Source organism: Rhipicephalus sanguineus, chromosome 6 (assembly GCF_013339695.2).
Source record: "Rhipicephalus sanguineus isolate Rsan-2018 chromosome 6, BIME_Rsan_1.4, whole genome shotgun sequence".
Taxonomy (NCBI): domain Eukaryota; kingdom Metazoa; phylum Arthropoda; class Arachnida; order Ixodida; family Ixodidae; genus Rhipicephalus; species Rhipicephalus sanguineus.
The window spans coordinates 160,363,008-160,435,096 of record NC_051181.1 but is presented as its reverse complement, the minus strand read 5'-3'; the positions used below and the strand labels follow the sequence as shown (position 1 = coordinate 160,435,096).

Below are 72,089 nucleotides of genomic sequence, written 5' to 3'. Positions count from 1 at the left end.
ATCTGCATGTAAGCTTCGTTACTCCTCCACGCCAGCTGCAGCGAAGCTGTCCTGCTAGCCAACAGCCATCAACGATGCCAAAACCGTGGCGTAGAAACAACCACGGGAGCACGCGGCTGGCGCGAGCACGTTTCGGTTTTTAGTCCGGCCATCAAGTGGCAGCTGCAGCCAGCACCCCGTCGTCGTTTGCAACGCTTGTACAACATCCGACGGTGTGTCCGTGGCTTCCTTCAAAGCTATTTGCCCCCTTCTGGTGGAGAGACGCTGTGGGTGAAACAGCGCAGGTAGAAGGCGGAGGAAGCGAAAGAGGGAACTGTTAGAACAGCTGGAAGAAGTAACACTCGCTGCGAGGCGCTTCGTTTGCGGCGACGCTTCTCTGACCGAAGAGACGGAAATCGTGTTACACGGGACTCCTTCACCAGGCGGCGCCGTCCGACACCGCGAGAGTGTGACGCGAAGCGCTCGTGCATCTAACTGTGTACAGAAAAAGCAGCCGCCGCCGCGTCGATGATGGCAACTTCGAAAATAGTTGCCTTCCGTTCGTCAGGCTCCTTCCGATGCCGACCGATTTGTCGATCAACGAGAGACCCTCTATGCTCTCTACATCACCACGATGGTCGCGCTGTCCCTTTTCCACAGCCTGTTCTAGCTATACGGCTTAGGCTGTTTTCTTCGGCGCTACCACCGTCTTGCAACCCTCGATTCAGCCACTGGCAATTCGCGCAAGCCTCATCACGCGGTCCAGTAGACGTCTGCTAGCAGACTTTACGATGCCCACTACTCTTCACAGTCATTCTTTCTTCCTTTTTTTCCCTTCTGCTTACTCTCTGAGAATGATGACACCACCAGATACAGCTCCGTTGCAAACGTAACAGCAGACACGTAAGGAAAAAATAACAGCTGCAAATCACTCTGTCCAGCCGCCTCCAAATTGCGCGGGACTCGCTCTTCTCGCTCTCTGTCTGGCAGGGTTACTGAAGTGCAGCAAATAGCTCGCTCATCTCGTCGTCGAAAAGAATGTGAGAGCCAACCTCTTCTCCTAGAAGCTTGTGTCGAATTTGTTTTTGTCCGTTCTTTTTGCCCCCGTCCAACCACAGCCGTCTTCTCCTCAAGTATCATTCTTTACTTCTAATCCGACCAGATCGGCATTCCTGGGTTTTCTAGCAGGTTCAGTCTAGATGAGTTGCAGTAGGACTTGCGTCGTTTTTTTACTAGTCGTAGCGCAGTACCTAGAGAAGGTAGTAGTTAACTAAGGAAAAAAAAAAGTTTCGCAGTAGTTTTGATAATGGCTTCCCCACCGTAACTTCACCCAGAACTGGCTAATGTATGTAGTCGTAGGTATCTTTATAACACACATCTGAACTCACTTGCATCAAACTAAACAGAAGTCACAAAATCCTCTTGTTGAATGTTCATGCAAACGTGAGACTTAACCGAGGATTCACTTTTCTTCTTCTTAGGTGCTTTGACGAGCGACAACGGGTAGTGGCACACATTTGTCAGTTCTATGAGTCGCTAATGGTTATTGTAGAACTAGATTAAGAATATTAGTCTTTTACGAACGGCATTTTATGCTTCTTCTTGAGTTATTTATTGCAGTACTACCTGTTGTTGATTGGTGGACCAGCGCTAACGAGCCACAAGTTATTTGAGTTAAATCGTTTAGTTTTATTACTTTATTTAATTCCTTACCTTATGTTCTTTATCACTAGCACGAAATTTTTACAGTACTTAACACATGCGCGAAAATGTGAATTAAATCTGAAGTAATGGCATGTTACTGCGTAAGGAAAGCTGAAACTACATCTTAATAATAAAGCGCACCCAGTCATGCGCACGAGCAATTTAGCCATACGGACATACAACAGTTTGCGACGGTTGGGGTACGCAATATATATACTTCGTAATGAAGAACAATAGAACTGCGGCTACATTACGAGCGCGCTTTTCTAAGCGGTAGCCCACGGATCAATGGAATGCCGCCGTCAAGGACACAATGTATCCAAAGTTGCCGCTTTCACCGACCCGAACGTTTGATGAAAACATTCGTTTCAATTGCCTTTTCGCCAAATGACAGACAACGAGCGGTCGCATCATGCCGCTTCATTTGGTGGGAGGAGACCTGCAATGGCCGTAGATTCTCGCTTTGAGCGCATACTTTTAAAGAATTGTCTTCGCCTCGCCGAGTCGTTGTGACCATTCGCTGGTCGCATATAGTCTCGAACTGCCGGAGCGTCTGAACAAATCACCCGTTCCAGTAATTTGGCTCAGGGTCGCTCCTCGGTTCTGTGGAGTACCGGGCACGCTGAGTTACGCTCTCAAATGCAACCGCTCATTCGTTGCAGCAGCCTATGTCAGATGGTTCCTTTTGTCGTCGTTGAAAAAGGGCGTTTTCGCTCTGCAAGTGCGCTGCATTGTACTCTCTCGTATTGCGTAGAGCATAGAGTGCCAGTGCAAATGTTGCATCACGACTAATACCGCCCAAGAGAGCAGTTGAAAAATGCTTCCCCTCTTTAATTTTTGCTTTAATTTTTTTATTCCTCTAGAATTATATTACACATGATGGCGACTAGATATTGCAAGAAGGCGAGATACGCCGCAACAGACTTTTCCCGGTATTTTTATTCGCTGTAATCACTAGCTACACGCTGTCGCAATAGGCGATCGCCCGATTGGGTGACAGGTTATGTAGCGTACGTAAATAGAGGTTTCGTTGTAGCAGTTCCAGGGCCCCTAAATCAGTGCCCGAGTCATTGTAACATGATCTGAACAACATGAAGGAATACATAACGACACACACAATCGATAATTGTTCAATAAATATATGATATAACAGAGAGTTCTGTTGACAATGTCGAATATCCTATTTGGATATTCCGTTATCGAACACAGTAGTTGACATTAGCAGAATGTTGAAGAAAATGTATTCCAAGCGTTCAAACATTCATCCGCGCTGAAGAAGATCTAACAGAATGATTTAACAGAAGAGTGAGTCTAACACGGCCCTTTTGCGTTTTCTCTTCTGGGATGTAAGACCTGCCATTGGGCGACTACAAGCACAGCGGACATCAAAATTCGACGAGGCAAACCACCTTCGTGTTTCACCGAAATTTGTGAAGCACGAAGTTTTGCACGAGCCCCGATGACGAAACCGCGGAGGCGAGCACATCTTTGCACTCAATTGGCTATGCAACACGCGGAACGAAACCGTTAATCAGGAGAGGATGCGGCGCTCGCTGAGAGGGAGAGAGACAACGCCCTTAGAGACTTCATGGACATACCAGCCGAAACCCACGCCCATCCTCCGCAGAGTATATATCAACTCGAGAACCCTGGGCGTTATAGCGGAGCTGAAGAAGCAGGCGAGCGTGTGTATCGTCGCTTGGAGCACGTGGTTCCCTGGCCTCTCTTCCCCTATGCCCACACACGGTACACAATGGCGCCGCCGTGCTCCTAGAGGCTCGCTGCTGTCTTCAGGGCGGTTGTTCCCGCCACAGAGGTGAGGCAGCCGCACAAAGGAGCCAGCGCACGCACAAACACTAGTCCACACACAGCCACCACGCACGCCGGAAAAACTCTCGTTGCCCGCCCTTACAGTGGGAATGAGATTCACGAAGAACACGCGTTCCAGGAGAGCGCGAAGAAGGCTAGACATATGCTCCGGTGTTCTTTTGTGACCGACCCCATTTTGGAGAAGACGGGCGAAAATATTTGCTCGTCGTCTCCGTGTTGCATTGTAACCCCCCCCCCCCTTTCTCCTTTCCCTTGTCAACCTGGCAGTCAGTGTGTATACCGGAGACTGCTGGCGTGCGGACCTCCTCTTGTTTTTTGCCCATTGATTCGCATTCTTCGATTTCTCTCGCGACCGCAGCAAAAGACCGCGGCCGACGGGTGAGACAACGGGCCGTAGCGAGTGTACCGCATTTATGAGCGTATATCGGGCACTCCGCGCAGTACCCACAGCAACGCTTGCGTTTCATAAACAAAAAATTGTTATGCAATAATTTCATGAGACCGAGGTTACGGTATCCTCGAGTGATGACAGACATTAGCGTCAATCATTGAGGGGCTCGAACTTCCAACGCTAGCGAATCTAACACGGCTGTGAGCTTTCTTCGCGCCTTTCGCGACCTCAGCCAGGTATTTGGTCGCATTCAGGCGCTCATACACCACGGGCCATCCATGTGTCACAGCATGCGCATCAAACATATTGCGTCTTCGTCTGCGTAACGTCTGGTCCTGTTCTCAGGATATTTTACTGTTTATTTTCATTTTTCCCTTGTTTTCTTGGTCGAGGTTACAGAGTAATACAGCCGGCATCGATAAAGGAGAGCCCGAGCCAGGAGATATCTCGCCGCGCTCATCTGCTCGGCGGGGGCTAACAATGGACGACGCCCAACGCAGGAACGGGTGCTGCATTCTAAAAGCAACACCTGTAGCACTTAGTGGTAAGGTATCTGCACGATAGCACGAGTAAAGAAAGGCTTGTGTTCACAAAATGCTCCCACGCGAGCGTTTTAACGCGTAACATTATATGGGTGGTCAGTCGAAGAATTCCGTATGAAGACGGGAAACTCATTTGTACTTGACACCCACAAGAACAAACACGTTCCAGACGCAACACAGGTAAAAGTAAATGGGAAAAAGCATGCGAAGATGATTTACGGACGGACTGGTAAAAAAAGGCGGTGCACTTAAAATGTATATATGCGGCTTAATAACAATATCTGGGGTTTAACGTCCCAAAATCACGATATGATTATGAGGGACGCCGTAGTGGAGGGCTCCGGAAATTTTGACCGCCTCTTTAACGGGTTCTTTAACGTCCACCTAAATTTAAGTACACGGGGCTCAAACATTTTCGCTTCCATCGAAAATGCAGCCGCCGCGGCCGGGATTCGATCCCGTGATATATGCGTCTTTAATCATACTGCAACAACAGCGCACACCACTGACGGCCATATTATGCGATGCGTATATCTTGGGCATTTTCCATTCAGGAATATACCACTTAATTGTGCAGCACGCTTCTCAATTCTACCGGAAGAAGAATAGAGAAGCTTGAGCTGCAGGGCAGCGCGAGTAATAGATGAAACGACGGATACAGAGCGTCGAGACGATTTCACTCTTTGATACTGACCACGGTGGTCTAGTAGTTATGGTGCACGACTGCTGACCCAAAGATCGCGGGACCGAGTCCCGGTCGTGGCGGCCTGCATTTGAATGAAGGCAAATTGCTAGAGGTCCGTATATATAGATTGAGGTGCACGTTAAAGAACCCCAGGTGGCCGAAATTTTCGGAGCTCTCCCCTATACGGCGTCTCTCATAATCATACCGTGGTTTTGGGACGTAAAGCCCCAGGAATTATTATTGTTATGATTACCTTTGACAAACTTCAATACGTGAAGCTTTTATGCTTACGGTCGCTACAGTGCAAAGGTGCTGCAGCTGCCCAGTCTTCACTCAAGGGATAAGCTACTGGTCACCTTCTCCTAATGTGGTCATATCAGCGAGTGCGGCCTTTTGGCGCGCCGCTACGGTGGTAATGTGCCCTGCCGTGAAGCCACACACGACTGCGACCAATCGGGAAGAAAAATCGAGCAGAACCCAACGATAATGCCGACCAAAAATATTGGCTGGTCTAAAAAATATAGGGCAGTCTTGCTAGGTTAAGTGGAGCGCTATATGTAGCAGTCAGACTAGGCTAAAGCAGGGTACGGTATTATTTATATTTATTTATTTGATTTGTATACATACAAGCACAAGGACACAGAGAAAAGGTAGCGTAGGTAAGGTTAAGGCAAGTAAACAGCGGTTGACACCCATGTAAGACAGGTGTTCTCGGGAGTCTATCTTCCTGTTGTACTGACAAACATGCAACAAGAAATGACAACAAGAATGCGCTACCTTTGGGATGTGATTTCTTTTTTTTTTCGAAATAAAAATATGAAAAGAAAAGGTTTCATCACTCTACAGTGGCGACTGCTACTTCATTTCACTCAATAATAAGCAAACTTTAAAATGCCCTCAAATTTGTTGGTGCAGTAGCTGAGAAAACTCGGTATACGACGTTCCGATTTCCACTCATTTTCTTCTATGCTGACGCGGAACGGACCGTTGACACAGTCATATCAGAATGCGATGCCGCAGCAGTCAATTTTCTGGACGCCACGCGTCGGCCATTGTTTTAAGAGACACGAGCTGTGCAAACAACCGCTCGCAAGTGTGCCTGTCTGACATCGCTGCGTGATGAGTTTATCTGTGTGTGTGTATGCACTTAGACAACAACGCAACTGCTGTGGTTTGTTCTGCGGGCACATCGGGAGGAAGGATCGAGACGGAGTCCTCTGTGGCTTGAAATGCCCCGTTGTTCACGTTCGTTATACCGACTCGTCTCGACTGAACCGACGCTTATGTCAAGACGCAATGTTTGAGACGCGGACACGCAAACAACGATAGCTTGTGCGGGACAAACCATGACTGAATGTGTGTTTGTCAAAGCTGCAGTTCAATAGAAAATTCTCACGAATCAGCTCGGGGACGTGGAAATTACGGTCTTAAGTTTACCTTTCCGTAGAGATATGGTGGTTATTCGTTAAAATGCGGGCCGTCGTAGTTACTAAACAATGGATTTCCTTTAACTATGGGTGACAGTACTGTCTGTATTTCCTATACCTAGGAGTTGTTTTCTGAGCTCGTTTTCATGTAGCCAGCTCAATCAGGAATCCCTTCCGCGTTTATTCAAGCATTGTACCTGGATAAATTTTACCTGCAACAACTGTAGTAGCCCTATTCAGCCATGTTGGGAAGTTAAAGTGGAGGCGCTAAATTTTCCGGCAGCTTGCTTTAGTCTTATTCCACAATGGAGGTAGGGTTATACGTCATCTGCGACTGTGGTTGAGGGCGCTAAGAGGTTAGCTAACCAGTTACGAGCTGATTTGAGGGACGTGTGGCCATAGCTATCCCTTAAAATGTTATACCTGGCGCCTTGAGAGGCACGTTTCTTCCTTTCTTCTCTTGCTCGTGGAGATGTTCTGCCCAAACTTCCAAGTAATGTAAGTTAGACACGCCATATTTTATAGACCGTGCATTTTTCGTTCTATGAGATATAATCAAGTTATCAGGTTTAACGTCCCAAACCAGCTCACAGGCTGTAGGAGACGCCGTAGAAGAGAACCCTGCACTTTTAAGCTGTATCCGTATGCAGCGCGTTTTTTTTTTTTTAGGCAATACGTATTTTTTATCAAAACGCCATGACAGTAGGGCCCCTGTCGTGTTCGCAAATGAACTCTTCGCCGAGGCGGAAAAACTTTGCCTCACCTAAGGTTACATTCAAATGAGTAATCAACAAAAATTTGCTAATGAACTTTTTAATTATTAACTTGAGGGCCATTATTTATAGGGAAGAGTTGTAGGACGTGACAATTTATGACATGCCCATTTTTTTTTTAAAATCGCGAAAAACTCGGGTAACTTGAGAATACTAATAATCAAAATTCTAGGCAATACCGACACTGAGCGCACTGGGCGCGCAGGAAATCCGTCAGCTGTGTTACGTCAGACCGGAAGCTCACGTGAAGAACTTTAAAAAAAGGCGCGTCACAGCAGAACATGGTCACGAAAAACAAGTAGTCTCCAATACCCGATTGGACTGCTTATTCTTTGCATTTGGTGTGAAGTCCTTATCGGTTTCTTTCCACCTTTTCTTTCACTGTAGTTAAAACTAGGCGGCAGTCACTGCGGCGCTACTTCTCGCAGACAAGTGAACAAGTTCTTTCCACTTCATACGAGTATAACAAAGAAACGGATAAGCACTACGCAGATTAAGCGGTCCAATTGGGTATTTGAGATGGCTTGCAGTTTTTGCTGACCATGTTCTGCTGCGAAGCGACTTTTTTTCAAAGATCGTCACGTGAGCTTCCGGTCTGACGTAACACAGCTGATGCATTTCCTGCGCGCCAGGTGCGCTCAGTTTCGATATCGTCTTGACCGGTGCCTTGAATTTCAATCGTTATTGTCTCCAATTACGTTCGTTTTTAGCGATTTTTTAAAGATGGGCATGTCATAAATTGTCGCTTCCTACAACTCTACCATACAAACAGCGGCCCTCAAATTAATAATTAAAAGTTAATTAACGAGTTTTTGTTAATTACATGTTTGAATGTAACTTTTGGTGCGGCAATGTTTCTCCGCCTCGGCGTAGGGTTAGTTTGCGATGACAACAGGGCCTGACTGTAATAGCACTTTATTTATTTATTTATTTATTTATTTATTTATTTTATTTATTTATTTATTTATTTATTTATTTATTTATTTATTTATTTATTTATTTATTTTCACTGAGAGCAAAATCCTAGGGCCCTGGCCTACCCGGTCTTCAACACGAGCCGTTCTGGGGCCGTTGTTGCTGTTTCTTCTATGTCAAACTGTGACTGTTGGCAGAAACTGTTGCTGTGTAGTACTTGGACTATGGTCATGACCTTCTTTTTTTTTCTTTTTTGTCGCGTGCTGTCATCACATCTCTTCTTCTTCTTCTTTTTCATTCTTTTACATCCCCTTTCCCCTTCCCACGTACAGGGTAGCAAACCGGAGGCTTCCACTGGTTAACCTCCCTGTCTTTCCTTTCTCTCTCCTCTCTCTTTAAAAAAACACCCTTTATTACTGTCTCCTTCGGAATGCGACCGGCGCGGCAGGTGCCGAAACCATGACAATATGTTCAAAAGCAGAACGCCCCAGCCACTGAGCCTCCGTGGAGAGCATTTTCCTTCTCAGTGGTCCTTTTTTCGCGAAAATAAAATGGCGTATGAGTCAATATGCTAATGTGACTGTCGTAATTTGAGGCGCATGTCTGGTCCGAGAGAAGGAAACTGATGTCATTCCGCGGTATTGAAAAACCACTAGTTCAGTCTTAGTACACTCCACCCGTTATATGCAGATGACTATTAGAAGAGCAATCAACAGCGTCATTCAAGTCAGTGCTTACGTAATGAAGTCAAAGCAACGAAACGTCTCTGACGGCGGGCATCGTACCGAGTCGTATGGGTTGACACGAGAGCGCGCTGAGCTGGAGACAAGTTGGAAGCCGTACATGCTCCTCTGAACCTTGCCTTTCAAGTCGTCACGGTGAAGAGCCGTTCAAACACAATGCGTTGTAGGCGTCAATCACGGACTCGCTTTCAGCGCAGACTATAACCCATCGATGGCTTTGCGCAACAACGACGGGCTTCAGTGTGCGGTCGTGTTCTTGCAACATTCGACATACCCGTGTTGAGTGTCAGGCCTGAGTGCGCCCCGTGAGTCTCGTGTCCACTGGTACGCAACTGTGGGCTACGGATTCTCTTTCCGGGCCACCGGGTCGCGTGATCGGGCTGTGGTAAAGCGCGTCCATTAATGAACTTCTTTATTACATTGACTGCGGCGGGCGCTCGACGAGCAATATATTTGCTTCTTTCGGAGCAGCAGGTCTGCCTAGCTGAGAAGCCAATGATGGCACTTCGCCGCTGACTTAAATGTGCCGGCGTAGTTGGCTGCCATGTAAAAATTGATACGCCAAAACTAAGAAATGCGAACTCTTGAGGCAAGTACACCAAGCTCAACTGCAATGCGTCGTGTACTATATGGCAAAACTACAAGATTCCAAGGAAAAATTTTTCAATACGGAGCATTTCTTAGCGAACCAAAAGCACTTTGAGCGTTTCTATCCGCCTATGTATGTATCCATCTATCTATATATCTAGCCGCCTGCGTCTGGGTGCTCTCGTGGTCGCCTCCTTAACTTGGTATGGACCAAAAGTAGCATAGGAGGGCAGGAGGGTTAATAGACTTTCTGGTCACCTCATGAAAAGCTGCATTGCTCGGTGCTAATATTCGTGAGTTTTAGAGACAAAGAAAATAGCTTCAAACGAAAATCACTGAATAAACCAAGCCCACTTCACCAGAAAAAGAAACTCACGGGGTCCCTCGTGCATTCACCTAAGACGACTCGAAGGCGAAAGCCATGTTCTTTTTCTGTTTAGTCGATGTCTTTAGAGGGCCTACATGACCTGCCTGTCATGTAGGCTCGCTAGATGTATTGCTCCTGCCCCGCCACCCTCCAAAAGCTTTGTGCACCTAGCGTGGTTTCGCACTACCTTCAGGATCGGAGGCACCTCACCTGGTTTTGCACTGCCTCCGTGATCATCCCACCTTTGACCAAGCTACGATGTTATGTGATGACAGTGTAGGCTTATGCCACAGGAGCGAAGGAACGAGACGGCTGAACCAGAATCGACGCCAGCAGAGAACACGAGCCGTGGCTTCACGTGCCTCTGCCAAGCACAGTCTTTATTTTCTTCTCTTGAGGTCGCGCGCTTTGCACTTTTGTCCGCCGCCCAAAGGAGGGCGCTAAAAGGCATCATGTGGCGTTACGTCCCACGACGTCACGCCATACTTTGTGACGTCATGATGACGTCACACATTTTGTCGATCTGTGACGTCATATGGTGTCGTCATCGCGAGATAATTTTTTGCATCAGTCGTCCCCGACGCCGCAGGACACGAGATTCCGCCGACGCGGGACGCCGACGGTCGAATTTCGAATTTGATGAGGCATCTAACGCTTTCGCCTTAATAACGTGAAAATGATGTCGTGTACGTGATGAAACGCTTTCCTGCAGTCACGTGTGGCACATACCCGTATGCCACGGGCTGAGGTATGCGGGTATGCGGCACAGATGATTCACAGTTTATATCTACCCAGGAACGGCGAGAACAGAATTCGTAATTTAAACGCGAGAGCATTAAGGAAATCCGGCATCGGCAGCGTTAACGCGACAAATTGAAAGAATAAAAAACAGGACCCCAGCAAGAACCGGACCCAGGCATTCTGGTTGGTAGTCAGGCATTCTACCACAGAGCCACGCCAGGTCTCGAAACTGCTTTGGAAAACGATCCTATGCAGGCGTCATGTCATTGCAACGTCAATTGTGGTTGCAGTGCTGGCTATTTACTTTGATAACAAGGTAATGAACTTTACATATGTGTTCATATTATACAGGAGTCATGCCGGGTTAACGTCAATTGTGGTTCTAGTGTTGACTCCAGTTTCATAAGTCTAATAAACATCATATATGTACTCCTTTAGCTCAGCCAGCTATATTCAAGCGTTGCTCGACCCCAGAGGGATACGCTAACGAATGATATTCACATCATCGCACCTAGCGTGCAATTCGTTTCGATAAAACTGACGCATGTGCGCTGCATGAGTGTTGACGTTGCGTGAGACGATAAGTTACCCTTGCAACGCCAGTGTAGTCGACGGTAAGTAAGCCAGTGTAGTCGACGGCTGGTAAGCGACGGTGTGCACACAACTACTCAATTTACAAAAACACGTAAATTCACCTCGTAACGCTTGTCTCAAAGCCAAAAATTCAGCATAGCTACTCGCTGACTGCTTCGCATTAAACCTATTCCCACAATACGTGAGATCTGCAGAATTTTTGTTGTTTACGAGTTTGGTGTGCATAATTCATTTCGAAGACTGTGTCAGTCAAACGCTAAAACAGCCCGCGCAGCAGAGCTTTGTCAATCATTACAATTACTCTGTTTTATGTTGAAGACCTTGTCTACCGCGTCTTTTCCAAATAAGGCTCTACGCTCAACGCTGCGATGCTGACTGTCACGTACGTGTTTTCTGTGATTGCGCCGTTTTTTCGTTCAGTAAGGGCGCGTATTGTACACATTGTAAACTCAACAGGACATTCGTTCGATATAAGCGCAGTCAGCACAGAATGAAGCATTAAAGATCCGAAGAAGGGTAAACTGAGTGGTAGCTGATGGAGGTCGTGTTGAGATTTGTCTGTTAGGACGTAGCCTCAGTGAGAGCGTGTTATCGCTATCGATCTGATACATTATATCCTATCGTGTAGGTTTCTCGACACGTACAAGCAAAGAACTCGTTGTTTTTTCTTTTTGTATTCAAAAATATTCTCGAATACGCTTCGCTTTTAGTCCGCATGCATGCCACCATGATCTGTCTTCGTTTTCGTTTGTCGACCAAGGTGAATTTTCAGCATCATATATTCTCTGCATCTGTCTAAATTGAAATGTTAAAGGTGCAGTTTTAACAGTTAACACCATCCGGAAGGCTGTGCCCTTGAGCTAAAACATTGTTCGGGGTAATCGCCCCCAGAACGACCTACACAGTCATCATCGAGCAATCTCACCCGTATTTTCACCGAACGCTCTGCGTACGCTCATCATTCACGCGGCGCATCGCGGCGCAAAGTTTGTCTTTGCCCCATGCACGCGTGCTCGGCGTGCCCTACAAAGAAGTCGCTCCCGAACGCGGCCTCGCTTCAAGAATGTGCCTGAGAAATCTTCACGGGGCCGACTAAAACGGTGTAACACGCTTCGGCGTTTGCGCGCGCCGTCGCACGTCTGGAGCGAGCGGACTGAATGCGTATTAACCGTACGCTGCGTCTCTTTGTAAAGCGGAAGCATGCGATTCACCGTGCGCCAATGGAAAGCGGCGTAACAATGAAGGCTCTCAATACTCGGGAGGAGGTCGTCAGGTGGGTCCAGGAAGCCTTTCTTACCGCGATGAAAAGGCCGCTATAAGAACGAAAACAAATCGCACTTGACACGACCGGTAGCACAACAGCGCCTCGCTCGGATGGCCACACATTGTCGAGGTCGCATCTCGCTCTAGGGCATTGGTGTGAAGGCGCGCACTGACCGGAATAGAATGGCCGCGTCCAACGCTTGCCCCGTCTGACTCCCCAGTGAGGCTGACAGGAAGAAACTGTGTTTGCACGCACGATTATCTCAAAAGGCGAGCTCTATATGCCAGTGCGCCTATTGTGTACTTATCGAAAATGTCATTATTTACTGTTCATTAGCATAGCTCTGTACAAGCAACATCGAAAACGCTACTCTACGGGCAAGAAAGTGCCGTGCAAGTGACGCTTTGTAGCCCTGTTGGATGTAACAGAAAGCCTTGAAAATAATACATTAGGATAAGATTTGTCAAAGCCTGCAGCAATATTTTTTTGCCTGCCATGATTTAAGTTAAGACGTTGTATCAAGAAAAGCTCGTCTGTTTGCAGTTAATCGCAATATACCGTCACTGTTCTGCTTTTTCGAACACCCTGCGACGGGCAGTTCATACAGTTGCTGTGCAAGATAATTGTATAAAGAAGTTTCGCTCTGAATTGAAGATTCAAAGGTGCCTGTCATTAAATAGCATGTATCCGATGTTACTGTACACCTGTCACCTAATGAAATCGGTTCCCATAATTCTTTTGTGTTGGTGCTGCTATTATACATTTTCATGCATCGGGGGGCACTTGGCGTTTCACGGTTTCGCTACTTCTGGATTTTTTTATTTGTGGCTCTTTTTTTTTTCTAAAAGAGCCAAGTCTACTTTAACTGAAACTGAGAAAAACGCAGTTTCTTGCTACTGACGGTATGGTCGGGCCTGCTCCTACCATTTTTTACCAGTGTGTTCATGACACCAAAATACCTAAAATCTATATTGCGGCTAAAATGTATATAGCCCACTGTCGTCGGTATTCAGGAGTCAAGTTTGGATTTGGCTTTCATAAATTAGAGCATTTCATTAGAGCTTTAATTTAGCTCTTAAAAGATGTCTAAAACGATTCGAATGTACGGTATACCATTATGTGATAAAATCAACATCATCCTTGTGCTTCCGTCGGTGCCGCCCTTCATCGCCTGGGCGTAATGGCGATGACTAGACTTGGAGAGCGAGTGGTCCCTCATGGCAAAAGCGCACTATTCTGGATTGTCGGCAGCGTTTTCTTGTTCTTGGCATCTACTGCTTGCTTGCTTGCTTGCTTGCTTGCTTGCTTGCTTGCTTGCTTGCTTGCTTGCTTGCTTGCTTGCTTGCTTGCTTGCTTGCTTGCTTGCTTGCTTGCGTTGGCTCTTACCCACTACGGGGGATCGGCCATGAAATCAGCGGTTAATAAGACATTCAAAAGTATTTTTTTTAGCTAAAGAATGAGGAATAAATCAATTGCCGATAGAATAAACGAAAATTTAAGAATGACTTGTCGAATAAGGAGCAGAATAATACAAAAATATGAGAAACAATGAACGAATGAAATGAATTGTGGAGTACCAAATTTTGTTCAGGAATAAGTTAGCAAGGAATTCTTCATGTTGCAAGCCTTGAAAAGTGTCCGAGCTCTTCCTCTTCTTCTGAGATCGTTTTATGCCGTGCCGTTTCGGATCACTTCGTCAAGGAATAGACCGGTGCCCAATATCTTCATTTCATATATCTCTTATTTCAAATACACCGTCTTGGAGCGAAAGAAGGACATGATACTGTAGCACCAAACTCGAAAAGAAACACTAAAAGCCCAAAGAAGTAGGAAAGTCGGCTTCTTACTCTTCATATTCGAGCATTGCCCCACAACATCATGTCCTTCTGTAAGTACCAACTCGCCTAAGCAAAACAAATTGTGGAACAAAAGCACGATAGGAAAGCAGCTAGGACATAATAAAACAGATTGGATGCGGTCATGTTGGTTCTTTTGGTAACGATTGTTGACGCAGCGCTGGTTTAATGAATCTGGCTTAGTTTGATTCAAACAGATGCCAAATTTGGCTCAGCTTTTTATTAGAAACTGCCTTTTTGACTTCGCATTACAAGGAGGAATTGCCCTATTTTAATTACAGTTGTTTAAAAGGGAAAGACACTTAGGCGCGCTTTACGCTCCCGCGAAATTTAGCCCAGTTTCGATTTCTGTGTTTGGCTCTTTTGGAGAAAGAAAAAGCCACAAATGAACTAGGGCATTGTACTGTTCAGAATTGCTCACTACGAGCACGATACGAAACCGCTGCAACAGCAGCCTGTTGCAGAAGGCTCTGAACTTTTTTTTTTTTTGAAGGAGCACTGAGGCACCAACAGCGCAGCTACAGAGGGCGGATCAAATATGTCTGCACGATGGCACTGCCTTCTACAATTTAAGTCGTGCGTAACGTAAATACTACCTTGTAGTATACCAAAAATACCGAAACGGCAAACCGCACAAAATATTGCCAGCGTTGAGGTACAACTGCATCGAAGCAAAATCTCAAAACGACAACTAAACAATGCATTTTTCTTTATAAGTTGTACATTTCGCGTAATACCAGTATGAATAATGAAAAAATGGTGCACACTACACGGTGTCTAAGGAAACATATTCGCGCTTTACGATGAGGCTTATAGACCACTCCGATTTACAATAACCGAAGAAGGCCGCGAGCTGACGAAGTGAAAGGAGCTGTATTACACTATCATATCACCGTGAATAGGAGCCATTCACCAAAGAAGACCGCGAGTTCATGAAATGAGAATTGTATTACACGATCATGTTGCCCCAAAGAGGAGCGATCACATCCGGGCAGTCGGGCAGAGGAAAGGCTGGTAGACAAGGACCGTGCTGGCGAGGAACATGCACGAAGTGGCCGCCGCTAGGCTCATGCTTAGGAAAGCATTGTTCCAGCCGTCGGTTCGGGGAGAGCCCACCTCTCCGGCGACGAACGCCACGGTGCATGGCAGGTACGCGAAGCTGGCCATGACGTAGTTGAGCCGGTATATGGGCGAGTACTGCAGGTCCAGGGTTCCCATCAGCACCCCGACCAGCATGAGGAGCGTGCTTACGAAGAAGCCAAACGAGGCCATGAGCAAGAGGAGCTCGTCCAGGCGAAGCTGGTAGCGGGCGTCCACTGCGTAGCCATCGGCCAGCAGACTGACCACCAGGGAGAAGCACAGCACTACCTGCCAGACGTTGAGGATGCCGGGCGCGGATTTCATGTACACGCGCACGCTCGACATGGTCCTCGTCTCGTCGAGGCCCTCAGAACGTCGAGGAGGCCGGAACGAGGGAGACAGCCGACACTTGCTCCTCTACCTCTTCTTCTTTGGGCTGCATAAAGGCTCGAGCTCACTTGGCCTGTACACTGTAGTCGAGACAAGTGTATCACTTAACGCCAGCACACTTATCTGGTGTAAAAAAAGCTATTTGCTGAAAGGCAAAAACGTTGGCGTGGAGAGAGTTTTTTTTTTTCTCATTTCCTATATCCTATGCTAGCTGGCGTAAAGGTGCACAGGAAAGTAAGACTAAAAGAACAGTGCATAAATAAAGCAAACGTGCTAAAATAAATTAGAAGAGGTGGAGGACACTTAGGGTAGTCGCAGTAATGCTTTTGTTTAACTCACTCTTTCTCTTCCTTTTTTTTCTATCTCTGTAGCATTCAATTAGGGAAACCGCAAACACAAATAATATTTTCTCTTACCTAAAATTATCTCTTTAGAATTATCCTTTTTTTTTCCACTCACACATCCTATAGCCGCACGATTCGTGATCGATCCCCCGTGGTTGGTTGTGCCATTCCTCTAGGATCAACCAACCAACCTTAACAGTTAACCCAAGAAAGACAAGCATCCCTCTAATGCATAGCTCATTACATTAAACTGTATGCATTCGCCTAGAAAATGCAACTAAGCAAGAATGCCATTTGTGTATTATTTTTAGAGTTTTTGAGCCAGTAAATAAAAGTGCAGAAGTATGGCATCTTTTTGAAAAGTTGCACTAAGCATATGCGCCTGTTAGTTTTTACGTCCCTTCTTGCACATGTCCACGCCAAACTAAAACGCCAAAGATGGCGTTCCAACACGCCACGTCGCACTAAATATCGTGAGGAATTCCGTTCTATATGATTCATCGTGTTGTTTTCGCATGGCGATTGCTGAAAAAACGTGGATTGCGAAACTACAGGGACGCATTACGCGGCCGAGTCGTGAACGCCACTACAATGCGTGGGCGCAGACACGGTTCTTGCGAGGATTGGTTAAACGCCGCTATTAAACTGCATTGCATGAGGCAAACCGCAAGCGCATAAAAACACTTTTTTCCCCAATCATTTCAAGTGCCTTGTTCGCTGACGTCGGCATTCGCAAAAGGAGACGACGTCCGCATATTCGAAAAGAGGTTGATGTCCTTTAAGCACGTGGAGTAACACTTGGGCAAGAAGCGCGTGGAAAATACCTGTTAAATGTCGTCCTGTTAACTTGATGGTAACTAATACAGATCTGAGAATAAAAGAACACAGTATAAATAATTGTTGACAGGACGACAGTATTAGGGAAAGTTTATTAACGTGCACTCAACGAGTGGCGACCGTTCGTGCACTCGGCCACTGTCGGAATGCCGCCGCCGGGGCCGAGGTTTGAGGAGATCAGCGGCGGCGCAGTGCAATCTAAAACCGCCAGGTTACCGCGTCGAGTTAGCTCCAAGTTCTTCTTTTGGAAGTGCACCTTCGGCAAGAAAGGATGTAAGGGAGAGAGAGTGAATTTATTAGAAGGCAGATAGGTCAGCCTGAGCTATTGAACTCTAGCCTGCTGCTTTGCGCAGGGGAGAAGGGAAAGGGAGAAGAAGTAGGGTAATGAGTGGGAGAGGAAGAAGGGGTGCGTACGCACAATAACCACGTAACAAGGTGCTTTCAGTCTGTAGCCCTGTGCTCTTAAGCAAACGTGTAACTGCATTTGTAGCAGTTGTTGACACTACCTCATCGCACATTGCTGACGAAATACCACTTTCGCTTACTTTTGTCAGACTGATTCCTCGGTCGAATTATTCTGACGTCACTGCATAAATCGCATAAGTTCAACGACACGGCAACGCCATTTGGGTGCTGTATCACGTTCGCTGACCTCTTCATCTTCACCCCGCTGCCACTGTGCATACGGTTCATTCCTATCTCCTGCTTTGCTGTTTCGACTCTATTCGATATGGCTCGTTGGTGTCTTGTATACTCGCTCTTTTGAATGCAACCGCATTGTCCCGATGCCTCTAGGTACTCCGCTTTGCCGTTTCATTAAGCCTAAGTTACTCTGTGGAGTGTGCGTATGCGCTTCGCTGCACGGCTTTACCGCCGCGGTGTAGCACCTAAAGTTGCGCCTCTTCATTCCTTAAATAAGTTTTCCTCTTGCTCTCTGCTGTGCCCCTGGTTGCGCACCACTTCCTTGTCCTTCTCGTTAGCTTACATTGGAGAAGAAACAAACAAATAAAATGTCATCTCGGTACAGCGCAGCGCTCACCGCTCGGCTGCCGCTTCACCGGTAGAGTATCTATTTAGAGCGAATGCATACCGTACGTTCTTTCCAGCGTCCATTCGCGGCAATATGTCGGCATGTCTCAAAAAAGAAAAAAAAACACGAAAAGAAAAAAAAACGAAGGTATAGGCAGCGCCTCACTTTCTTTGGCATTGCTGTATAACCACCTCTTTGTTGGCGGTTCTTTTGACGATTCATCGTTCTGTCTCTGCGAGGCTGCAGCCGGCGTTGCTTGGACGACCCCATCAACTTTCACCATCGCAGTTGTACAAACTACTAGTCAAACAGTTTCTTACAATTACCTAGAGGGAAAACTAGCTCCGTACGCTGTTGCACTGCATGGGGATGCTGTTATGCTTCGGATTCAAATAGGCGTCGTTCTCGAAGGTTTTGAACACTCTGAAGACGTGCCCGCCGTCGCAGCTTAGCGCGTAATGTGTGGCGCTGCTAATCTTGAGGGTGGAAGTTCGATTCCCCGCCGCGGCGGCCGCATTTCGATGGGGGCGAAACGCAGATAACACACGTGTGATGAGATTTAGGTGCACGTTAAAGAATCCCAGGTTGTTTAGGTTAATCCGTAGTCCTCCACTGCGGTGTGCCTTATAATCATATCGTTGTTCTGGCACGTGAACCCCGGAAATAATTACTATTACGCCCTGAATACGCGCCTGGCTATGCAGTAGCGTGCCGATCTCGCAATGGTTATTTTTTAAATTAAACAGCGCATAAAGAGCAGGGGCCAGTATTCACAAAACTTCTTTCGATAGAGTGCATTTGCCCATTGGTCAACCGTAATCGCTAATGATATGTCCCGCATCGTGATTGGCTGAAATATTATATTAGGAAAATTTTTAGTGTAAGACGCTCTTGCGCATACGGGTTCTTCTGTTTTTTTTTCTTTATGTTTACGGGAACGTATTTTGTTTATGTGAACGAAAAGCGCTACGCCGGCTATGAACGAGGTTAATAAACGGCGTATGTGTGGTGTCGTTCTCTCTCGCGTCCGTGTTTGCAGACCTTACTTTTTTCCACAATGAATCCTTACGAACTGGCACAGCTTTCTGTCGCCCTGTGCGGTACTTGCTCGTTTCTGCATATAATCCTACGAAATTGCTTCACCCCTCTTTATTCTCGTTTGATTAGAATTCGCAGCGATATGAAACCGGGGACTGCTGCAAAGGAGAGTATAATAGACCAATTCCCCGAAGCACCTGGGACCGCATTGAAGGAGCTGGTCTTATGCGACGGGTCATCCGGTGTTATCCGTGGACGTGGCCGATCGCCGCATTTTTTATAGGCCCGTTCTTAATATGAAGGGCAGACACCCGAACGGCCGCCTAACTTTGAGGAACTGTGAGGAAACATTGTTCTCTAAGAGTTATCTGAATATGAGCTCGAACTTATGGGGAAAAGTAGAACATCAAAGAAAATATACGTGATACTTTAGCAAATTTGAACGGACAAAAGAGAAACACTTGCTTTATACGCCGCCATATTAAGAAAAAAAACATTCCGAATGAACCCTGACTAAAGCAGTTGGAATTTACAGAGCTGGAGAGATATATTGTAACATTGTTTAGTTTGTTTAATTCATGTTCAAATTGTGCGTATCTTCGCAGTAGTAAAGTTAAGCAGAAGAATACACCAAATATTTCACATTTGCTTAAAAACATCCTTACGGTGCTCCTCTTCATATCGACCGTTCCATTTCACTTTCCTCTCTTTTCATACCTCGTTATTGGCTGGGACGCAGTCATTCCGTTGTTGCATGCATCGGCGGCTGGGGGGCATCGATAGATAAAAAAAGAGAAGGCGTGGAAGAAGTAGTGGATTCATTAAAAAAAAAAAACGTTCCTTCGTCCACTTTTTCTCGTTTTCGGGAGGTTTTTGATTACTTTTCGGAAACAGAAGCTTTCACCAAGATTACTTTTTAATCAACTACCCCAGTTTCTCGCATAAACATGTTACCTTCGGTATTGAGCTGCATTATTTATGCTTTGTATACACCTGCGATATGAATGAAGGTGACATTAAGAAGATGAAAAAAACAATCACACGGCCTCTTATGCATTTCCGTAAGGCTACTCGCAGAACAAAGCCATTTTGTTCTTCTCAGTCAACTGTATTGATTGCCCCCTCCCACCCACCCCACCTTTGGAAGTTCTCTGCATACAACGTGGTTTTGCACTGCCTCCGGGATCGGAGGCGTTGAAAGCTTTCGGCACCTCACGTGGTTATTCAGTGCCTCCGTGATCGGTCCACCTTTGACCAAGCGACGATGTCATGTGATGACGTCATGGTTACGTTATGATGACCTCACAAACTTTGGCTACCCTTGACCGCATCACATGACGATTGTTTGCACCACTCAGGTTGACGCCGACGGTCACTTTTCGTGTTTGATGACCAAGGCTTTCGCCTTAATAAACGTTGTTCAACATTTCGAAGACCCTGGCAGAGGCAGGTAATAGATTTTAAACTAGCCGTATAGACGCGAAATCTAATAAACATAGCGTACAGTTTGGAAACAAGTTCTACAACAATCGCCTGCTTCAGTGGTTCTACTAAGCTTTTATCATGTGTTAAAACAAAGGTGACAAGAGGGAAAGGTAACTATGGCTGTGTATAAAATAGCCTCCTTCAATGTGTTCCGCAATTACCTTATTCTCGTGTCGTGAACTGGCAGTCTGCCTGCAATCCCTGTAGCCACGAAAGCGTGTGTCTATTGAATTGACCGACGTTTGGTGTAACGTCATCAAGCGTCAGTGTGCCATAATGGACATATATCGAGACAAAAAGTGTCCTTCTAGGCCTAATATTAGCTTGCTTTTTTGACTCCCCATTGTTTGGCTCTCTGATTACGCACGGGGCAGTAAAATTGACGACCAATGTGCTTCGCGTCATTTATCTGATTCGACTGTTAATGCAATTTGTTACGACGTGCGCCGAGTATTGTGCTATAGAACGACAGAGAGGGTGAGGGTTCGTAACCAAGCTTGCTCGTGACAGTGAACGCGCATGCCCCGTGCTTTACCGCCCTGAGAAAGCCGTGGCCGGCTTGACCTTGTCTTTTCGTTTAGTCATGGCGGTTTCAGCCAACAATGACGCGACCTAAATGGCATTTCGTACGACTTAAAAAAATAATAATAAATCTTCCCCTTTGTTCTGACTTGAAAGTGCGCATGATTATCAAGCCATGCTTTTCTGCTTCGGAGGAGCGCATGAAAAAGTCATTCCGCTCGAATCTTGCTTTACTTTGTCACCACGCGCTCAAGGTCCGTTTTTTGTCCACCACGCGCAGCTTTGTCGGGTGCCTCCTTCTCTTCTTCCCTCACGACGACGTCCACAATGGGCCATAGTGGCCGGAGGTTCCCATCCTTGACCTGTCACTCGTCGCCGCACTCACGATGGGCAGGGTTGCGGACAAAATAAGAAAAGTTTGGGGAGCGAATAAAAACGCGCAATAAAATCTTGGCGTTGCATAGAGGCCAGAATCCATTCAAGATTGTCTTTCCCCTCCGGCATGAGACGCGTTGTGCCCATCGTGGGTGGCGGCTGCCAAACTCTTTCTTCTTTACGGCTATCCAGTCTTTATGTACAGCGCGGTTTCACCTTTGAAAAAAAGTAAGTATTCAAGAAGAAAGAATTCAACTGGCTTTCGAAGTAGCCGGCGCGCGTAATTTAAGCCGTGGCATGTTAACAACTCATCTTGAACATATTCAAATAGGGCTTCCAAACCATTAAATCCGCGTGAGATAAAAAATTAAATTTATTAGCGAGATAGTATAGTCAGCCAGTGCTTAAGTTACGTGTGGGCTCAGCACACTATACGTATGCCTGTCGCCATGGAGGCCAACATTGGAGTAGCCGGGGGATGGAGGCAGGGGAGGAAGAATCCACCCCCCCCCCCCCGAGAATTTTAAATTTTGCATGTGTGTATACACACGCACACATACAAACGAACGCACTCTCACACATAAAGTATGCCTGAACCCCCCTCCCCCCCGGCACCTCCACCCCCAATAAATAAAGAAAAGAAATTCTGGCTACGTACGCCCCTGGAGGCCAACCTAATGCTGTCTTTTCTGCAGCATTCTCTGATACATCCATGTGAACAATAAGACAACGAAAGCATGATCATGAGTATTCATGGAGCGATATTATTTCACCACACGCAAGGAATGTACCGCACTACAAAACAGTTTGTTGGAAACGTATGTCTTTTATATACGTTTATGAGTGTGCTTATGCGTAGCGAGTTTTCGACACTTACAGTAAATGCAGTGTGCTTCGTCACGCCGTTCATGTGATGCTACGAAGAGCGATGACGTCGCATGTTGGTGACTTGGCTGATCCTTTAGTCGATCAATGTGGGCACGGGGCCCTGAATATCGATCCTACCTTGATGTTCATAGTTCATTCATACCATGCTGTTCCACTCTAAATTTCTGCATGTAATGATCCGCAATATCGTTCACACTATTCACCACCGTTTTCAATCCTGGTAAATTAGAGGGACACTAAAGAGAAAAAAGTATTTTCTCGTATTAGTCAATTACAATTTCACAATACCTAAAGCACCGCTCTTACCGCCAGAGGATGTTTGGTAAGAGAAAAAATGCGCGCAAAGAAAACACAGGTGTGGGACGCTGTCGTGAAGTTCCCGCATCAGCTCGCCGTGACGTTATATCTTTCGACGACGTCTGATTAGGCATACGTAATCATTCGTGGCTAAACATTATCTGCATTGTCCTCTAAGGGACTCAAAGTCTGAACATTGCAAGTTTCAAAAAACCTAATTGAACCGATGTGGCCAAAATACACAGAAAGACTGAAAATCGTGACGTCAATATGACGTTTACGGGCTGCACTTTCGGCACGAAATGCAAATATAAAACTTTGACCTTCATTGCATCTTCAAATGATCAATCTATGATGGCGAAATTAGTAATAGATTTGTGGAAGAATAATTTATCTGTACGAACTGATTTAATGTTTCACTTTCGTGTGTCTTTAATTCACTTCGCCACATAGAGGTAACCATATATATGTTCGTGCGAGCGTTTCAATGTTTGCTTGTATGCACATGCAAAGTTGACAAATTTCGGAGAGAGGGGCTACGCCAGGGGGCCTCCCCTGGCTACGCCAATGCTGTCTATCCTTCGGTCCCTCGTCTTTCCTGTTCCGCTGCTCGTGCCGGTATTTAGAAAGCTATCGTGTTGTGAACCCACATACATAGACAAAAGTGACTTCTGTCGTTCCCAGCAGCGTAGTCACCATAAACCTACATCAGAGCTTGCCTAATTCAAGTGCTGAAGTCACGTTACATTCCCGACAATAATTCCACCAAGCGATCTAAACGACGCTTTGTATTTTACGGCGCCCCTTGCTTTCTTAGCGGCTGCAGAGAGACGGGTTCCATTGAAGGACGCCGAGACGCTGGCACCATCTCTCGAACGCCGGCAGAACTCTTTGTTACGGTGCGCTCTTCGGAGTGTTCTTGTTTGCTTCGCATCGCCTCTAACAGCCTCTTGCAGATGGCGCGGCTCGTCCGCTCGTGGAGAATTTATGGCTCTATTAATTTAAACTTCCCAGAACGGTCCATTAAACCACAATTTGTGTTAATCGTGTAAGGGAAGGGGGATTGCGTGTACTGGTTTTTGCAGCTTTGTTTCGTCCTGCTCAGAAACAGTCCTGGGCAGTTAAAGAGTTTGCGTTCGACGCAAAACATACTTTCCTCTTTAAGGGAAGATTATTGGTTAAATCTAAAAATAAAATATGGTGTGCCGCTGTTTGAAATCGCTAGAAATGGGCTGTGTTTATGGCTTACGAGTTTATACATTATAGCTCTTGTTTGTGCTTAGAAATATATTGTAAAGAATTTCATTTCGGAGCAGGTGGAAGGGGGGAGGGGCGTCATAACAAGTAGAGACTTAGTGGTTGTGCCTCGGTATATATATATATATATATATATATAAACACACGCCCACGAACATACATAAAGTACGGTCGGACATCTCTCCAGCAGAAAAAAATTTCTGGCTACTCCCCTGCAATACAGAATGGTTGTATTCGTTCGATGTTACTATTGCATGTATATCTAGTGCGTTTCTTTTCATGTGACAATCAAGTTCTTGTATTCAGCACCTATAAATCTTACTCGGCAGGGCAAAACTGCTCAGTGACGGCTGTATTCTCTTCGACGGCCACACAGCACGTCACAGTTCCATTATTAAGTGTATGCACGACGTTATCGTGTTAACATAACTTATATTATCTGCTTATCGTCCTACCGTGTGCACGTGTATTTCAATAGCTGAAACACGGCCCGGTGGTTCGAAGAAAATCGTAAAGCGTCGATATTAATGTGACAAATTAACGAGGCATTAGCATCCTAAAGTTGTTGAGTTACGTGCTGTATCGCTGGCGCGTAACTTTACTGCCTCAAACACACTCTAGCACACTTTCATCATAATATAATTTACTGACTTACTAATTCGCTTCTCCTTCTTTTTCTTCTTCTTCTGATATTTTCTGCAGTTTTCTAGCCCCATACAGATTGCGCCCCTCCCCTTTTGTTTAGACTCACTAAGACGTTACCTATTTCCTCAGTTAAAATAAAGACTACTAAAATATCTAACATTTTCTCGAAGGGCACAGAAGCTCTCAGGAACCTCTACTGATCTCCTATGGATTTTCGTCTGTTTCTTAAAATAACCCGAGGAGTCCATTGAGCTGTTTCATCCCTATATGTAGATTTCAGTCTTCAATAAGCGACTGGTTCGCATTATTCATTCCCTGCCGCTTAATATTAGCGGCTGTGGATATTTCGTTAATAACAGCAGTTACAGTTGCATCTTCTGCTACCGCAGCGTCATCGCATCTGTTAGAAACAGAAGGCTGTTGCATGACATCACGGCTATTTCTTACTGTGGTTGATGGTATATTTCTTTATCTCAGTTTACCCCAGTGAGTATTTAAAACAATATACTCTATATTTCTAACATGACATTACATTGAGACAATGGAGAAAAAGAACGAGTAGAAGACGACGTTGCTGGTAGGGCTTGGTCTGCTGCCCTGTGGCTCTGAATATTTCTGTGCCTCACCGGCAAAGCGGATCTGCTTCGATATCGGAACTTCTCCAGCTGTGATAGGTGAATGCTTACGTATCTAAGCCACCAGACGCACAGCTGCCGGATGCCAGGGAGCATATCGGTGGAGTTACTTGCCAGTCTGAAATCACTACTACGCCGCCAGATTGTGCAGACGCCTGAAGAAACCACAGCACAGGTGCGTACTGAGTATGTACTTTTATTGCGTGCTCAGCAACCTAAGACGGTGCAGTTATTATTGCAATAATACACTGAACTTTGACTTCTGTCAGGTTCTACCGTCTTAAGCCGAAAGTACAACGGATATCACGTGACTCGAATTGATGCACCGAGTATTGTGAGAGAAGCATCATATTAACAACGTCCTCTTACGTAAGCTCAGTCTTTGAGTGATCAAACTGCGGTGATCGTATCCTGCTAATACCGCTTGGTATCGTGTGTGGCGGCAGTCCGAACGCCAACCATCAAGAAATGGCTATTAAGTATAAAGCTCGATGTTTTATGAATGTTAGTGCCAGGGTATGGATAAGTTTTCTCATTATATACGCTTCGCCAGGCGGACATCGGTAAGGAGACATCAGCCACTCACGATAGAATTTGCCACGATACAACGATATGTGTATTCGCGAATGACCCCTGCGTTAGGCTTCGTTAAAAAAAGACCAAAGATATTTCAATACACACGGAACTATGCCAAGTTGATATATCCCTCGATCTATTTTAGATCTTGTGTTTCGTGTTCGAGATATGCTAGTTTAACATGAAAGTTCGAGCATGTTGACCTCTACTACTATTCATTTGTCGACATCTTGCCTTCGCGAAGAGCTTTATTGCTCGGGTTATTGTGTAGCAAACTTTAGCATCCAATATTTTTATTTTTAATAGAAGTCGTGTAAAAGGCACATGCTCCATCTCCAAAGCAATTGCCTGCTACCACCGACTGCCAAATCACCATTTCGTCTATTGCAGATTTGTGTGTCCCTACGTTGAAATTCTGGCGTTTGACTTCTGCCTTTGACCGCTAAGGTTCCTCCAGAAGAACGGCGTTCGCGGCAACAGAAGAAGCCGGCGATAGCTACACCAGTGGCACCCACGAAGCATGTTAACTTTGACGGCCACAGGACAAACGAATGCTACGAGTACTGCGCCCCCAAGTGAAGCCTCGCTCTTACGGTGACAACGCACAAGCATCGTACTTGAGACGTAGACCGAGTTGTCTCCAGTATGCCTCCCTACACCCACATGGCTTTGGGTGTCCTCAACATGCTGCACCTCATGATCGGCCCAGCGATCTTCTTTCTGGTGACCACGGCCAATCAGCACACCCGGCTCGTCGTGCTGCGCGTGGACTCGCTCTTCATGGTCTGGGTGTCGGGCGCCTTCTTCACGCTGTCGCTGTTCCTGTTCGCCTGCTGCATTCTGGACAATACGCTGCCACTGCGTAGCATATACCGCACCACGACCGGCACGGCGACCATGTGCTACGCGCTTGTGTGCCATCTTATTCACCACTCAAGAGCTCACGCAGGGACACACGATGTTCGGCCGCGTAGCGGCGGCCCTGTCCGTCATCAACAGCTTTGCTTATATCGCATCAGCATGTTATTGCCTATCAACCTGCCATCCTGTAGGCAAGTACGATGCTATACTCTAAGAATCATCGCACGTGAACTGACATTCTTGATTGGCGCTTTTCCCAACCAGTATGAGAGACGATGAATTAGCCACTGCCACTCGGCGGCGAGAGATTCTACTCATGCATTTGCGCCAGTTGCCGGGATGAAACATCGTTCGAACAAACTGAGACTCTTCTCATTACGTATGAGACAATACGAATATACGCATTTAGTCAATATGTTGTTTTGTAAATAGTCAATACGACATACGTATTTATTGTGTACTTGTTCGCCGTTTTATTGAAGAATACGTTAATACATCCGCATGTCTCGCATCTTGAGTCGCTTTCTACTAGCGTGCTATTCTTTAGTAGATGCCGCATAACTCCAAGTCACTCGTCTTGTGGCTCTTGTGCACTACTTACCTTGAACTACGAGGGCGTTATTGCATTCAACTTAAGGTGCAATGATTGTCATGCTTGTTGGATGAAGGCCTCCACTTTCAGACGGCTAGCGCAGGTTTCTGAGCATAGGCGTGCGCACAGGGGGTGCAGGGGTGCGCCCCCCCCCTAGTCACCTTAGATGGGGGGGGGTGCAAAATCTGCCCAATACATTGACCCCCCCCCCCCCTTGTCACCTAAGAGGGGGGGGGGGGGAGTGGCACTAAATCTGCCTCGTACATTGACTTAGTAAGGGGGCGGTGCGCAGCGATGAACCTTCGCCCCCTGATGGGGAACCCTGCGCGCGCCTATGCTTCTGGGTACGGGCTAGCTGGTATTCCATTTCAAATTGTGATCACAGCGCAAGGAAAGACACGAGACAGAGAGCAACGAAGACGAGCGCTGCCAACTAAATTTTATTGCGGAGAACAAGCAATTTATGAAAAAGCGACATGCGATAAAAACAGCATATGATAAATGACACCCCCTCCGAAACACGAAGCCAACATGATCAAGCACTCTAAACAACAAAGCAAGAACAGCCCCTTCAAACAGCGCTCGTCTTGATTGCTATCTGCCCTGTGTCTTACCTTGCACTGTGATCACAATTTGAAATAGCGTAGGTTTGCTTCTGATGTCATAAGCCAGCCGTCATTGCTACTAACACTTCGAACGCCCGCTTTTTAATGAGTTAACGAAATTTTCACGAGTAATTATTTTATGTGGCTTTGGTTCGAGAAACTTTGTGAGGAGAGGCAGTTCACTATTTAGGTCCGTTGCACTTTCAATCTCTTGGAACATTGCAAGTGAGCAGTAGTATCACGGAAAGCGAAACACTGGAATGATTTGTCAGAGTTAGTCTTAATTTTATTATATCCCTTAAAAAATTGAGACACAAGAATACGAGAGGCTTATCTTTCGCAGAGTACATCTAGACGATTATTGCTCTTTCGAGAGCAATATGAGGACGTAATACACCAGCTTAATTTTAACTATACTTCGCCACAGTCTATGTAGACTGCGTCAGTAATAAGGGACAACGAAAATGGTAATAACAAATTGAAATTAAGATTGAAGTGGCGTTGACAAATTGTCGATCTGGTGGACCTTATTCTCGCCAGACGTGAGTCTGCGCAAGTTGAAAGGTTGCTTTTGCGCGTGTGTATTCTTGTTGCTAACATATCGCAACGATTCCAGTGTTCCCGTTGAAAGATTAATGACCGCTGGCTGTAAGAGGCGAGCTTTTACACAAGTTATCAGCCTCTAGGTCTTCTTTATTTGGAGAAAAGGGAACTTCGATTCTCTAATTAAAAGAGCAAGTTATCGCTAACGTTTCTAATTTTTCATATTTTTTCTTGCATTGTTCTCATTCGCTCGTTTTTCCACTTTAAAAGAAGTTCTTTTTCCACTTCCATCACGAAGTGCTTTATCAACTCGCACGTGTGGCTTTTGTGCTTCTTTGATTTTATTTATTTTAGGAATGTTGAGGCAAGATTTCATTATCTGCGTAGATGGCTGCATCTATAGGAACAATCAACGTTCGGCAGGACGAGAATATTAAGGAGCTGTTTAACTCTGTCGCATGTTCGGTGTTTCTGCTGAGACATCCACGACGCGATTTCTCAAAGAATGCGGCTTGTACGCGTCACTCATTTTGATTATCAGGGGGAAAGTATTTGTAGGAATTCATTTTCAGATAATAGAAAAACGATACAAAACATGCAACAATTTAGTTAAACTTTCCTGTTTTGCTGCTATAGGGGAGTTATCTCGCTGCAATAGTCTACAAAGGCGACCTAAGATACACTGCGCTCTTTCCTGTCTCCCTCCTTCCTTTCCTTCTGGTTGCGCAGCAAGTCGAGTTTACGACTAAGATACACTGCTGACTGCATAATTTATTAACAACTCTTTAAATGATGCAAGCGGGCGCTCCTTAAACATCGTTTTGAGCGTTATAAATTCACACTGCCAATTTGTTGCACGAACATTTTAGCGTTCACTAAACACATTTTATGTATAAGCACGTATACGCTTGTGTTGAGGCAGCCTAATATTGTTTTGTTTATTTAAGAAACACATCAAAGACTAAATATATGGCCTTCGAAAAATGTAACAACTTATCCACATCTTAAATTCGTTCTCAATTATGTATCCCATTTGCAACCGAACGGCATTTAGTGTGTAGAGGATGCACCACGGTCAACGAATCTCCGTAGTCCAAGCGATAGACTGACAAGCTTGAGCTGCTTGCACTCGCGGCTGTTACTTCTGCGACGATTCCGCCATCGTGGTGCATCCGCTACGACTACTGTAAGTGCAGGTATAACTTCATAGTGCCTTCGGTTGGCGGGTGTTTCTCCAAGCATTCTTAGTACTGCGCGATTTTCATTCTGGAGGCTCACCAACTAATATTTCTTTGGATCGTCGAGAGCAGTCGAGAGTGTCAATGCACGCCAAAATTCGATGAATGCGCAGTGTTGTCCAGGCAAAAGAATGAAGAAACGCGTAAGCCGGGCGTATCCATAGAGTGGAAGTGCATGCGTGTGCCATCCTTCGATTATCTATATAAAGAATCAATAAAATGCCTGAACAATTATTTCTCGCGTATATATGCATGAGTGCCGGATTTAGAGGTGGCGCTAGTCTAATCTTGCATCGGCGCATAGCGCAGATGAGTTCTTGTGTCTAGAGGGAGAGAGAGATAGACTATTAGAAAAAGATTTTTGCCGGCGTCTGTATACCACTCTTTCTTTTCCGCCGCCGTGTGCCCTTTCAGTTGATAGCCGGCGTTCGCGTTGTCTTGTTCTCGTTTCTTGTGCCCGTGTTCGCACACATTACTTTCTTTTATAGTGAATGCTTGCCAACACCAAGTAGCTCATCCTTCCATCGTTCTAAATCTCATTTCTTACTACTCATATAGATGACTAAAGTGATTGGTCAAAGAAAGTACTGAAGAAATGGTAGCGACTGAAATGTGTAGTGGAAACTAGGTACTTCCAGAATTACTGTTCTCGAGTTCACGATGGCGTTGTACTGCCAACATCCATTGCGGCAGTAGCGGTGCAATAAATACTTAAAATCGATCTATTGTTTTGAGGCGGGATGTCTTATGAAACAGCAGAGAAAATAATGACTTACAATTATGAGATTAACGCTGCAGCACGCAAGGATTCCATTGATGTTCTTTGAATACAGCTATCTTGATTTCTCTTTCTAAAGTCCTTAAGCCAGTCCCTGCAAAGGGCGGACCATGTGATCAGTGGTTCGAAAATATGTCTAGTGCATCAGCAAGACCGCTGCGTGTATTGCGCCTACATCAGTGTCTTCTGCCCTCTTAAAAGGAGCTCCTGCGAGAGATTGACTAAACTCACTTCTCGAAGGCGGTTAGCCGCTCGCTGTTGCGCTCTACTTTCGCCAAACTTGTGCCTGCAAACTCAGATGGCAGCACAAGCAAAAGTTATGTTCAACGTAACTGCTACAAAGCAGGTATCACGTGTTTCCGGCGATGAACTTTCCGCTTCGCCAAACTTCGTATCAATCCTCCCCCGAAAAAAAGAAACGTAAATTTTCTCTCTCGCTTCATCCTTTGACCTCGTTTTGTCCGTCGATTAATAACTTTCCTCACTCTCGATATTCTCCTGATGGCTGCCGAGTTCTCTTTTCCTTTCCTTCTTTTTTCTTCTCTTTCCTTCAGTTTCCAATATTATTTGCGACCATCAGTATGAAACTTCGAACTCTTAATCAATCATCCATACGGACTACGTGTCACAGGCTCTGTGAACAACGGCAGCAGAATTAGTTTGGAGTCATATTTTAATAAATTTTTATTCGCGCTTTCTCCTCTATTTCCCCTTTTTGTTCCTCATTTCTGAATCGGCTTTGTTTCTTGTGCTTAGTTTGATAAATGATTGATTTCTGTAATCTAATTTGGTAGATGAGACAACAGTGGCAGATAGACCCACTTATGCCCTGGTATGTATAACCTATCTTCTCCTGCTACTCGATTCTGTGGCGCCCTTATCGTCCATGATGCACAGATGGCTGATCACGTCGGTAACGCGATCGAAACACTGCCCTGATCACAGACGAAACGCTAAGAGCTAACGACATTGGCGCAGGATCGTTACCTTATCGCAGTCATTGCTTTGATCTACAGCGCCATTTTACACTACACCCTTTAGAAGAGCAGAAGTTTGGGCTAGTTGGTGATGCAGAGTTGGCAAAATGAAGCGCAGAATCACGGGACAAAAAAGGTGAGACAGATGGGACGAGCGCTTTTTGTCCCGTTTCTTGCGCTTCATTTTACCAACCGGCCCATGTGCTAGCTGGGCCGGAAATGCTCTAGTTGACTTTGTGCGTCGGTGTGCATTTTATTACCACAGCAAACAAAGAAGCCACAGATAATTCTAAAAAAAAACATGGTTGATCCCTCCGTCATAGGAATCGGTGTAACACGAAAGTGAAATGTGCCTTTACAAAAGTAGTTGATTGTTTATTGCACATTGATAAATGAGAGCTTGCACAATGTCTGCTCGTGTTTGGCGGCTTTAGCACTGTCTGTTTGATACGGAGGCGCCTATGTTGACTCATGGTGGCACATCTCCATCCCGACGACTGACATCAATGTTCATGATTAAGCCATTTTAGTAGCTGAAGCAGTTAACATAAACTCGGACACAGGTTTGTAAATGTTCATGCTTGAGCGTCGGAGGCGCAGTGGGTAAAACGCTCGACCACCATCGTCGCGGACCGAGAGGTCGTGGGTTTGACTCCCAGGTCATCCAAATCAACGAAATTTTTTATTGTTTTTATTTGTCATTTGTTTATGTGCATTTTACCGATGTCATATCCGTGACGGAAATGATGTCAGTGAAATCTTGGTGGACCCCGGCATAAAACACCTTCGTATCAAATAGGACAAGCTCCTTTATTTTCACCATTTCACCTTGTTCTTTCAAACTTCTCTCAGTAGGAACGATGAGTCGACGCAACAACCGGCCCAATAATTTTTATTCATATCTTCTTTCCATTTTCTGTCCGGGAACCTGTTATTTCGCTTTCACGGAATCGTGATTAGCCGTCTGTTATGTCCACTTGGCCCATCATGTCTGCTTATGCCTCCAATTTCTTACGTCCTCGACATAGTTTAGCGCAGGCAGAAACAAGGACACAATGAGGCACATTTGGCAACGCACTTTTCCGTGCGTCTTCTCTGCCTGCTTTGCAAGGAAAAATTCAACCAGCTCCGGTTCGCGGACACTGATCAAACAGTGAAACTGGTGGTCTTCCCTTCGTCAGGCTAACGTATTTCTATGTTTTGCAACTCTTTAAGATACGTTGCATCACTGCTCTTTATTAAACACTCTTTATTAAGCTTTGAGGTGGTAGTATAGTTTTATTGCATCTTGACCATACCACTCCTATACACAAGTTTACAAAGAAGCTTCAAATGTGGCCTTCTTCATTTCGGGTGGGCCAGTGGTGAGTGGTGGGATTTGCCCAATTTATGTGGCCCATACCTGTTCATGACGGTGAGAATTTTCTGATAGGCCGCACAGCGGCACCTACCCGTTTGATGACGCGTTTTCTTCATTTTTAGTGAACCAGTGGCGAGTTGTGGGATTAACCCAATTTCTGTGGAACATACCCTTTTTCTTCGTTTTTATGTAAACCAGTGGTGAGTGATGGGATTTACCCAATTCCTGTGGCACATACTCGTTTACGATCAGCGTTCCCACGGCGGCGGACATGAAAGCCTCGACTAAGAACAGCTTGGCTGTGAAAACTCAGATGTCCCACCAACTAGCTCGCTATCAAGCGTCATCAATCCTTGATGATGTCTCAGAGCGGGTCTACCCCATAGGCTTAAAGGTAAACAGGAAGCAGCGCTAAAATTTACTATCGCTAGGTGCATTGACCCTTGGGAACAGCGACGGGAAAGTATGCAATGCCGTTCAATATGTTATATCACAGAAAATGAGATTTACACTAAAACCACGGAACAAAAACTTTGTATTCAACCATAGTACACAGATACCATTATATTTTCTCTAGCACTCTTAAAGGAATTCTCATTCGCTAAGAATCGATTCGACCCCTAATTTTTTTGTCAAATAATAATTTTGATGAAAAATGTTTTTATTACTCAAAACGACAAATTATTCCCTTTCCTATGTTTTGAATATTTTATCTTAGTTACCCGATTCTCGGCCAATCCCCCAGGGTGGGTATGAGCCAAAGTTTTAGGATCTACATCTACACCAAGACTCTAGTCGAAGACGACGAGGTTTTCAAGCGTAAGGCACAACAAACAGCAGCAACAACTTTTCCGGGCCCCGACCCGACATCCGCCGGCTGTCGCCGTCGCCGCGTCAATGACGTCGCCGCCGCCCGATGACCGTCAACGTGGAGTACGTGAGCACTCCCATGGGGATGATCAACGTCCTCCAGGTGATGTGCGGCGTGCCGGCCGTCGCGCTGCTGCTCAGCGCGCACGAACTGTCCTCTATCGCGGGACGCGCTGACGTTCTGCTGATGGTGGTCGTGGCCATCGCCTGCCTCCTCACCTCCATCGCCGCTCTCGTCGCTTGCCTGACGGGCTCTCCCGACCTGCCCTACTGCTTCCTCATGAAGTTCCACTCGTCCATCGCCATGGCCGCCTACGTGCCCAGCAGCGCCAACTACATGTGCCACGAGTCCAGACTGGAGCCGTACTCGCTGCGCGCATTCGCCGGCGTCGCCTGCATACTCACGGGACTCATGTTCCTCGCGCATGCGATCGTCGTCCATCAGCCGATCAGCGGGAACGTGTGACGTTCGTCACTAGGGCCGGCTTACATTGCTGAATTATTTGTTCCTATTTTGTGTACCTCTATAAAGCTCGACGTACCTGAGAGTGCGCGTATTTATACTTCGCTATATTCACAGAAAGCATTAATTACCATGCTGATTTAATTCGTTACCGTAACATGTAGCGAGCTAAAATGACAAAACCTTTTGTTCCTAAGAAGTATATCATATTGTATGGTCGACTTTGCTCACAATTTCCTGGTGCTTGTTTGATATCATAAGAACTATTAGTTCTCCAACATACTAATTATTCCATATTGAAAATCCTCCTGTGCCGAAGCGAGAGTCTCCCATAGCGGTCTTGCCGTGCTATTAGATATCTTTGAGCGTAGGCGTGTGCACGGGGGGAGGGGAGGCCGCGCTCAACGTCTGCTCCATACATTGACTTAATAGGGAGGGGCACGCCGCGATGAACATTAGCCCCTCCTGAAGGGGAACCCTGCGCACGCGCCTATGTCTTTGAGGGCTGGGACGACTGCAGCGTGATCACTAAACAAAAACAAATACAGGTGGGCGAAAAGAACGAAGGAGAAAGGTACACTAGTCAAATAAAGACATAAGCGTGTTTGCTCTCGTTATATATCAGTATAAAACATACACATGGCGGACGAGCTGAAATGCATGAAAACAATTCGCGTGCATATACGCACGTCACGAAGCAAAGGGCACAGTGCCCGTCGTATACAAGGGTCGTTTCGCGGAAGATAAGGCCGCCGTAGCGAAATGGAAATATGATGAAGGGGTCGTCCACGAAGTTATAGGCTGTGGAATGGCACCGGAACACCACACGATGACAGTGATCATGGCCTGAGACCAGCGACCGCGAGACCACCTCAACCCTCGTGAACTGCAACTACACGGCATACATGCAGCTTCTGTACTATTCGAAATACTGGTTAGTGGAATTCATCTGCGTGAAACATGTCTGGAACCACCTTTATCCAGTCAGGGCTGCAAAATGCGGGCCGTCTATACCATTTTTTTTTCAGATTTTCGTTAGCTTTTTTTTCTGTTGCTTCGAAACTTATGGTCGATAGCTTGATTTGTATTAGCCGGCAGTTATTTCTCAGCTGTGCGCGCTCCCATAGAAGCGTAGAACTTTATTTTTATCGGATAGATCATATAAGAAGAAAGAACGCGAGAATCAAAAATGAGAATGCTTAATAACAAAAACGCTTATTATCGCCTGCTGTCTCTGAGTCCGTCCAGCGCTAAATGGTGTGTATATAACGCTCGCCGTTAGCTACGTGGAGGATCTGCGTTTCGTGGCGTAGTGGATAGCGCCACTCGCTGCGGAGCAGGAGGTCCCTGGTTCGATTCCGCGCTTTGGAAGCATTTTTCTGAGTTTTTTTCTGTGGGGACTTTATAGATATATACATACTTATACATATACGGTGCATGACGGCGGCGACGGCGACGGCAAAATCCAGCCGAGACTGTCCATATAATTGCTATCGCAATAAAATATAGTAACAAAATGACAATAAGTTTATCAAACCTTGCACATACATCGAAGGAGAAAAGCACAATTTTCAGCAGTGGCCACATCTAGCAAAATTTTTTGAAATCCTTCCTTCGGTCGTCTGCGACGTGCTTCGATATTGAAATTTCATACTACCACAATTTTGTTACGAAACCTAAGAAGATTTCAAAAGTCACATATGACAAAACAAATATTTCTTTGTGGTTAAAATTGTACTCTATATTTGCACTTTTGATGGACTTATATCAAAATAAGGAGATTTCAAACGTCACCTATGACAAAAGAAATATTTGTTTGTGGTTGAAATTCTACTCAATATTTGCACTTTTGACGGACTTATATCAAAGTAGTTCGAGAAAGTTCAAGACGGCCGCCCTCACTGTAACCGTTCTGTAAAAAAAAGACAGTTATCTCCACAATGAATGAATCGTGAGGCTATGGCAAGCGACTGAAATTATGTGCGCTCTCTTAAAGGTGTTTTCGTTATAATAGGAAGGAATATGTATAAATGTGGGTGCCAGACGTCATAACAAACATGAGTTCCTCTTCTCCTTCTAAAAAAAAAAAGAAGTTCTGCAAGGCATACAATTCACTCTGTTAGTTTAAGAGATGTATATATAGCATGAGCACTAACCAATGGCAAGCAGTTCTTGCAGACGAAAGACTTCGTGGAGGGTGCGACAGTTTGTGCCAGTGCACGCACATTGGTCATTACTCTGGCTGCATAGTAACCGAGTTTTGTAATAATCAGAAAGGAGCACGATGAATGCACGATGAATGGGACGTGTACAAAGAACCTGGTGGTCGGTATGTATACAGAAAACGGAGCATTTTGAATAGATTGGTTGCATAGGATCGGTGGAGGCAAATCAGTGAATCCAACAGCTCGTTCATTCTGACGAAAATGCCTGCTACAATAGATAAACAGACTCCGCAAGGAAGACAGATTGCTTGAATAGTACTATGCTCACTAGGTTGGCTTCACAGAGTTAAGTGGTCGCTTGCACTATGCGGCCGTCATATTCATGGCCTTTCTGTCGACATGCTCGGGTATCCTGTTAAATTCAGCTTATTAGACCAAAGTCTAATATTCCAAAACATCTAGCATTCATTCATTTAATTGGAAATTGAACTAGACTATTGGGTCAAGCGATAGCTGAGAGCAATTAATTGATATTCTGTTGCCTTTAAACTTCAACTACAATAAGACGAAAGAAAAAAGAAAGAAATCCACGCATCTCCACGAAGCGAATCAAGAGGAGTGAGTGAAGCTTGCCGCGCCCTCAGCTCCGGGTCCGCTTGGCGTTTTTGCCGTTTTGCCGCTGCTTCCCGAGCCTTCATATCCGGGGCAGCTTGTTGTCTGTGTAGACATTGGGCCGCCACATGCCGCGCCTTACGTTCGTTTCCATCTATGGCAGAAAGAGAATGTGTGGTCTGGAACGCGCTTATATACACATTTTCCCCGCAGTGCCCTCTCGCTTATTTTCAAGGCAGCGTACATTGTGCTGTCACATGCTTTGATTGATGGGTGCTTAAATGTCGGTGTAAATCTTCAAGCTGTCGAGGTTCCTCCTCCTCCTCTTGTGGATGCATCGCGTTTATCAAATCAGTAATGACGTCACCGTCGTTACCTCGACTATATTCTCGTTGCTTGGCAGCAATCATATCTTTGTGTTCATCATAAAGCTGCTTATACTTGTTACATGGTGCTGTGCCGTGCCCACGGACGCCATACGGACAAGCCTCTGCCTTAAGGTGCTTCGCCTCTAAAAGAAGACAACGGAAACAGAGTCGATAGGACGAATATGGGCATGCCCGTGTCCTCTCAGCTGTTCTTCTGCGCCTAAGGTTTACTACTTACGGACTATTGCAGCTTGAACATATTCTCATCCTAGTTTAAAGCTTGAATATTTGCTGGGCGGCGTCGAACGAACTTCCGTCGAGGCTGATGTCACAGTAACTATTATGCACATTTGGGGGCATGGATAAAACAATAAATCTCGCAAAAAAATCACAACTAAACATGTCCCTGATACTGTGAGAAATCTAAGGTGTCGCATAGTTGTATTAATAATTACCTATGTGTTTTTTTTCTTCGAACATCTGATGTCAATTTATAAAATGTTGTAGCGCCAAAAGGAACTTAGAAGAGGGTGGGTGTAGGCCTGCTGGTGATTCATGATTAGGAAGAGTGATCGCAGAAAACACACGGGTTCGTATTGTATTTTTCTATGTTACGTAGGCATTCGGTTGTCACTTTTCTTAACTATGAATCACCAGATGGAACCGTGCTGAAATAGTTCGCCATTTTTCTTTGTTTTATTAATGACATTGACAATGTACATGGCGACACATGGTAACACAGGCGAAAATGTGAACAGCACAGGTACTAAAAAACGCACTATTTTACAAAAGAAAAAAATAAAAATACTGTACAAGGGTTTCCCGGCAACCACCGCGGCCACTTTTAAACAAGGAGCAGGGTTTTTTTTTTCTTAGTCGTCAACAGATGTGGCTGAGTGGCTTGTTGAGGCGGCGCCTGGTCACCCCATATTAGTTTTCATTTTCCCACGTTTTCATACTTTGGTCCATCTGAAGCAACGGTCCGTCATTTGTTAATAATCGCTCTCTGCAGCACTTTGTCCACTTGTATGTCATAGCACATTGTGACAGCCAAATGAATCGAGCAGACAGGTAGACTAGGGAAAGTATAGAGGACGTTAATTGTTGTCTTTAACTGTAGTGTACTAATTGTGAGATAAATTGAAATGAATTGAGGTCGACGAAAATTCACCCATTTCGTCCGTGGGATCTGAACCGCAACCCATTCACCGTCTGTGCTACGAGCGGCGCTGGCTAACGCTCCCAGGGATTACATGCACAAAAATATACAACGAGGTGGACGGGGAAGCGCCTTTCGTCGTAGCTCAATTGATAGAGCGTCGGACGCGCAAAAATTAGAAGGTTGTGGACTCAGATCGCACCGACGGAGTGAGTGGCCTTTGGTCCACTTAGATTTACTTCAATTTAAGTCACAATTAGTAGGGTACAGTTAAAGACAACGATTAACATTTTTTATGCTTTCCCTGGCCTAATTGTCTGTTGGATTACTTTGGCTGTGTCTAACAAACAAACGATCCCCACGGACAAAGTTCCCCGTCTTCCATTCAGCAATTTGAGAGGAGTATTCAGCACACTCAATTCAATATGCAATAAATGTTTTTTGCACGAACATACACAACTAGGCAAATTGGTCGCCAATTTAAAAAGAAGAAAGAGCTCGTTTTATTTTATCATACATAAGCACTGAAATTCAATCACGTCGGCGGCAAAATGTGTCTTTGCCTCCGAAGCCATGCAGCAGAGCGCAGTGAGAAGACATTCATTGTCCAACCAAATCAAACTATCCACATGCCATCATAAGCTTAAGTCCGGACTATCGTTCTTTGAACCAACGGGCCCAGGCAAATACTCTCCAATGTTTCAGGAAGTTCAGTAAATCACTACTGTGCTAGAGCTTTTGTAAGAATATAAAGATATCAGGTATGGAGCGCTTGCCAAAATTATGTTTCCATCATCGGTTAGCAACGCTCGGTGGCAAAATTTAGCTACGAATGATTTAGCTAGCGTGTTGTTCGCCGTGCCACGTTGCCTTCAAGTTCGAACAACTTTTTGCAGAGAACGACTGCGTAGAAGGACTAGGAAGCCAAGAATGCGATAATACCAAAGAAAGCTTTCGGGTCAGGAACAAAACGGCGTCGCATAGGTGTGAGCCTGCCATTTTACTTGGTACGTCGTCTTTTGAAGCACGTGCATTTTCATGCATTATGATTATAACTACGTTTATCAGCTGTGTTTACAGGTCTGAAATTGTTGTATAGTCATCTAACAGCTCACTATTCACTCGCTATTCAATGTCTTAAATTCTCTATGTTCGCCTTGTTTGGTGAGCCGGCTTTTGTAAAGTGAGAACAACACACATTGCAGCATTCTTTAGACGCGCCATATTCGCTTCGCACAAAGCACTAAGCAGTAACACTATTTACATCCCACTGCTAGACGTGTGCTAATAGGTATTACGCGAACATAGCTGTGAAAACGAACACAACTTTAATTTGATACCACGCACCAAGATGATGCCTGTCTGCATAAATATTGATGTTTCTGAAATTGTTATAAAATAATGGTTATCAGAAGACTGATAAGAAAAGGGTGCGCTCACGGTTTGTTGATAGCCTGAAAAAAATTCGGTCACAGTGTTGTAAATTTAAGCGCATAAAAGTGTACATCCTTCACGCTCTGCGAGCGACGCATGTCATATAAAAACAGAATTGCAATAGAATATTGTCAAAAAACTGAATAATTTCAGGAAATTTTTCCTGTGCTCTCATTAATCTAGAGATCCACGATTGGGTGGACTTCATTCCATAAGACCCGCTGATTAGGTTCCGCTAGGACCTCTTAGTTTATTTGCTGTGACCTGACACGCTGAGTCAGCAACTCGTTTCATAACCATACTTCCGAATTTGCCGCGAGGAATAATAGGGAAATACCATGCAGCGTTTCGCTAAACAGGACTGTTGAAGAAATCACTCATTATTTTATCACAAAACCATGAATATTGTGTCATAGAACGGGACGTTAATTAAACGAATCGTACGTGACATTAAGATATTATATGGTTAGGCTCTTCGCTTCACAATACAGCAACACTACAATGGCATTGAAATAGAACCTGTGGAGCAAAATTATTGCTTATTATTTTTTTGTTATATTACCATGAAACAGTGGCGTGGAAGAGCGGCACGTATTCTCCGTCATCTTTTTTCGTCTGAGAAAAACGAAAGGAGTGACCGCGCCAAATCGATCTCCTGTATAGCGAGCTTCCTAGGTTCAGCGTTAAGTCAGTCTGCAATGTGAACGTGACCCATGGATTTTGACTGCCTCTTGCTGTAGCTTGTGAACTCCATTCACAGGCTGTTGATGAAAAACTTGACTCATAATATACGCCTCCCTGTCAACTAACGCACGCGCGGCTATTTCACTAAAATACCTACCAGTTCCAGGGGATGTTGTACCGCGCCGTAACTGCCTTGAGATTTTGCGGGCCACCAACTATGGAAGCAGCTCGGCTCATGAGGGCGTTGTACTTCTGCAGGGCGAGCCTGTTGGCTTCCGCGAACGAAGTTCCAGAGTAATACGACCCGGATCCGGAGTTAGGGTACCGGCTAAACGCCTGCTGATGCGGCCCGGCGTACTGCTGCTGCTGCTGCTGCTGCTGTTGTCCGGGCTTGTACGCCTGAGCCGCTGCGCTCGCGACTTGGTAGGACGGTCCCGCCGCTCCCTGGTACGACCCGTACGACTTGCCACTACCGTCTCCACCGGCAGGCCCATCCGAGGCCACGATGATGGTCTGCTCCTCTCCTCCTCCGCTTGCGCTTCCTCCGTAGCTTCCGTATGCCCTTGCCGCGGCAGCCGCCTTGAAGGCAGCTGCGTTGACACCGTACGTGGGCTGAGCTCCCGGATAAACTGCCGCCACCTGGTACGCCGGTTTGTCGTATCCTCCGGTCGGCCCTGCCGCTCCTCCGTAGCTTGGTCCAGCCGAACCACCGTAGCTGGGTCCCGCAGCGGCCGAGTATCCACGTCCCACTAGGGCAGCGTAGCTGGCTCCACCTTGGCCGCCACCACCGTAGCTCGGTCCGCCGGCGTAGCCAGGGGCAGCAGCGTACGCAGCGTGGCCAGCGTATCCGCCTTTGCCGTGGCCCCCATCCGTCACCTCGTACGATGCTTGTTGGCCGTTGATAGCATTGCCCGAAGCTCCCGTTTCGCCGCTGTATGACTTGGACGGCGTCGCCTCGACACTGTACGTGTCCTGGACTGCGTACGGCGAGTAGCTCTTCTGCGCGACGGCCGTGGCACCTCCGTGTCCGCCATGCGCACCGGGATGCGCCGTCACATAGACGTGCTCTTGGCCGTCACCTCCTTGGGCGACGACCTGTCGGGACAGGTGTCAGCAGATTGAGTTAAGAAAGGCACGTCGAATATACTTGGGTCACAAGTTGAGAACGTTACTGCTAGTGGCAATTCACAAATACTTAATATCTATGAGAAGCAATAAACATTCACAGGGGAAATTCTAGGGAACAACGAGAGACTGCGATTTCACTAGAGAGAGAGAGAGAGAAATAGATGAAAAGGAAAAGGCAGGGAGGTTAACCTGGTAGTAATAACCGGTTTGCTACCCTGCACAGGGGTGGGGAAATAGGACGCTCTTGTATGACCATTACCTGGAGCTCCCTCACAATCCATTAGCCGCACCACTATGTGCAAGGCCAAGCAACAGTGCTGAGGGGACTCGCATTTTATGGTCACAGAAAATAATCTGTGGTCTTAATTTGCTATATTACTCGCTAAATTTAATAGGTTATTAAAGAGTGCAAGTATCTCCAGGCCTCTACTTACGAACAGCGAAATTATTTTATTGCGATAGCAATTATATGGACAGTCTCGGCTGGATTTTGCCGTCGCCGTCGCCGTCGCCGCCGTCATGCACCGTATATGTATAAGTATGTATATAAAAAAGCCCCAAAGAAAAATAATTCAGAAAAATTCTTCCGAAGCGCGGAATCGAACCAGGGACCTGTTGCTCCGCAGCGAGTGGCGCTAGCCACTACGCCACGAAACGCAGATCCTTCAGGTAGCTAACGGCGAGCGTTATATACACAACCTTTACCACTGGACGGACTCTGAGACGGCTGCGCTTATAAGCGTTTCTTCATTACCAGCGAGATGGCGTTAGGAGCGCGACAGGCGCATTTAAAAGTCGTCGGCGAGCTCGCTCGCTTCTTCTTATACTTGCGCAAGGAGAACCTTGCCCTTCCGCTGTCTGCTCGCGCGGTTTTCTTGTGCTGAGGGGAAGAGGGATGTTTCACGCTTTCACCGTGATGTCCGCGCTCATGTTACGGAGCGTATGAAAGCCACTCGAGCTCAAGGGACGCCGCTAAACGAACAAACAGAAGATGAGCGCGAACTATCAAGTGTCACAGCTCGACACTTGAAGCACGCTAGTTTCCTTCGCTGCTTCGGCCGCCTTTGCAACAGGAGCGCTGTTCAAACTGAGAGTATCCATTGGCGAGCGTCACTTCATATAGCATTAGTTTCTTGCTATCGCATTCATTGCTTCGGCCTTGCGGCGAAACTGTGACTTTTTATATGATAGTTTACGATGTTACGGTGAACAAGCAGGCGTGTTGGTATTGCATGATCCGAGGTAAAAGGCGCGAAGACGACGACGGACAAGAGACACACACACACACAACGCGCCGTTCGTGTGTGTGTGTGTGTGTGTGTGTGTGTGTGTGTGTGTGTGTGTGTGTGTGTGTGTGTGTGTGTGTGTGTGTGTGTGCGCGCGCGTGTGTGTGTGTGTGTGTGTGTGTGTGTGTGTGTGTGTGTGTGTGTGTGTGTGTGTGTGTGTGTGTGTGTCTTTTGTCCGTTGCTCTCTTCGCGCCTTTTACCTCGGGTGATTTGATAACATTCAGAGTTCGACATCAACATATACAGAGCAGAAAAACAATGTCCAAGGAAGTAAATGGCTGAGCAACAACCCTCGTTAAATTTAATAGTTCCAGCTTTTACACTTAACGTTTGTTCACCAGTGAAAGAAACGCAATTTTTGTTTAAGCACGTTTAAGAATGTGACGCAAGCAGTGAATGATTAAGTATAGTGGGAAGTGTCCTGTCACCTCTTGTCAGTATGTGCGCCAAGGTCTAAGAATGAAGGAATTGAACACGCGGACTTCATGTGAGTTTCCTTTTCTTACACCGCGCGCATGCGCTTTACCATCAGTTCTATTGATTTGTGGATATAAAATGTTCACTGAGATCACTTGAGACAGCTTGCTGTTTGCGATGTGTTCGAATCGCAAATGACTTATTCTTTTTATAACTTTTGTGTACGGGACCTCACTTGGCATGACGCACGAGTGTCTTAGTAATAAAACAATTCTTGATCAGGACACAGAGCAAAGCAACTTTTCAAAAACAAAGTACATTTTCTCTAGATGGCGACAACATAAATTTATGCGTTTCTCTAAGAAGCACTGCGTACCTGGTGTCGATTGATTTCTTCAGGCCACCTTCAACCAAATCTTTTATTACCGTCAGTTAGCTATCAGTTAGGACAATATGGCGAAGTCATCATTCCGTGAAGCCATCATTAACATCAATCAAGTTGTTTAACATCTATCGCAGCTACAAAAGGGTTAGCTCTCTTGCAGTGTCCTGGTTTTTGGGCAGTGCCTTTCAGCATTATTGTAGGCGCAAGCACACAACTTTTGAAACTTATTGTGGCCGGGAACAACGAGCACATCCATTCTTTCTCATGGTAACAGAAAGAGCACATTTCCGCGCCTTTCTCTCTCCTTCCTTCTCTCCCCAAGAACACACTCATACAAAACCACAAGATCTGTTATATCGGTTCACACTCTTCCTAAAGAAGGCGTTTCTTTATCGCGAATTAGTATAAGGACTTTATATTAAATAGCAAATTACTGCGTATCTTTAAATGGCCTCTAAACCATTCCGAGTTCGAAGACGAAAAAGTCGCACCATAGAGTTTCATACAATACCCTAGAGAGGAAACTGGCGCTGCGATCGTTCAACCACCATGGGAATGATGGGAAGTGCAGGCTTCGGATTGGATGGCGTTAGCTAGCGAACTGTCTACGGATCTTTTTTCTACAGTTTCAGTTTCGTTCTTCGCGAGGCATGGGTAGTGGGGTGCGTTTCAAAGCACTCAAGCAGCGCCTTTGTTGTTCAAAGAGGCTGAAGACCGCCAGATCTCTTTGTTTGCTGCGATGCTGCAGCTTTACAGGTTGTATTTGACAGTTTTAGCAAAGCGTCGTGCACTCACCACTGCGCAAAGATGTAGCGACCCATGTCAGTGCAGCAAACTGCATCGAGTTCACGTTTGCTTGATAAGCACGTCTTACCAAAACTCGTTCAAATCAGCTGCATAACGACGGCGAAGCTAAGTAGACGCACCGTCGCGCTCCTCTGACTTGACTTCGCAACAAAACGAGAGATGCGTTGGAGGCAGACCACTTGAACAGACGCACCTGGCATCGCAGCAGACGATACGTTAAGTGTTTCTCACTCAATATGGTGCTGTTATTTCCATAAATAGATAATGCGTACTTTCGAGGGAAAGACAAGCGCGTTTGTTTTCAAGTGTTGTAAAAAAATAATTCATTATTTGGTGATGCCAAATCTAGAACACAATTGCAGAGCAATGCATACCCTGGTGGTTGAATTTGTCCAGGTTTCAGTTCTATCTCACGGTCATGCAAACTTCTTGCAATAAGTTTCGTGTGCAAAAGAATGAAGTAGGTTTTAATTGGAAATAACTTCATATCGCTTTGTTTTGCACTCGGCAAACAAGCGCCGCGAATCTCAAGAACCTAATCCATCCGAAGCAAATCCGAAGCCTGTACTTCCCATCATTCCCATGGTGGAGCCCGCGTAGACACTAGCGCCAGATTCCCCTCTAGGTATTATTGTAAGAAACTCTATGAGTGGCACATTTCTCGCCTTCACTATCTTTCCTACAGGCACCATCTCCTCCTCGCTACTTATTTCTTCATAAAACACGTGAACATCGTAAGCGTTTGGCGCTGAGCCTATCAGGATTTCGCGATTTTCGGCTACATGCTGTTACCTCCGCTTGCGCAGTCAAAGACCCACACAGCGAAGTGAAATCACTCGATCGTGCACGATAGTCATGCGAGACAAGGCAGTATGGGCGTGTGACTGCATGGAAAACAGGGTAGGGGGCACTTCACGACTGATGTCCCTCGTACATGGACCAATTGAGAACTTATTTCCTTATAACGCCACGCGAACAGGCTGCTGGCGTCACGAATTGTGCCAGAAACACTGGAAACGCCAGGAGGAAATAACGCGCCAGTTGTTTGCATTTTCAGAGGTTGTTTAGGGGCTCTTTAACCACGCAGAAGCTTGCAAAACCCACAGGAGCGTACCTGGTAAGCGTGTCCTCCGTGCGCGTAAGCGGTTCCTGGATATCCTTTTCCGTCACTGACAGCGCCGTTCTGGTATGCGGCAGCCGGAGCCTGGGCGACCTGGTAGCCCTGCTGGTAGTGGGGACCGGCCGCCGACTGACCAGCGTAAGCAACGTACGACTTGGCGTCCTCCTGAGAAGCCGTGGCGGGAACGGCACTCACGGGCACGGCGTACGACTGGCCGTGATACTGGTACGTCTTGGCAGTGCTCGGTACACCAACCTGAAAACACGAGCATCGTGCAAGTAGTCTGGTTAACTGTGGACATCTTGTCTCACGAGAGAGGCCACCACACGTTGCAGGTTTTCCTAAGGTCGGGGGTTCGACTCAAAGGCGGGGCGCTTCAACTCTCGGCAACAATAGCCGCATTTCGATGGGTGCGAAATGCAATACCACCCGTGTGCTTAGATTAAGGTGCGCACTAAAGAAGCCCTGGTGGTAAAAAAATTAATGCTTATTTCCACACTGCAACTCGCTGTCGTGTGATACTGATATCTTGGTTCTTGCGGTAAAATTCTAGAACTGCTTTAATGTCGCCGAGTGACAGCGCTATGGTCACATGTGGTCGAAAAATTAGGTCGCACTTACTGCGCGCCAAAGCGGCGACAGGCATTGTGATCGGTGACATTGTAGACATGCTTCCATGTCCTAAAGAGCGCAATAGCGGAATTTCCGGCTACCGTCACCAGCGGGAGTCACGTGACCTGAGCAGAAACGTCACGTACGACGTCATACCACCTCCAAGGAATTGCGAAACAGCGGACAACCTACAAAGTATCTTTCTTTCTTTGTCGTCCTAAGTGTCATAAGTGCCTTGCAATGTTCTGTGTGGCGACGTCTGCGTAATGACCGTAGGCGACGTCTGCGTCAACCCGAAGGGACATTTGATGACGTCATTATATGACGTCACCATATCGTCGCAAGTCGACAAACCTGTGACCTTGTTGTGACATCATCGTTATGTCAGTAGGACGTCACATAACGCGACGTCATCACATGATTTTTTGCATCACTTCGGGTTTTCCAACTAACGTGGTCTTGCACTGCCTTCAGACAGTACAAAGCCACCTTAGAGGAAAAAAGTAAGAAGATGGCTTTCGCCTTTTAGTCGTCTTAGGCGAATGCATAAGGGAACGTGTGACTTTTCCGAAGCAACTCGAGATTTTTTTTATTTGTATTTCCCTAGTTTCGAGCAAGGGACTCTTTTATTGAGGATTACCAACTTCCAACTACTCGTTCAAGCAACCTAATTTCCTCGCGATGAATTTGGATATGTCATCCTTTTAACCTTCATTATTCTGCTTACTCCTGTCTTCTAATTCACACCACTGGCATGAAATTTTATTTTTGGCCAACATTACTAATAGGAAAGAAACGAACCTGGATCTGCTGGCTGACGCTGTAGCTCTTGGCATCCGACAGCGCATTCTGGTAGTGTGCGGGGGAGTAGGCACGGCTACCCCTCGATCCACCACCGGAGTAGCTGCTGACGATGCTCTGCAGCTGTCTGCTTCCGTGCACGTGGTCCTCGGGGCAGGGCTGCTCGCGGCCGTACACGACGGGCCCCGTTGTGACGCGCCCTCCGGAGAAGTGGATGGGCACTTGGGCCGCGTACGTGGGTTGACCCGAGCTCTCGTCGGGGTTCACCACGCGGATGGAGAGCAGAATGCCCTTGGCCACCTTGGGAGCGCCCAGCGAAAGGTCGGACTGCTGCCCTTCGCCGGAGAGCGAAGCGTACGACAGCCGGGAGCCCTTGCTTCCTGCGTAGTGGCGAGGAAAAATGGCATAGAATTTTACAGAAAGCCTTTGTCCGTGACTTATGTTGCACAGTAATAACAACCAAGGCAAGAAGATGTATACCTCTCTGTTCACGAACTGTCCCCTGGTGATGCGAAATCTCTCGAAGTAGTTTTTTTTAAAAAAAGCCTCCAAGGATTCTCTTTATCCCCGCAGTATACCTTGGGGCGATTACCTGAACAAGACAAGTTATTTGCCTGCAACCACGTATATGGGCTTATTATTCGTTCGCGCTGTGTGCGTGTGCTCTATGCATGAGTGGCACCACTACATCCGCCACCTTTGCCGTCTGAGTAGCCCTCTAGGTCTATGATTGGACAAGCCTGACCTGTACTCGCTGAACAATCTCCCTTCCTCTCTCCGCTTTCCTGACAGTAAAACAATAGCAAGTAGATTTATTATCATGTAATGTCGGGAACCGACTTTTTTCTTTTGTTCTCAGCGTGTTCGGTGGTGGGCGATGATATGTAGTCATAGTGGAGTTGAAATCATGAATGTATTGATATCCACAAGTGCCTTTTTTTTTACGAGTTGTCTTCTTTTAAACAAATTCGAGAACTGGGGGGGGGGGGGGGGGATCGGAGATCTCTGTTCGTTCCGCGTTCGTTCTGGCAGTGTTACGTCACAAAAGTGGGCGGTCCACAGCTTTCTTCCGCCGAGAGGAAGAGGACAGCCAATCGTCAAGCGGTGAGCGGCGAGCTTTCCGGAAGTAGACACGCATCGTTTGTCCTCGGCAAGGGGACCGTATATTTCAAAACGAAGTGTTTCTCGCCTTCTAATAAATACAGTTGTTATACGAAAAGATATTGTTTTTCTTTTCAAGCTCAAACAATTTCTGAAACAGCAATAGGTTTGAGCGCTGATATTTATTGGTGTTAGTTTTTCTAACGTGCTCGCTATGTGAAGTCGCGCACGCGAAAAAAAAAAAGAAAAGTAGCGGTTGGCGCACTTTTTCAAGATGTCGTCCCACCGGAATGTCTGGCTTGGCTCCCGGGTGTCTAATCATCAAAAGGAGCTTCTGCTGGCTTTTATAAAAGAGCACCCACAGAAACCTACGCCGTCGTGCCCACCGGGGCCGTCGTTCACGAGTGAGGACCGGGACGACACGTGGCAGTAGCTGGTAGCGCTTTTGAACTAAGTCCCTGCGCGTAGGACCACAGCCCTGTGGCAGGCCCGTTCATTTTGTTCGCACTGTTCGTTTCGAAAACAGAAAGCGACGCCGCACTCGCTCATGTCTTCAAACGCATCTCGCACCTCCAACTGCAAGAGAAGCACACGCCGCAAGCGCCATTTTCTCAAAATCAGCTGTTGCGGCAGCCGCAACCGCCGCATCATGCCGTGCGAAGCCGTTTGTTCGCTCGAGAGAACGCGTGCGAACGGTCTCGCACTCCGTTCGTTTGTAGCAGACGACATGCTCGTTATGACGCGGTATGACGTCACCAAAAATAAAAGATCAAGCAAAAAGAAAAATGGCTATGCCCCTCAGAGACATGGTTTTTTCCGGCTTCGGCCAATCGCGTACGCCGCCAGAACGGGTACAGAACGAACGGCGCACAACAGAGATCTCCGATCACCCCACTCGTTATGCCGCGATATGACGTCACCAAAAAAGAAAAGATCAAGCAAAAAAAAGAAATGGCGACACCCCCCGGCCTTGAGTGGCATCTCCCGCTTCAGCCAATCAGCGCGCTTGTTCTTCCCCAGGAGAACGATCTCCGATCGCCCCCCTGGAAGCTCTCACTCTCTCATTCGTGGCCAGCAACTTTACACACCTGCATAAATTTCTGTACTGTCTCTCAAGCATGCTGAGGGGTTGCAATAAAAATTAGACGCACGGGCGAAAGAAAAAAACGCGAAGACACAGTGTCTTCATGTTCCTTTCCTTCGTCTGTGCGTCTAATTTCGGTGCAACCACTCAACATGCAAGATCACCAACTAGCCCAGATGCAAACCATTCTAATGCCTCTCAAGGGCTGTGGTTCAAGTGGAAGTGTTGCCAATGCTTCGACAAGGTATTGTCACAGCGGTTTTATACAGATAAAACTCTATCCAACGAAACTCGATTTGACGAAGTTCCCGATTTAACGAAGAAATTTCTATTCACTGGCAAATATCCATAGGGTTCAGTGTTGTCATCAACCCGAATTAACGAACTAATCTGGCCACCAAGCTCTGTTTAACGAAGCTTTCGCTGAAATAACTGAGTGAAAAAGCAGTGATTTCCTTCTACTTTTGACCGAGACAGGCTTTTCTTCGCGCGAGCGCTCTAACGCTTTCGCGTTAGCAATCTAGGCGCCCTAGGTATGACTCTAGCTTTACTCTGACTAGGCTGCACAGCGCGTTCGCGCAGCGAACGGACACGGCAGTCGGCAGCGCTCTTACGTGCCGGATGGTGACAGCGGTGGCTACTTTAGTTATTCCATGGTTCATGCGACAGATAGCGCTGATCATCTCCTCGCATCTCTATCGCTCGGCCTGCTCGCACAATCACTGCATTAATTATCCGCGTCATCGCACATCGGTAGCTTGTCACAGCTTCGCGTGACTGTCTACCTGGCCTGTATCACCCGGACATGGTGTCCCCTATGTCTGGGCCGCCCTCGTTGACATTTCGGAAGCGCAGGTGTGGCTTACCGACAAAAACAATGCCGTAGTAGCTTTCGTATGTCGCTGCGTTTCAACTTTAGATTTCGAAGGACCGAAAGATACTTTTCTCTATTTTACGAAATTGCTGATTTACCTAAATAATTCGGGTGCGATCACCAGTTCATTAAATTGAGTTTCAATTGTATTCCCGCTATCATATCATTCGCGCTCCCACAACTTAAGTGAATAGTTCAAAAATAAATAATTGTCAATCAGCGTCTACAGTTACTAGAATTATTTATGTAATGCCCTAATTTTTTCTTTTGTTCTTTATGATTGCTTCTCTCATCGTCGAGTTTTATGGAGCAACCACTTAGTAAAGCTGCTGATTAGCAGAATAATGCGTTTATGCTGCATTATGCTTCTTTCACATATTTACTTTTCTCATTTGTTCCGTCCATACGAAGAATGAAAATCAATATGTACGCTAAGTAAAGTTGAAGACAAACACACAAACACAGGAACGAACAGCCGCGTGCATCTAGAAGTGTGCTGTCTCTAAAAAAACAACGGTCGACTAATCTCTGCCCTCTGTTTTGCAATATGTTCGAGTCTCCAGTGTGCTTCAGGGCAACACACGTCCACTTCTTGCTTGGGAAATTCTGCTGCCTTTTGCTTTTACGTTAACTGTTGCGCTGGAATAGGTGAGACTAACTCACTCACTTCATAGCTGATACACATATATGCCGTGGCTAATGTATTCCTTCCCCAATGGCGCATGTGCTTCAATTAGCTTCACTGCAATATAAATGTGTTCTGTGAGGAGATTATCTAGCATGCAAAAACGAAAGTAATAGCGACAAACGGAATCCTTGGGAGAAATCCTCAGAAGCCCTGCCATGCATCTCTAAAACCCCCAAGGCGCAGCGGAAGGATCAAAGCCATGGCGCTCCGAGGTTTAATGACCCCTGGTACGAAGCGTGTCGGGTGTAGAAGATGGGCTGCCGGCTATTGCGGACAGCCAGCCTCCGACACACGCAGCAGTTATCCTGTTAGATCCAAACCCAAGGACCAGCGCATGTTCCTGTATGCTTTAGTGTCTCCGTTGCCCCTTTTGTGTGCTGAATCTGTAAAAGTACCTTAAATAATTACTCTTTGATTGTACTTAGCTCTTGAGCAAAGTATAATTTTCCTTCACCTCGGTGTGCTCTGTATACTTTTCTGCACAAAACAGATTTGTACTGCGGGGAAGCTGTTAGAAATTAGAAAACGCAAATCGATTCTTGTTGTTTTTTTCGTAATTGTCAATTCCGTACGATGATGGACACCTTCGCATCCACGAATAAGTCGACCCGTTACATTGAAGGCGTTTGACGAGAAGTTAACCACTCTTTTAACTATTGTTCTGCTTGTAGACGGGCTAGCGTTTTTTTTTTTTTTTACATCCGGCTGGCGTCACATGTTTTCTATGTGTGTCATTTAGTGGCTGCGTACGCATGATGGTTAATGTAGGCATATTTATAATTTTGTAGATATACATTTGGGCCATTGTGTGCAGTTATTACGACGCATATCAGTCCTTTTCTGAGCCATATCGCTGTATCTATTGTGGACTGAACCTATTTTGTATTTAACTTCATACACATGAATACCTTGACGAAACCGAAAGAGCTTAGCAAAAACCAGGCAATGAAAGGAGATGGCTTCGTCACATACTCTTAGTTAATGCGGTGAAACAAACTTCAACGAAGGCTTCTCGATGCTGTATAGATTTACAGGGGCGGAAGCACTGCTCCAATAGACGAAGAACGTGATGTAAATAGTGTATATATCATATGACATAAAGTGGCGTCAAACTCATGCTTACAGAGAGTGCCAGTTAGCTTATGCAAACATCAGCAGGAGGTCCGACGCTCATGTCTGCCGAAACCCTCAACTCTCCCGGGAAGCTTAGCGGTTAAGGCATTGTGCTGCTAAGCCAGATGACGCGGGCTCCATTCCTGGCCACGGAGGCGGCGGCATTTCGATGGTTCGAAATGCAAAAACAAGGTCACCTACTGTCCCGATAAAAATAGATATAATAAATAAAAATAGATAAAAACAAAAAAAATGTAACGCGAACAGTGTTGTACCTATGCGCTCCGATGTTCGCTTTCTTTTTTCAATCGCTTATAACCTAGCTGGTCACAAAAAGGCGCTAGAGTATTGCATGATAAAATCAAGGACGGCTCTACCATCCTTTTATCACGAGCAATGTTAGAGCACCATGAAAACAAACGCCAATAGCGGAGCACTAACACGTCAGCGTCACGCTGTCCACATTTCTTTTCAACGCCCCAGTACGTATATTCAGTACCTGAGGTGGTCGAAATTAAAAAGGTGTAAACCCCCACAAGTTAATTTTATTCAAACCATAACCTGTCTTGAATTTCTTTTCTACCATGAGAAGGACACGTGAAAAAAAATTAGTTCGGAATGTTTATATTCATGTCTTTACGTGAAAATCGGGCACGCACGACTATAGGACTACCGCTATACGCATATTGAACTCACCGGGAAATGAAAAATAATATTTCCAATACAGGAATAATAGTATTAATTTCAAGGGTGCTACGTGCCAAAACCTCGATGTGATTATGAGGGGCACCTTAGTGGAGGGCTCCGGACGATATCGACCAGCTGGCATTTCGTCTCTGTCGAAATGCGAGTGCCATGAATAATTCCAACATCAGTCAACTCTTACTTTTCTATAAATGCGGAAAACTATAACGCGCCTATTTACTTTGGGTTCGGCCGCTAAACTTGGTTTGCCGTTGCCACAAGCCGAATCCTTTTTTTATTAGGCTTCCTAATGTTAACTTTAGTCGATATTTTTCATTCATCTATTTATATTTAAGACAAATAAAAATACGCAATGTACATGCATAATGGCGCTTAATAAACTGAAGCTTCATATTTCTATAAACTATTTGTTTCTTCGAGCAACCTTTTCAAAATGATAAGCGCTCTTTTCTGAAGGCCTGCTGGTGGCCATGGGCCGAGTATTTTCTTCAGAGTGAACGACCTTTTTATCTAAAGTAACAGAGGTGCTCGCAATACATTTTGTTTTGTTCGCTTTGTTTCCTATTCCAGTTCTTTATCACTGCATGGCAGTGCAGAAGATAAGACCTGGTTCACCCATCTGCTCTCTCTCTCTGAAACATTATAAATGATATCATGCATTTTTTTATCGCTTTTAGAGTCCACTATGGTCACGAATGATGATTCGTCTATCTGTTCTTGTTGAATCCCTGAATTCGTAATTATGAGAAGACTGCGCAAATGAAACGCATCTTGTTTGCCTCGTTTTCTCTTGAAATCACATTTGACTGCTGGGCATACTTGACGTTTTATGCGTTCAGTCGACATTTACGAGCAATTACGTATCCCTTTATGGCATCATATCGCGCTGTAGTGTGCTTTAATAAAAAAAAAATCTGGATATTGCGTGCCCCGAGGTGGAGCAGCACAACCGCAAACCACAGCGAGCGGTGCGGCGCAAAGTGTCATTGAAGGTCGTGGTGCTCGGTATTCTAAGGGCTAGTTTAGTTAAGATACGGGAGATAATGGCGGGCACTAAACCAGGCGCTATAAAGCAGCGTGTCTGGAAATATCGATTAATAGGGTGTAGTTCCCGGAAAGCATATATGAATATTTTAGGAAAGTTGCGCGTGGTTACGTATTCGGAAGTCCAATATAAGCTTTTCCAGAGATACGAAAGGGAGAACTATTTAGACTAATTCCGCGTAACAGAAATAAACTTCTTTAGTGCATTCCTCAATCAAGTAAAGACATTGTTGAAAGATAAACAAATGCGCGACGCGCACCGCCTCGCCAATGTTCAACGTTGTTGCGCTCGCGCAATTTATTTTTATCCTCAATCTCCAAGCGACTCTTCCTCGTTTGGCAGGATGCAGTTCATTACCGAAGCACACCTCGTTGTATAGTTTCGCGCCGAAAATCGATTGGCTGCGCGCGTTGGCTCGTGTAGGTATACAACGATTTGAATTAAGCACGCCGGAGGGGCGCAAGTTCTTAAATAGCAATCTGCGTCCTCCTTCTTTAATGGCATTCACATGCAATCTCGCCCTCCCTCCTCCTCTTCCAGCTTCTTCTGAGTGCGCATGCACAACTCTAATTTGCTGCGTGTGTGTACCTTTGTACGAGCCGTACGACGAATCACCGTATCCGGCCGTTGGGGTGGAGTATCCTCGACTCGAACTTCTCGAGCCGGCAGCCGCTAGCGCCGCACAGGCAAGTATGGTCAGAACCTGCGGGAGAGGAATAAACAGTACGTAAGAAACAGCTGGTCGACACGGAAAACGTGCGTCGAAAGAGGAAAACGGCATTCTGATACTTAGTTTTTATTCCGAACGACAACAGCCGATTGCAGCTTCTTACAACGTTTCTTCCTGGAGTGCAGATTGAAAAAGCAGGTTGCACAGCAGGATGTATTTATAGCGTGCCACGTAAAGCACAACGGAAAAAATAGGGCCGTTTCGAAGGCGCATCGATAGGGCACGTCGAATGGCTAAAATACTGCTTCCCGGATATCCTGGCGTTTTGGACTCTTTTGTTTTGTTTTTTTATTCTCCGACATTGTTGGCACGGCACTTCCGAAAAGAAGGGGCAAAGCCGCGCAATTTGCAACCTCTCATGCTTTCTCTATGCCCTTTCTTCGTCATAAGGATTTTTATCAATCTGTGCTGGTTACATCAACACTTTTTTCGCGCCTTATTAAATATATCCGCTTTAATAAGGGCGAACTACATTTATGCGTCCTATCATCTTCGCAGTGGCGCCTGGAATAATCCATCATCCTTGTTTAGCGCACTTTCATTAGCGTCACGCTGGCGGAGGAGAGAGAGCTTCTTGCTGAAGTTTCGCAAAGTGAGGCACTATTCTGAGGTGTCGGCCGCGCTGGATAGAATCTTACGAAATTCCCATCCGAAAGGCTTTTAATTCAGCCAGTGGCCGTCGCACGATGTTGACGTCTGACTAGTTTTATCTTTCCCGCAAGAAAATTTCGCGAATTGAGGATAACCTCGTTAGTGAGGGACGGCGCATCACTGTCAAGCGAGTCTTCGACAAAAAACGCACGCACTTGATAGAATACCATTGACCCCGGAGCTCGCGAAAATTAGTAAAAAGCGGTTGCATCATGTAGCTATCATTATGGGAATGGGATTTTTAGGATGTCATCATTCACAGAGCGTGGCTTGAGGGACAGGGCGTTCGTTAAAGAGGCGGCCGCACTTTATGCTTGTAAGTTTAAATTATTAATAAGGGTCGTTCTCATGAATGTGAGCAAACACAATGGCTTGGCATATCTTCAAACCCGAACAACGATAACGAAAGCGTGTGGAATCGCTCAGCTGCCAGTATATTTTGTGAGACTTACCATCACAATGCAAATGAAGTATTTGTTCCCCGCTGATGAATAGCTCAGCGCAGTAACACGCATGTTTGTGTTAATCACTGAATTAAATTAAGTCTTGCGTGCGCAGTAGTGGTGTTACAGATTTCAAAGTTCTCGCTTGTACACCACGCTCTCAGTTGCAGCTACCCTAAAGCGCAAGGATGTTGACTCACTACGTTTTTGGAAGTTAGCGATGTACGTATTTTTAGAAATAGTCGCTAATCCTGAGTTATGGGTTTTCATTGTGCCATTGCAGCTACGCCTAATCGCGTCACTGCTGCTGGCGGAATGTGCAAGCAGTTGTTTGCTCCTTCTTGATGAGCAAACTTCCTGTGAACGCACTGCTGATTCCGTTTCTTTGTGAATCTTGATTTCACATCAAGCATATGCTTTTAGCGAACTTATATTACAGTGGACGTGTGCAGGCTCGGACAATAAGAAGTATGAGTTCCTTCGTTTGGTACATTAAGTCTTAATTGAGGCTCTAATGACATATGATTATTGTTCACTTAACCAGCGTTGTCGAATGTCGAAATCAAACAGGTTGAAAGCACCGTGATGGGTTTGTTGTGTTGTGATTGGTCGTTTTAATTTGCTCATGTTTAGTTTAAAGCGACTCGCAGCAACAAATTGTATAGCGGCTTCCACAGTACACAGGTACTGTTATTAGAAGTGACGAAAATTACTATAATCGGGATCGCAGCCGGACAGGCCACCTGAAGATGGATATTTTAAGCAATGAGAAATCATCGGCCAGAAAATGTCACTGGAACCAACGTTTCGACGACAGTGCTTGTCTTCGCCAGGGCAACAGAGATTTGGAGTTTGACTGCTGACCTGAAGGTCGCGGGATCGAATCCCGGCCGTAGCAGCCACATTTCGATGGAGGCGAAATACTAGAGGCCCGTGTACTTAGGTTTTGGTGCGCGTTAAGGAACACCAGGTGGTAGAAATTTTCGGAGCCACCCCCCCCCCCCCCCACTGCGGCGTCCCTCATAATAATATCGTGGCTTTGGGACACAAAACAACAACAATTATCATAGACACTAGGAGGGCGTGTTTGCATTACTTTCTAATACACTAAAGGCAAAAGCGTAAAGGGCTGTCGTTTTGAATACAGAGAATCTAGCACTTCTTGCTCAGCGAGGGACATGCGACTAAATTTTCGTCACATTTGTGCTGCTGAAGTCTACCACTTTATTTATTGATTATTTATTTATTTGATACGCGTACATAAATACACAAGGACGCAGAGGAAAATAAGGAGAGAGCAGGCTGACAACTGCGACCTGGAGGGGCACAACGTTTTCACTCTTTCGGGTGCAGGGAAAAGAAAAGAGGATGAAAAGAAAAAAAAAACCCACAGAGCAATGAAAAATATACATGCAAGTAGCACCTATGTCCAAAGATTTCTCGAGGCCGTGCTAATTTTGATGACTTAGAAGAGTCCTCGTTTGCTGTTTCTCTGTCCATGTTTAAATTAGCGCTGTGTTTTTATGATGGATTAATTTTGATGTAGAGGCAAGACAAGAAAAAATAACAATAAACAATGTTCATGTTCAGATTAATAGAACGAATTTTTCTGCACTAATTAGCTTTAGAGAAATGCCCAAGCTACTGCAACAAAACTGTCTCTTACTTTCGGATCTACTAAGTTAGGGAGATTGTAGATTAATCGGCAACAAGAAGTATGGCAAACAAATCCAGCTTCGCTCAAGATTTCGTTCGCTTTTATTTCTGCAGCTGCAAGCTAGGTGGATCGATTCATTTCCGGAAACACTGTCGATGCTGGCTAGTCGCATGTACTCTGCTAAGGACTTTCGCGAACAAAATGCAAATGCAGGAAGTGATTTCCGAGTTCGAATGCTTCCTTCATTTTGAGAAAATTGCACAATTTATTCCTGGCTCCGGTAATCACACAGACTTTAAAGGAATACCGACACAATTTTGAGGCATCACAAAAGGGTCGTATTTTTTTCTTGTTTTTCTTCTTTTTTTTTTTTGCCCTTGGCATACGCTGCCCACACAACGGAATCAGGGAAAGCGTATAAAATATGTTACTTTGATTTTTAAGTTTTCATTGCCAAGCATCTGCAAGTCAACCCCATCCGCGATGCACTCTTTATGTTTTAAGATACCAGCGTTTTATTTAAGGAAACAATGGAAAACTTTGTCAAATTCGTGTCAGTACTCTATCGGACCTCCTGCGCTTGCAGAAGTGGGCAAATGCTTAAAACAGACATCCAAAAAAATACCAAGCAGAAAACAAACAGGTGTTAACTGATAAGCTCATAGCACACTGCAGCGCGATCTGGTTCTTTGACTAAAAACAAAAAGTAAAGCTCGTGTCCGTGCTAGAAATAAGTCCGGAATGTATACCTTTAACTCCTATCATCAAAAGAACGTGTATAAAAAAGAATTCCCATTGGACAGAAATGTGATAGCGTATTCGTTACAAGAGGGACGACAATTTGCACGCGTATGCACAGAGGGCAGAACAGTCCTCGCTGGCCTTCTTTGTGCATGTGGGTCAGTATGTAATTCTGTTCTTATTTACAGGTTCAACGAGAATGAATACAGCATAATTCACCAGTTACGTAGTGTGTTGATCACTTTTTAATTATGGCATAAGAGCACTGTGAAGGACAGGCCAGGAACTGGGTTGTCTCGTAGCAAAAGTTTAACAAAAATTACAAAACAAAGCGACTATAAATAAAATAAAATAATGCGCATAACATGAACAAGCTTTGCATAATGGCAGGAATTATATGTCATCTCATTTTTTTCCTTTTCTGTTTCTGTTTTTCTCTTTAATTCTTATCACCTGTGCGATGACAACTCCCTGATTTCAAGCTCATACAGTGGCTATCATTATTTGAACTTTTTGTGGCCTATTCCTCTTTCCCAATTCATAATTGAATGGATCGAAGTGGCCTGAAAACACATTCCTAGGCGCCGCAGCTGTTGTCTCTATTTACTATTTTATAGTCTTTTTGTAGCACGTAGGAAGGAAAACTGGAAAACAAGAAGGAGTAAGCGTGTTTCAACACGCGATTAAAGCCTCCTACACTTATCAAACATTCTTTTTAAAGAAAACACGGTGTCCTAGTATGCGAGTTCTTTAACGATCCGCAGTAGAACAAGTGAGCATCGCTTTATAATTGGGAAGCTGTTTCTTGGTCGCGACGATCACAGAACAAGAAGCAAGGCCAGATAATGATTCCTATACTACGAATTCTCATGCAGCAATTGCTATTAGTAACGCATTTCTCTGGCGACTGCTTCTTGAAAGCAAACACGGGAGAGTAGCTGTAACGCGGGCTCTGGAAAATCGAGTGATCCACTTCGCGCGTTATAATAGCATTCTTAACTACCTTTCTCGAAGATAATAGTCTCTTTCGCTGACTATATCGCATATGGCTCGTGATTCGCTTCACGGTTTAAGTGCGCGCGTGGCGAGAATTGCGCTACCGTCGCCCAAGCTCGTCTTCTCCAGATTCTTTCAAGTAGTCTTTAAGAAACGTATTCAGCTCAAGGCGCAATTATATGGTTAATTAAGATACGATGCGCCTCGAAGACAACCTACCCACTTCGGGCACAATGATCCATTTTTCTCCCGACAAAACAAGCGGCAATTATGCGTCCATTATAGCACTTATAAAAACAAAGTCCTCAACCAAGACGCTCGCACTGAATTCGTAAAACTTGGAGTCAGATTGCAACCCTTTGTGTGCACAACATCAAACACGTGACAGAGTGAGCAATAAAAAACAAAGAGTAAATAACAGAGCACGTACTAAGCGTTACATAGCTCCGCGAAGGATCGTGCCGGCTGGAAGGACGAATTAAGTTTAAGGCAGGAGTTGATTGCGATGAAGACGACGCGCGAGTTCAAAAGGAGGTCGTTCTATGGCGCCGAACATCATCCATCCGCGGTGCGAAATTCGCGTTCACGCCGTACCGACGTCTTTGCAAGAAAAAAAAAATGCCTCGCTTGTCTCGCTTGGAGAAGTCGGAATAACGCTGGCCCGCTGCATGATCGCCTTCCTCGAGGCCAGCTTCGTAACCTTTTTCGCTTTCTTCTTTCGAAGAAAAGTTCCCTGGTGCGGAGTCTATATTTAGGCTACGCATGGACGCATTTGTTCGCGGAGAAAAACCTTCTGGCTCTGTGCAGAGCTTTCTTCGATTTTTTGTCACTCGCGCCCGAGGAAGCGGGTCTTTGGAAAGCATTTTGGGAGAAAGTGATCCTCTAACGACGCGGATACAGCTAAGGTGGCTACGAGCGCGTAGTTTAAATAAAAAGCAGAACGACGTCCCGAAAACCTGACTTAGCGACGCTCTCGAACCAGTTTCCCAAGAGGGACCGACGCCGCGCGATCGAGGAGGCCAAAACGATCCTTCGCATGTGGCAAGATTTCGTTGTTTTTTAATCCACTGCGTTTTTCATGATTTCGCCTGAGCGTTTTCTTTTTCTGTACCCACCTCTCGCTTAAGCTCGATGGTGGCGCAGGAAAAAAAAAAAGTTGCATAAATAAGTGGCTTCGTATGAGCAGCTGCGAATCCCGTTAATCAGAGAGGCAACGCGTGAATGTTCTTCTCTCGTCCCTGCCTTCCCGAACGGGTCGATGGAAACTTTTAGGCCGACCTGTCAACATTGTTTTTTTTTCCCTTATGAATGCAATGACAGGCGTTCTAGCACATGCTCACACTCTGAGCAGCCACGTTGGCGAGATCGAAAATGGTTGCAATGTTTAACTAGGTCAGAGTAGAAAAAAAAGGAACATTCAACCACCTCTAAAGCTGTACGGAACCTTACTATTATATTTTTCCCGCTGAGTCAGGTCTCGCGATTGATCCCGTGTCTGTGCCAAGCAAATTGGGTTTAGTAGACGCGATCTTCCACCGAGTCGCGATGTCTTTTATTCTTTCTTTAGTTTGTTTGGACTTCCACGCGGCTTCTCCCTTCTAAACGTGGCAGCTGATTTTTTATTCCTTCCTTTCGTAGGATCACTGATACAGGTGTTTTGCCTTCTTGTTTTGTATATTTGTTATAAACGTCCTCGTCAAACGCTAACCGACACCAACTTTCTAGCTAACTACGCATGGCAAACTAGCACGCGAAGTTCTTTTCTTTATGTTCGTGCAAACTTGATGTCTCGAAACAAGACTATTTAAACATGTATCGGCGTAATTTTCTTTTAAAATTTACGCTGCCAGACTACCGTCATTATACGAACGTGAAGTATGTCTCTACTGAAAAAAAGCACAGGAGTCCCGTACCCTCGTCTCTATCTGCTTATCTTTTCCTGTTACGAAAAGCAGTCAGCTTGCATTAAATGTTTCGCCGTTGTACACTCTGCCTAATACAAGCCACACTTTCGCTGCCTTTCGAAGAAGGTAAATCAGAACAAAAAAAATGGCCGCGTATATGCGTGCTACGCTGCAAATGTCGTCGAAAGACGACAGTCTTCTGCCGGCCATTTCTGCGCCGTTTCAGCGCAGCCTAAGAAACAGTGGGGTCTTCACAATTACGTATCTATGTATTTTCTAATAAAGGAACACACCACCTAATACTTACGTATTGGTGTTGCACCTCAGATATGCGTAATATTTGCTTTTTGATCGACAATGTTCACAAGTATGAACGCAGCTACCAGTTCAAGATGGCTGGGCGTTCAGCAAGTGCTTCAACTTTGGCCGGGTGGCTGAATCGTGTGACAGACAGACAGACAGACAGACAGACAGACAGACAGACAGACAGACAGACAGACAGACAGACAGACAGACAGACAGACAGACAGACAGACAGACCGAAATTTCTGCTTTCAAGTTCCTCAAGAAAGGCTATCGTCTTTAAAAATGCTGCGATGTCTGCATTATCAGGAGGACGCTTTCAACAAAATGCAATGACAAGTTCGGCGCATCTGATGTTGTCATCAATTGGTTTACATCGATAAATAAATTGTGCTCTGAGAACTCTAATGTCGTTAATTTTGCCATCATAGGTCTATTAACAGAGGAGAAAGTCAAGTTCAAAGTTTCATTTTTAAATTTCGCGCCAAAATCTCCCCGCGTGACGTCACGGATTTCAAAGTGTATTTATCGTATTTTGACGCCATTGGCTCAACAAAAATCCCCAAACTTGGTATGTTAAGTTTATGGCCCCCTCAAAGGACAATGTACTTCATTTTTACCGATTAGGAACTACGTTGTCCCTAGTAGGCGCCGTCAAAACATGTGACGCCACGGCGAATGGTGTGGAAACTTCTAGGTGGCGTCGCCACCCACATTTTGTTTTTGCGAGTTTTCGCGCTTACTAATCGTCGTCTCGCAGCAAGCGTGGTGCCTTTTACATCGTGAAAGAGTACTTTACTAATATGAGAAAAATCGTTTTGCTATTTAGTGTCCCTTTAAACTACCGACTACTGCAACTAGACTTTTGAGAGGTGCGGCATTGATTTTTAACGCTCTTGAGCTTTTTAAAGCTCCGCAGTCGTGTATGATTTCTCATACTATACTTCTAGAAAGGAGATTGTTCGCGTTCGCTGACGAGCTATCTCTTCCAACCGTCATCGCACCAAACAGTACAAGGCTTACAGTGCACCATATTTCGCTTCACACCTTCGCATTACATGTCACCTCAGTTTATTTTTAGGGGCGAAGCTCCTCTTAGTCTAACCTTGTCGCGCGTCCGGCGTCCGGCGTAAGGCGTAACCGGTCCATCACCGATCCTTTGCAAACTGCCCACTACGATCCATCACCGATCCATTACTTCATCGACCATAAAGCCGTTATAATGAAGGGGGAACGGAAGCCACCTTTGCAAACTGCCCACTACTTCCTCTTTGCAAACATCCCACTACGACCCATCACCAATCTATCACTCCACCGACCACAAAGCCGTTATAATGAAGGGAGAGCGGAAGCCACGTCTAGCTACCACTTATGATTAATAAAATTTCTTGTATAAATATATACAGTGTTTGTCACGTCTTTGATGATGTACTGGGCTATTGCTTTGATTACTGCTGGGCGAAACCACTGAAGATTTCACGGTGTAACCATGATTGCTTCAGGAGCTTCGCCCAAGCTCTTCATCATTCACCCGTGGATATGCTGTGAATTGTTGTTTTTTTTTTTTGCGTGTTCTAAAATTTTGTTTGACAAGTATTTAGAGCCACCGCGCCAGTTTTTTTCACCTACGGTGTTAGGATGAGCATCGCTGGCGTAGCCAGTGGGGTAGGGAGCTAAAATGACCGTGTGTTGAGGTTGCGCCGCACATTGAGCAATATGTTATGAAGCGCCTGTGTAGCTACACTGTAAGTAAAGGCTCATTCACACTTGCGACTGTAGCACCGCTCGCACGACCATTTGCGACTGGTGACCAAAGATCGACTCAATGCGACTATAGTCGCAGGTGTGGATGAACATTTATAAGTCTCGTAGGCTGAGGGCACGTCTAATGTGAGAAAAGCAAGAATGTTAGCCCGAGGAGCTTAGCTTTGAGGCCACGATGCTGCAAATCGATCTTCATGCCCGGGAGGTTGCCTAGTTCGCCTTACAACATGATGCCTTCTGACGTGTTGCTTGTCAAGCTTTACACGACAACAATGTCTAGGACAGCTGGCCTGACGACGACGGCAACAAACAGAAAACGGACTAGGGAGCAGGCTTATCACAGAAGGTGTCGTATAGCACAAGTGAATCTTTATTTTGTGCCTGCCGGGTAAATTTACGATCTGTGCCGTGCAATTTTTTTCGAACTGTAAGCAGGAGCCACGTTTAATATATTCGGACCGAAGCCCTCACCACTCGCCCTCTATTGAGTCTCCTGTCCTAGCTCAAGTGCACCACGGGGACGTAGAAACCATCACTCATCGCCTTGAACGCCTGAGGAGAGAGTCGGAGAAAGAGAGGAAAATAATAAAAGATAATGCTGCTTCTTCAGCAACTTCCGTTCACGTTCAAGGATTTACGCTGCGTTCTTCGCTATTTACCGTAATTGAGTGTCAAGCCTCGAACAGCGCAACGCATGGAAGTTAGTGGGCCATGCCCTTCACGTCTTTTCTTTTTTTCTTCCATTTTTAGGATGGCAGCCTGATGGCCTAGCCTCATTAATATTGCGTTGTTACATTTCAGCCAGCTTCCTGTGGGCAGTACCATCGAAAAAGTGTAGTTTGTGACTTTTCAGTCAACCTATTAATACGAGTTGAGTCATATTGATGAAAAGGAAAAGCTCGAACAGCGCTTTAATGGAAGAAAGTCTGCAGTGCGCGCATTAGAGTTTATCGTCGTGAAGTGTCCACCTGAGGCGCTACTGCTGGTGATACTACTTGCACGTCCGTTAGGCACAATGACAATGTTTTGTAAGTCGTTATAGAAAACTTGACTTCTAATTCTCAAAATTCATCTTCTACATGTATACCCTTAATATGCTAAAAAAGGGGACTAAAAAAAGAGAATGCAAAAGGTTCGTTATCAGCCGGCGCTAATTGTACTCTGTGTCACAAACTCTGGGAGAGCAAAAAAATAGAAATAAGAAACTTTGCTTCAAACACAAGTTCTCTTTCTTCTTAGAGTCGTCGACAACAAGCGCAATGTAGCTTTGCGCACAGATCCTGTGAGCACTTTTTTCAGCCACCAAATACCGTGACAATTCTGTTGCCGCTACCCGAATTGGGGATAGTCTCGTATTCGGTTAACGTGAAGTTCGGGCGCACCTGAAAGGGGCTGGAATTTATATTGATTGTATAATTAGCGCGTGTTGCTCGATAAGAAGAGATATCATAAGAAAAATAAAGATATGAGGACGACCTATGCAGACGTCCTGTACCGTGCCCTATGCAACGGCAAGGAGCTGAAAAAGTGAAAGAATCGTCCCGAATAACGCTGTGAGTGTACGATGCGTCGTAATGCAGGACTAATTCGTAATCATATGAGGTTCTTTAACGTGCTTTTAGACGTCTGATTACACGTGTGTTCTCCCATTTGGCTGCAGTCCAAGTGCGCAAGTCCAAGGCTGCGAATTGAGTCCGTGACCTGGTACTTCATGGCGCTCATCAGGAGGATCAGGCGCAGTAGTGCGTCATAGCCACTTTCACATCATGTTAATGAACTGCAGATTTGGTACCTTGGCAGTGAGTTTCTGTGCCTCGTGCCCCAACTCATGTTATAAATTTGCCGCGTGGAGTGTTTCATGTCGTCCTGCTGGCGCTTAGTGCTGAAAGGCAGACTGCTAGACGCGTTTGAGGGACAGTTAATGTTCCCCGAAGGACCGCTAACGGCAAAGAAGGCGACGATGGTTGCACCTCGCAATGTTGCTATCGCTTTCTTATGAAGTAAGCGGATTGAAATGACATGGATAAACAAAGGGGCCAGCACTGTAGTGAGTCTGTAACGTACTACCACAATGTGCTGTACAATCTGAGTTCTGCAGTTAGATTACACAGACTGTCTAGCAGTCCTATCGCGGGGTATTCAAATAGTAAGCCACTAACGCGATGGGTATTAGTTATTACATACCGGAAGCCCGAGACGAATTCAAGAAGGGTAAGCAGTTACAACAAAAACAGAAAATATTGGGGCAGGGTAGGTATAACAAACACTAGCTAATGTTGCAGACAGCCAACACAATGTGGCGATTTGGTACAATTTTTAGTATGTTCTACTCTTTCATTGTTTTCTGCAAGGAAGAGCTTTTTAAGGTATGGTTGTTGCGTAGGGAATGTTAGGGAGCGTGGTATTAGGAAGTTCGGATTATTCGGATTAATGTATCCTGTTTCTCTTGTTGCTAGTGGTGAACAGTGCTGGTTATGGTCTGCAGCAAACTTGTTAGTCAGGAGTGGAAGTGAGGATATGATATGATATGATATGATATGATATGATATGATATGATATGATATGATATGATATGATATGATATGATATGATAGGATAGGATAGGATAGGATAGGAAGTGAATCCTCTGTGATGCCTGTATAGCTAGAATAGCGTTGTTTCATTAGTTGGTAGAAAGAATTCCGCCGGGAGTACTTGGTGTAATTGTATACGTCGCGGTTTTTCTCTGCATCTATATACTTAATTTTGTTAATGCTATGGTCAGTATGCCGGTCTCATACGACACAGGCATATTCAAACAGCCTGGTTCTGTGATATCAGCGAATTAGTCAATAATTCTGCGTGATCACTGATGTAATTTATAAAGTTTTATGCGTCAAAATCGCGATCGCATTATCAAATATGCAGTAGCTGAAGAATAAAAATTAATTTTAAACACCTCTTGTTCTTTAATGTGATCCCAGTGCTGCGTCATACGAACATTTCTGCATGCACCCCGCATCTAAATTCGGGCATCGTGGCTGGGATGGGAAGCAGCGCGACGCCAAGGCCATTGAGCAACCGTAAGAGGCAAACTTGCACAATCACAAGGTTTTAGATATGTTACACGTACATGAGTGCCTAGAAAGCACTAAAGTAATCGCTACTTAGAAACATGTTAGAAATTTATTTGAAGCACTTCTTAATGTGAAACCATTACGTGATTATGATTTTGATTTCAGCTCATGACTTACTTGGTATTCATAAGAGTACTTCAATGCTGGTAAATGTGCACGTACTCAATCTCGTATCCATTACATTTAATGTCGAGGTCGTGACCAAAAATGCTTAATCAATGACACCCAATTTCTTCTGTATTGTGCGGTCCCCTTCATCTTCTCAAGTTAGCCGTGACACTGCACTGCGACAACCTGCCAAATCGGAGCTTTTATTAATCTCCGAGAGATAGCTGTTATCTTGTTCTTCATTAAGTTACACAACCATCCACCTTTGCGCGATCACTTTCACAAAACACATCGAACTAACTTCACTCGGCGCGGTCATTCATGTACACTCAAACAAATCATTAGTTGTACCAACGTTCATTCGCCAGTTCATTCATACCTCGATCCACAATTGACTAGTGTAATCTGTCAACCTGCACTGAACTGAAACCTAATATCATGCGATCATTTTGCTTTTTCATTTTGTGAAGTATACCCTCAGGGTCTTCCCACTCATACGTAATATTGACTCATGTAGGCCGCCTCTATGGCATTTTGAATCTAAATATAATTGCATGGCTTTTTGTCATCATTGTCGAATGACTCAGTACTCGTCTGCTTCTGTTATGAGAAGTCCCTTTTCGCGGCTTTAAAAATGTTAAATTGACGTTAAGCATCTCACATGCCAGAAAAGATCAGATTTTACATGCACGACGAACTACATTAGAATTACCAAAAGCAACAAGCCTTCCTGGTGACATTAAATACGAGAAAAGCACGTATTTTGTAGTTAGCTTTCCTCAAAAGCTTCGTAATATTTAGCTAAAGCGGGGCCTCATGTTATGCGCTTTTGGTAGATGTTTGGCTAATGCTTGCTAAAAATTAAGAACGAGCATAATGTAATCCCTCACCTTTAGCGTGTGCATCCCGAGGTGTCGGTAGGAACGTTCCCAAAGATGTTTTCTATACGCTGTATCAGGCAGCGCACTTCAGTTCTCGAGCGCTGCCCGCTTTGGGTCAGGAGAACGAATCAAAATGAGCGTTGGACGTCACTTCCACTGAGTCGGAGTCCAATGTCACTGCACCGAACCGCAGCTAGTCCACTCCGTCAAGCGTAGTCCGACGCGGAAAGACGTGCAGGCGTGGAGTAGCCACTGCGAAGCCTTGTAGCCGAAGCGGGGTCGGGCTGCTGCAGCAACGATGACGCTAATCCAGGGGCCTTCCTCAGCGTCGTCGCGAACCCCGCTGTGTCGTGGTCACTCCTCTGCTGCGCCGGCCCGCTTTTGGTTGCCTATACTACACCCACTCTCTTCAGTGAGAGTCTTGGGCGAAAGGACGATTGCGCATTTATACGGGGGGCCTCTCTCCACCGGTCCTTTTTTTGGGGCCACCACCAACCCGCGAGAGCATCCAATCCAGTTAGGTCTTCTTTCTTCTTCCCCTTCCTCGCTGCCTTCGCGGATGCTGCACACCGACTACGGACCGGCACGAGGCGCTCTTGCCTCCTTCTTGTCCGCATCCCCTTCTCCGCCTCCGCTCTCATCGTCGGCACTGCTTGTCGAGGGGGGGGGGGGGGACACGCTGACCACTGTCCACTGTGCCCTGCATGCCGTGAGAAAGAGCTGTTGCGAGAGAGTCGAGACCTTGCACTTTCCCTGTCCTTGCCACCCCGCTTGTAAGCGTTGTCCTTTTCGCTGTACCACCTTCGCTTTCAGCGACGCCGCTGTATCAAGAGTGAGGTCATATGAGATTCCGCAGATCACGCAGCCAGCCTTACGGCCAAAAGTAAAATGGGTGGGATGGTGTTACAGACACAGCGCCTTTGCTGCCACGTTTTGGGTGGACAGTTCAGATCCGACCTAGGGCCTGATGACTTCTCTTCCCATCTTTCGTTTTCCTTCAATATTTTGTTAGCCTTTATAAGGAAGCTGGTTACGCTACAATAGCAAAAGTAAATATTTTAGGTTAGTCTGCAGTTAGCGCATAGCGCATATTGCCTATTTGATATGTTCGCAACCTACATTTTTTTCTTTTTTTTTATTTCGAGAGTTTGCCCAACGGCATACATGTGTAAGGCAAAAACCACGCTGCATACTTACCGAGCAGTTTCTACGCTAGAGCTCTTCGTAAGAACAGGCACTATAGCTACATAGAGTTCATAAACACACGCGCACAGATGCGTTTCCAATTCTCCTTTTCTCACGCCAGTACAGGGTTGCAAACGGGATGCTGGTATCAGGTTAACCTCCCGGCCTTCCTCTTCATATCTCTCTCTATAGAGTTCACAGAGAACTATCATCAACAACTGGTCGGTCGCAAACAGCTTCTGACAACCTGAACTCTCTAAATCCTATCTCTTATTGTGCGCTTTCCTGCTTTCTCAAATTGCCGTTACATCGTAATTGCATCTTCAAGCACAATGGTCAACAGCCTGCATTAATTATTACTTTTGTGTTTGATAACCATCGTATATTATCGCACATGCCTGGAGATTTTCCCGGTACGTCACCTCGCGTTTTTTCCCCAAAGAGATATGCTATCACAAACTTAATTCGTACCTCATACAGTATCGAATATACAAAAAAAAAACGTCAGCTATATGTATGACACACTGATAATTCTGCTGCGCCACCCAAGTCGTTCGCGCACTGGTGATATTCACAGTGGCGTGCTTTTTTTTTTGTAACTTTTCATAACTTTTCCGCACCCTCCTTCTTCCGCCGTCCAATTATTGTACCTTGCAATAAGTAGCAGTGTGGACGCGCTTATGTCGCACTTTTTTCTTGCTTCTGCGCTGTCTCTTGTTTTCTTGCACTTTTTTATGTTCACGCAAGCAATGACCATTGCGGCCGTCGCACGCGGTTAATGAGGCAAAGCTCCGGGCGATTTGATCTCACGCGCTCACGACGACTGCCTTGCCCGTCATTCCGTCCCGCTTGTCACGCACCTTCACGCGACGCCCAATTTATCCGCTCGCTGCTCCAGCCGTTCTTGTCCGCTCGATTTGTTCTTTCCTTTATCGAATCATCATCTCCGCCTCGTCCCCGCCATGTTTCTCCGTTATATATTGCTCCTGCGGTAAGTCGTACGAGCCAAGGAGCCAATTAAAGCTGGTGCTGCGCGAAGGCGTTTTCCTGGCGGCTGTTATAAGCACCTGTCAGGTGTCTGCTGCAACGCGTACTTGCTTCAACGTGAGCCAATGTTGGGTATGATAATTTACGTGCGATAACCGTGCATGCGAGCGAGCGTTTCGCTAACACGGATAAGTTAGTAACATATAACCTGTCGAGTGGGCATAACAGCGAGCGCAGTTTCTTTGTTGCTACTTTTATGTTCTTGACTGGAAGCCTTTAACTACACGAGACAGTTCTTTGCATGCGCGAGACGTGTGGTCTAGGTGGCAGCAGCTAATATACTGGTGTAATCGCAACTGCTTTTGTTTTTTATTCGTTCCGTTTTGTTTTCTCGTCTTTCTGTGCCATCTTCGAAGACAAACCTGGTGATGTGGCACCCCTCAAACGATCTTAGCGCAGAGTAGATTGCAGGCTTCCATTGTTTTGTGAAAGAGCCTCGTTGTCTTCGGCGCTCGGTCCCAGGTGCTGTCAAAAAGAGGCGCAGCGATGCGTCTCGGCCAAGACACAGCGGGAGGCTCTTTGTCCCTCTCTATCCTTTGGACTCCTACAGGAAGAAACCGGCAACAGTGCGAGCTGCATCGTGCAATGAAATAACGATGCAGCATTTTGCTCTTCCAGTGTTGAGACGTCGACTTCGGCATAGTGTTTTACTCGCGCACTCCTGTATTATCCGCGCCGGTAGTTACGTGTTACTCAGCAAAATGTGCTCCGCTTGTCTAAGCTTTCGGTGGACAGAAGATGCAACCCCGTGCTACGAAATGGACAGTTGACATCAATCCCTCAGGTTTTACGACTCAGAGTATTCAAACCACGTTAGTCTCCGTCCGTGCTGCCAACATTACTATGTTTGGGGCGGAGTACGCGTCTGGCCGTTGTTCGATTTTCAAATGTTCGGTTTTGGCTCTCGCGCTTCGCCTGAAGGCAGCTGTCGTCGTCAAACAGCTGCTGGCTTCTGGCCAATCGCGTGAGAGGAAAGCGAAAGCTCGAAAACCTAACAAAGTTCAAGCGTGCAGGATTCCGCTCCTGGACGTTGCTGAGGCTCGATGTTGTGTGCCTAGCCGTCCTCCTTTACCTCATCCTCACCCTGACTTCCCTTTCCCACCCGCTTGCTATACTAGAGTATACGTGAGTATGCTATGCTTTACCCTCTCCCCTCACTTTTCCTTCCTCCTGACCATCACTTCCCACCCCACGCTCTTGCTATACTATACTATACAGGCTACGCTAAGCTTCCTTTCTCTTTCTTTCTATCTATTTATTTCTCTCTCTTTCTTTTTGCCTCTTTCTTTCTCTCTCTCTCTGTTTCTCCTTCTTTCTGTCTTTTATTCTTTCTATCTTTCTTTTTTTCTCTACCTTTTTTCGTTCTCTCTCTCATAGCAACGCGATCATATGGTTCCCATAAATGCTTGTTTTGCTACCGTGCCTGGATGGCAGAGTGGTTACGACGCTCACCTTCGGACCGTGTGCCCGGGTTCGAATCCCGCCTCGGCAAGAAATTTTATTTCGTTTGATTTATTTATTCTCCTTCTCCTCTCCTACTATTTTCCTTCCTCCTCTCTACTTTGCCGAACAGTTTTCGCTTAATGGGGCTTGCCCAATTTCTGTGGCATATATCCGTTTCTGATTATGATAGTTTCCGCACACGATTTGCATCGGAAGGGCCATTTAAACAGCTTAACAATCAGCGAAGGCAAGGGGGCAAGTGAAGAACGCGCGGAAACAGATAGTCTACAAATAAGCGCTTGAGTGTAGGGTCCGTTTACGCCATAACGAAGTAACTTCCCTGTCAAGCTTGCTTACCGCACGCGGGAAGAAACGGCTGTCATACGGACAACGTCAACATGTAGCAAGCTGATGCAAATTAGACTTGTATAGGCTACCGGTGTACAACGCTGTGCGGTTGTTCTGACTGTCGCGCTGCCTGTCATACTGGAGGCGGTGCGACAATCAGAGCTGTCGCTCAGCGCTATACGTACGGGCAGCCGCACAAGAGTCTGTAGAGCGTGAAAGGCTGATGGGCTTCCTCTTCAGGGCTCAGTTACATACTCGTACACGTATTTGCCCTCTCACTTGGAAGTCCCACTGAAACGTGGATGGCCACGCCATGGCGCACTCATTGTGCTGAGCTACCTCAAGCCACAGGAGGCCGCGCGACGCGATCCACATTGGCTGAGTGCCTTCCTTTAACTACATCTAGATTTAATTAATTTGTAATGAACTAATTTAAAACATTTTATTTGGCGTGAAGATTTTACGAGCCGAAACGTACAGCAACCACGTCTGGCGGCAGACATTCTCCGCTGCGAGCGCGTGACCAACAAGCCGATGCAATCTCCATCTCGAATTGAAAACAGAACTCAACACTCTTTTACAAATGACATGAGGAGTTCACGTGTTCAAATTTGTGCAGTCGTCGCCTTATTTCCTATGTTGCGTGTGGTTGGCAGCTGTTGTACTGACATGTACGTTCTATTTTGTGTTGCTATTCCAGGACGCTAACGAAATTACATTTCGACAGGAGCATGAAGGCTTTTAAGCAGCAGCGGCTCCTGTTGGACGAGCGAACCTCTGACGTTAATAAGCCAATACTCCTTCTTCGATTTCGCCCAACCGCAATTGTTTGTCAATCTCAATGGCCCCTGCCTTTTTGGAAGCTTCACAGAACTTCGCGAGGCCCAACTTTTACATTATACTTCTCATCGTAATGGCATTGTTGCTTTTACTGAGATGCCGAGATTGATGCTTTCCCAGTACTGCAATTTCTCGTAACTCAGGAACTCATACCGCTTTCTCATTTTGCTCGTCACGAGTCGAAGGTGGCTCAGCAGCTGTTTGATTGGACAGTTGTATAACGTGGCAACGAACTCAGTGCACCCAGAGACCGCTCATC

The 72,089-nt window shown here is 45.7% G+C and overlaps 1 protein-coding gene across 1 annotated transcript; it reads right to left on the bottom strand.

The window, feature by feature from the left end:
- Positions 1 to 37,917: 37,917 nt before the first annotated feature.
- LOC119396928 (spidroin-1-like) lies at positions 37,918 to 67,354 on the bottom strand. Its single transcript, XM_037664312.2, has 6 exons — positions 66,977 to 67,354; positions 54,262 to 54,376; positions 47,064 to 47,443; positions 45,645 to 45,905; positions 40,665 to 41,602; positions 37,918 to 38,199 (listed from the first exon to the last, which is right to left on the bottom strand). Coding segments are annotated over exons 1-6 (1,710 nt in total). The 5' UTR covers positions 66,992 to 67,354; the 3' UTR covers positions 37,918 to 38,198.
- Between the last annotated feature and the right edge of the window lie 4,735 nt (positions 67,355 to 72,089).

Excerpts from the sequence above, each read along its gene's own strand:
- LOC119396928 (XM_037664312.2), bottom strand. Across the intron at positions 47,444-54,261 it reads GTCGTACGGCTCGTACAAAG|GAAGCAAGGGCTCCCGGCTG; the intron begins GTACACACACGC and ends GCCACTACGCAG. Across the intron at positions 41,603-45,644 it reads ACGGAGGACACGCTTACCAG|GTCGTCGCCCAAGGAGGTGA; the intron begins GTACGCTCCTGT and ends CTGTCCCGACAG.